This window comes from Zootoca vivipara, chromosome 12, assembly GCF_965207765.1.
Source record: "Zootoca vivipara chromosome 12, rZooViv2.hap1.1, whole genome shotgun sequence".
Taxonomy (NCBI): domain Eukaryota; kingdom Metazoa; phylum Chordata; class Lepidosauria; order Squamata; family Lacertidae; genus Zootoca; species Zootoca vivipara.
The window spans coordinates 40,409,674-40,480,686 of NC_142595.1; the positions used below are offsets into that span (position 1 = coordinate 40,409,674).

The window sequence follows — 71,013 nt, forward strand, 5'->3', positions numbered from 1 at the left end:
GAACCTAAGAATTACCCTGCTGAGTTAGAGGAAAGATCCTGCTAATTGAGCATTGTGTTTGAAACACAAGAGTTCTCCAATTTCAGAAGTTGTGCTTGAAGGTGATAGGGAGACTCAGTAGCTGGTAAGAGAGGCACTAAGCTTCTGAACAAGGATGTTCCATTCTTACCTAGTCAAATACCCTTAAAACTATTTGTCAAATACCTTTACAAGCAAAGGCGGCCTTCAATTATCTATGAGTGCAGACTTCAACATTCTTAATATATCTCTGATGCTTTCCACATCTTGCAGGATACCTTATCTCTGAGCAGAGATATGGAGAATGGCACCCTAGTGACAGAATTTATCCTCACCGGACTTTCTGATCTCCCAGCTGTCCGCTTCTCCCTCTTTGCTGCCTTTTTTCTCATCTACCTGGTCACCCTGGTGGGGAACGGCACCATTCTTCTTGCCATAGGAGCTGACTCTCACCTGCACAACCCCATGTATTTCTTCCTGACTAACCTTTCCCTGCTGGACATCTTCTGCCCCACAGCTACGGTGCCCAAGATGCTGGAGAACCTCTTGTCAGAGAGACATACCATTTCCTTTGTTGGCTGTGTGCTGCAGCTCTACTTCCTGGTAGCCTTGGCAGGGACGGAGGTCTTCCTCTTAGCTGTCATGGCTTATGACCGCTATGTGGCCATATGCAACCCTCTGCGATACACGGTCGTCATGAGCAAGAAGCTTTGTCTTCAGATGGCTGCTGGTACATGGGTCACAGGGTTCCTCAACTCCTTGCTGCACACAGTGATGACCTTTACTCTACCTTATTGCAAATTGAACAGGGTCAATCAATATTATTGTGACATCCCTCCAGTCTTGGCCTTATCATGTGCTTCTACTTATGCAGCTGAGATGGTTGTACTTATTTTTGGTGGCATCTTTGGTGTGGGGGCTTTTATGGTGACGCTGGTCTCCTACATCTACATCATCTCCACCATCCTTAGGATCCGTTCTGCCGAGGGGAAGCGCAAGGCATTTTCCACTTGTGCCTCCCATCTAATTGTGGTGTGCCTCTTTTATGGGACAACCATCTTCACTTATGCAAGGCCTACCTCCAGCCACCATCCAGATCAGGACAGGATGGTGAGCATGTTGTATGGGGTCATAACCCCAATGTTGAACCCCTTGATCTACAGCCTCAGGAACAAGGAGGTGAAAGGGGCCTTGGAAAGAGTAATTGCTCATAAACGCTATTGAAGTTGGGAAGGGAAAGGGTGGCTTAGCTATGTAGTCTATTTCTCAACAATATGAAATGGGCACCCATGTAACCCTGATTCTGAACCAAGGAAAAGCAGCATTTGTAAATACCCCTTCAAAGCCATCTGCTCCCTGAAAACTTTTGCTTAAACTCTCACTCCTCATCTGAAACGAAAACCTAAATATACATGTTTTTTTCTTGCTCGCACTCCTCCTTTTGTAACTGATTTTCCCTCCTCTCTTTTACCTGATTTCTCACTCGCTGTCAAAATGTATATTGTAAGTAACTTGGGGTGGGATCCTCTTTCTTTCTTTTGCTCATGTACTCAGTATATTAAGAACAACAACAATAAGTGGGACCACACAAGAATCTTTTATTTTATCCAGACAAACAGTCATCAGAAGAAAACTCCATTGACTTCAGCAGGGATTACTAGCAGTGAAGTAAGGTTAAGATTGCAGCCAGAAGTAGCTGCAATTAATTCTCATTTATTAACGTGGGTGGCGCTGTGGGTTAAACCATTGAGCCTAGGGCTTGCCGATCGTAAGGTTGGCGGTTTGAATCCCTGCGACAGGGTGAGCTCCCGTTGTTCGGTCCCAGCTCCTGCTAACCTAGCAGTTCGAAAGCACATCAAAGTGCAAGTACATAAATAGGTACTGCTCCGGTGGGAAGGTAAATGGCGTTTCCGTGCGCTGCTCTGGTTCACCAGAAGTGGCTTAGTCATGTTGACCACATGACCTGGAAGCTGTCTGCAGACAAACGCTGGCTCCCTCAGCCTATAGAGCAAGATGAGTGCCGCAACTTCAGAGTCATCCGTGACTGGACCTAATGGTCAGGGGTACCTTTACCTTTACCTTTAAGGTTAAGATTGCAGCCAGAAGTAGCTGCAACTAATTCTCATTTATTTCAATGGTAATTAAGTGCAGATAACATATACAATATCTCCTGATTCTTTTTGCACCTATCTTTTGTTTGTTTGTTATACCCCCTTGAAGTTAAATAAAACTTTAACTTACATCTAAATAGATCATTTAAAATTTTATATGTTAGGCTATCATAAACAGTTCTTTGTTGTTGTTGTTGTTTAGTCGTTTAGTCGTGTCCGACTCTTCGTGACCCCATGGACCAGAGCACGGCAGGCACTCCTGTCTTTAGGTCATATTAATTAAAATATAAGCACAGTGCAGGGATAATCAACTTGTTGCTGTCCGCTCCAGATGTTTTGGACTCCAATTCCCATCATCCTCTACCACTGGCCAGGCTGAGTGGGACTGATGGGAGTTGTAGTCCAAAACCATGTGGCGGGCATCACATTGGCTACCCTGATGTAGTAGGGTCCCCCTCCCTGTATTTATTTGGCTGTTGCTAATAGGTTCAATAGAACTTTCATGGAGTGAATTTTTAGATATCCCAGAAGGAGCATCTTAGGGTTGAGATGGATACAATATCCCATAATTTTGGTGAAAATACGATGGATTGTACCCCAGAACGTCTGAATGACAGGACATTCACAATTTATGTACATAATATGGTATATGCCTAGGTTACGGTATCCAGTGCTGCTACATATCCCCCCCTCTACAGTTAAATGCAATCTTAACATAATGTTAACATACTGTTGTGAGTTTGGGGTGGGGTGGGGGTGGGATACCATTTTTGAAGGAGCCAGACAAATTTCTTGGTGAGTTAATGGGCCCTAAGCATGTGTGTGTGTGTGTGTTTTGTTTTGTACATACCTTGAGGTGGAGTAAAAATGCTTATATAGATTCCACTATCAATTATCTGTTTGGGCTTTTCTTCTAACATGTAGAGAGATGTGTTGTTTAATCCAGTATCACTGTCAATAAACTCTTGTCACACCATTGTGGTTGTTTTTTTTTTTTAAAAAGAATGTGTTTCTTACTTCTATGAACATGAATGCCTCTTCAAGTTTCCACTCTTCATTAACCACTTTTCAGCATCTAGAGGGGAAACCCACTCACTTCATTTTCATTTTCAAACTCACTTCATTTTCAAACCCAAGAAATGCAAGTTTCACACAAGTCTTTCTATGGAAATTACCAGAGTTTTCAAATATCACCTCCCCACTCTGGTATATTGCATGTCCACTCCACACACTGAAAAACAAGTATTTGCAAGATGACAAATGATCCACAGAGAGTAGATTAGGAGGAGGAAACTTCACAAAGCAGTGTGCTACTGCCAAACAGCATGACAATCTGAAACTAGCAAGATGCTCTTATCTCCCTTTCCCTGCTGGTATGATTCCCTCCATACAACGATTTCTAAAACTCCTGTGGAAAACACACGTCGGTAGCAGGGATAATTAATAAAGCATTCAATATCCACTAGCTCTGGCAACACTATTTTTTTTAATGTAGACAGGCCTGCGTAACTGTTTAATGCAGTCACTCTAATGAGAATTATTTCTTGCTTTTATTAAGGTTTAGGTTTTATCGTATACATTTTTGTACACAGCCATGTTACGTTGTACAATACAGTCATACCTCGGTTTAAGTACGCTTCGGTTTGAGTACTTTCAGTTTAAGTACTCCGCGGACCCGCCTGGAACGGATTAATCCACTTTCCATTACTTTCAATGGGAAAGTTCGCTTCAGGTTAAGTACGCTTCAGGTTAAGTACTGTACAGACTTCCAGAACCAATTGTGTACTTAAACTGAGGTACCACTGTATATAAACACTTTTCTAAATAAACAAAACAAACAATCCCCTGGTATTTGAGACCTAATTTGGGCCAAGTTATAAATCCACATCACTGGAAATTATCATTTTTTTATCACAGGTGGGAGAGCGAGCGAGCGTCCGAGTCCTATAGGGATGATTCCTGCCATTTCAGATGGAAGACAAAACAGCTGTTCTCCCTTGGCATCTACTTTTCTATATGGAGGAAATTGTCTTCTATAGAGGAAAGTTCCTTCTAGAGTTGAAATCTGGCATGGTGGAGCTCCCCTCCCCAAGGTAACCACATGATTGATCAGGAAGCACTAGGGATGGTGCATAGCACCTTCCAAATTGGCCTTATGTGAGAGTCCTGGAGGCTTCAAATCCATACACTTCGGATGACATCATATTACTCTTGGTGACATTATTTTTACATCACCATGCATGCAGAGCATTTATCTTTCTGGAAGGAGCTCTGTGGTAGCAGATGAGATGGAGACTGCACCATAAATGTTAACAATGCTCTTTGGGACTCATTAAGGAGTAAGAAAGAATTGCATGGTCCCATTTTCGGAGGAGAGAAGTGTGTATGGCTATAGTTAAATTTCAATATCAATATTTGCAGGCACCACATTCTCCCTGTGGTTTTAGGATCACTATAGGGCTTGGGCTTCATCCTGGAGGTCACTGAGTACCATCAGTTATAGACATTTTTATGGACAGTCTTCAAACACATAGGGCCAGCTTGCTCGGTTTGAGTCTTCATGCTTGCTCTTAGTGCCTGGACTCAGCCGTGACTTATTCTGGGATGTGAGAAAGAAAGTGGCTCTGAGCATATACAAAGTGCCTAACCCTGTTGAATACTACCCCATTGAATACTGCTGCCACCCCCACATGACTAAGGGATTCTAGGCAGGAGGTTCAGAAACTGATCTCTCTACTCAGGCCCCACTTATTTTCTGTTTCATGGAATTTGTTCCTTCGCCATTGAAAGCTAAGGACACTTAAGCAAAGTCACAGTTCCTGCCTGGCTGCTATTTTCCTGAGTTTTGTGTAAAACCTGGAGAAGATCTGTTCCATCCTCTGGTGAAATGGAGCACATAAAACATGGGCTGGACTTCCTTAACATTCTAGGGAGTCATGTATTCAAAAAATCATAATAATGGAAATGTAGAGTTGGACAATTATTCACAGGACTGGAGCTTAAGGGTGCTGGAAAATCACCCATCACTTTGTCTTGACATTGGCAATGGTCATGGGAGGCAAACAGGTGCTTCCTGGCACTGCTGGTGTGCTCTGAGGCCTGCTATTCCCTTGAGCTCCTCATGTCGATACTTAAAAGAGAAGGCTGAGCTGTCGGAGGAACAGGCAATCCTTCCTTGATCTCAAGGCAGATGGAGAGGCATTCTTAAGAGTGACTGTTTGACGAAATGGAAACGCACAAATCATTGACCGTGAGTATTAGAAGATACAAGCTTAAAGGGGCCATCCTTGTGGTTTAAAGGCTTAACCTAGCAGTTTGAAAGCACGTCAAATTGCAAGTAGATGAATAGGTACCGCTACAGTGGGAAGGTAAACGGCATTTCCGTGTGCTGCTCTGGTTTGCCAGAAGTGGCTTTGTCATGCTGGCCACATGACCTGGAAGCTGTACGCCGGCTCCCTCAGCCAATAAGGCGAGATGAGTGCTGCAACCCCAGAGTCGGTCACAACTGGACCTAATGGTCAGGGGTCCCTTTACCTTTTAAGACAGGAAAAGATATGTTTGGTAATTTTATAAGTTTGACGAAATGAGACTCGTATATCAAGCATAGCTGCCAAGTTTTCCCTTTTCTCGCGAGGAAGCCTATTCAGCATAATGGAAAATCCCTTAAAAAAAGGGATAACTTGGCAGCTATGATATCAAGGCAGGTATACATGTAATGGGGGCCGTACACAGAATGTTGTAGAAGGGATGCTCAGATGAATAAAAATATGGTTTAGATGAGATGAAAATCCATATAAGGGCAATACTACGATCAGGCCAACCAAAATGTCATGAAATGGTGTGGAGGCCTTTGAGTTCTTCAGAGCTTTTCATCAGGTAATAACAACAGCAGGGATAGGACAAATAAATCAGGTTCATGGTCGAACAATAAAGTCTTCATGTGGTGACAGGCGCACAAGAGAGAATGTGAATCCAGTTGTAAATAATGACCCAGCAGTTGACCAGGAGGAAGAGGATCTGGCAGTGAGTATATAAAACTATCAGTCTCCATGTTCCCCGCAGTTAATTAACAACTCCCTGTCAAGCCCTGTAGCTTCAGTACACGTGTTCCAGCTTCCACACCGGGTGTTGGCCATTGACAATATCACCACTTATATGTGATGCACAAAGAGGTTCTGACGGGTCTCAGTAATTTAAAGATCTAAAAATAACTTTGTCAGATGATTTGATCTAAGAACCATCTTATTAAGCATTGTGTTTCTCACACAGGCCAAACATTGGTCTCTGAGAAATTCAGGTACAGGGTATGAATGTGATCACGAGGAAGTAATCTTTGCTTCTCAGAGTTATAAAGTGTCTGGGCAGGGACCTTCTATTCCTGCTTAGCATGACTAAAGGCTATATGCCTAACACCTTGAAAGCAAAGAATGCCTTAACTTGTGTATGCCTGTAGCCTCCAACATGTTTATTATCTCACATTTTTGCTTTCAAATGCTTGCAGGAAAGTTCCTCTCACAGAGGAGAAATGGAGAACATCACCGTGGTGACAGAATTCATCCTAATGGGCCTTTCTGATCTCCCAGCTGTCCGCTTCTCCCTCTTTGCTGCCTTTTTGCTCATTTACCTGGTCACCCTGGTGGGGAATGGCACCATTCTTCTTGCCATAGGAGCTGACTCCCACTTGCACAACCCCATGTATTTCTTCCTGACTAACCTTTCCCTGCTGGACATCTTCTGCCCCACAGCTACGGTACCCAAGATGCTGGAGAACCTCTTGTCAGAGAGAAATACCATTTCCTTTGTTGGTTGTGTGCTGCAGCTCTACTTCCTGGTAGCCTTGGCAGGGACAGAGGTCTTCCTCTTAGCTGCCATGGCTTATGACCGCTATGTGGCCATATGCAACCCTCTGCGATACACGGTCGTCATGAGCAAGAAGCTTTGTCTTCAGATGGCTGCTGGTACATGGCTCACAGGGTTCCTCAACTCCTTGCTGCACACAGTCATGACCTTTACTCTACCTTATTGCAAATTGAACAGGGTCAATCAATATTATTGTGACATCCCTCCAGTCTTGGCCTTATCATGTGCTTCCTCCTATGCAGCTGAGATGGTTGTACTCATTGTTGGTGGGATTTTTGGTGTGGGGGCTTTTCTGGTGACGCTGGTCTCCTACATCTACATCATCTCCACCATCCTTCGGATCCGTTCTTCCGAGGGGAAGCGCAAGGCCTTCTCCACTTGCGCCTCCCATCTTACGGTGGTGTGCCTCTTCTATGGGACGACCATCTTCACTTACATAAGGCCTTCCTCCAGCCACCATCCAGATCAGGACAGGCTGGTGAGCATGTTGTATGGGGTGATAACCCCCATGTTGAACCCCTTGATCTACAGCCTCAGGAACAAGGAGGTTAAAGGGGCTTTGAGGAGGGTCATTGTTCATAGCCGGCTCGTTGGTCTAAGACAGGCATAGGCAACCTTGGCTCTCCAGATGTTTTGGAACTACAACTCCCATGATCCCTGACCACCGGCCCTGTTAGCTAGGAATCATGGGAGTTGTAGTTCCAAAACATCTGGAGAGACAAGGTTGCCTATGCATGGTCTAGGGGTATGATTCTCGCTTTGGGTGTGAGAGGTCCCGGGTTCAAATCCCAGACGAGCCCGAACACAAACTATTTTGCGACCCAGGTGGTGCTGTGGGTTAAACCACAGAGTCTAGGGCTTGCTGATCAGAAGGTCGGCGGTTCGAATCCCTGTGATGGGGTGAGCTCCTGTTGCTCGGTCCCAACTCCTGCCCACCTAGCAGTTTGAAAGCACATCAAAGTGCAAGTAGATAAATAGGGACTGCTCCGTCAGGAAGGTAAACGGCGTTTCCATGCACTGCTCTGGTTTGCCAGAAGCAGCTTTGTCATGCTGGCCACATGACCCGGAAGCTGTCTGCGGGCAAACGCCGGCTCCCTCGGCCTATAGAGCGAGATGAGCGCTGCAACCCCAGAGTCGGACACGACTGGACCTGATGGTCAGGGGCCCCTTTACCTATTGTTCATAAACGCCAATAAAGTTGGAAGGGGGTGGGGAAAATATATGGCTAAGATACAATTATCCTATCCTATATGATTACCTACTAAAATAACCCAATCTCTGAAAAAGAAGAACAGAATTTAATCTGTTTCAAATTATGATTGATCAACTGACAATGACCTGCTTTGAAGTTGTACCTGCTCCATCTTCTATGTTGTCAGCCCTTTAGATATTTGAAGATATCCTCTCCATCTCCTATGTTTAGCCTGGAAAAGAGAAGACTGAGGAGACATGATAGCTATATTTTATTTATCTGAAGGGCAGTCACATGGAAGATGCAGGAAGATTGATTCCTCCTGCTCCAGATGGTAGGACCGAAACAAATGGATTCAAATTACAAGATAGGACTGTCAAACTAATTGTCAAGAAGATCTTCCTGATGGTAAGAGCTGTTCAACAGTGGAGGGGGGTGGACACTCCTTCACTGGAGTGTTTAAAGGAGAGGCTGAAGGGACGACAGAGGATGAGATGGTTGGACAATATTCTCGAAGCTACTAACATGAGTTTGACCAAAGTGCAGGAGGCAGTGGAAGACAGGAGTGTCTGGCGTGCTCTGGTCCATGGGGTCACAAAAGTCAGACATGATTAAGTGACTAAAGAACAACAGGGTGTCACGGTCCGGTCGGTGGGCGAGTGAAGCCCTGACTGAGGACGTCAGGACCAGAGGCAAGATGGTGATGTAGAAGCAGGAACAGGTCAGGGCTGAGGGTCCAGCAGCAGGCAGTCGCAGGGTCAAGGAGCAAGGAGTCGGCAAGGCAAGGGTCCAAGGGTCGAGGATCAAGGCGTCGGCAAGGCGAGGGTCCAAGGAGCAAGAGGCCAGAGGCAACCAGGCAGGGATAGCGTTGCTGTGGCAAAGAGCTGAAGGGAAATGCTGAGCTTTTATCCCTCCCAGCTCCTGCCACCAGGTGCAGTGAGGTATCAAGTGGCCTCACCTGTGCGGCCACTCCTTGCCTCTCCAGCACAAGCTGAGGTCTTCACCTGTGTGGCCACTCCTTGCTTCTCCAGCACAAGCTGAGGCAGGCCCCAGTCCTGCAAAGCACTACAGGCCCCGGTGCCTGACTCCTGCCCATACTCCTGACACAGGGTGACCATGTGCCATGGATGCTTTGAGATTCCTGAATTACCGGGGAGGGTGCTGAATTAGATGACCCTCAGGCTACTGTCCAACCCTGCTATATCTAAGCATGATATCACAGTTTGAGTTTCAGATGAGGTCCAGGAAAATCCACTTTCAAAGTCCCCACTCAGCCAATCACACAATTCAACTTACCTCACAGGATTATTGTGGGGGTAAAGTGTGTCTGTGTGGTTTTGTGTAAATTGCCTTAAGATTGAAGAGTGCAATAAAAATGAAGTAAATAAATCATAGAAACATGGAATCATATATGTAATGTTATTTCTTCACACTGAAATGTTAGCGGAATGACAAGCATAAATAGATGCCACTATTAATTACCTGTTTGGACTTTTGTTCTAACATGTTGAGATGTGTTGTGTAATCCAGTTTCACTCTCAATAAAATCTGCCACACCACTGGTTTTTTTAATACCGTGTTTCTCCAAAAAAATAAGCCATACCCCGAAAATAAGCCACACCCTGAAAATAAGCCATACCCCGAAAATAAGCCATAGTGATAGGCAGTTTAACCTTGTAGGTTTTTGAGGAAAAATAAATATAAGACGGTGTCTTATTTTTGGAGAAACACGGTAGTTGTGTTTCTTACTTCTGATCTGTGAACATCTGTCTCTTCAACTTTCCCCTCTCCATTTATCACTTTTCCACTTCTAGGGGGGAAAACCCACTCCATTTCCAACCCCAGAAAATGCAAGTTGCACACAAGTTTTCTGATGTAAATTACTATAGTTTTTAATCACTTCCCGACTCCAGTGTGGGACGCGGGTGGCAATGTGGTTTTTGTTTTTGTTCTGCTGTATTTCTTTAGCTGTTGCTAATGGGTTCAATAGAACTTCCATGGAGTGAATTTTTAGATATCCCAGAAGGAGCATTTTAGGATTGGAATGGATACAATATCCCCTAATTTTGGTGAAAATACTATGGAATGTACCCCAGGAGGTCTCAATGACAGGACATTCACAATCTATGGACATAATATATGCCTAGGTTACGATATCCAATGCTGTTATATATCCCCCCCTATACAGTTAAATGCAATCTTAACATAATGTTAACATACTGTTGTGAGTTGGGGATGTGTTGTGTAATCCAGTCTCACTGTCAATAAACTCTTGTCACACCATTGTGGGTTTTTTTAATACAGTAGTAGTGTTTCTTACTTCTATGAACATGAATGCCTCTTCAAGTTTCCACTCTTCATTAACCACTTTTCAGCATCTAGAGGGGAAACCCACTCACTTCATTTTCAAACCCAAGAAATGCAAGTTTCACACAAGTCTTTCTATGCAAATTACCAGCGTTTTCAAATATCACCTCCCCACTCTGGTATATTGCATGTCCACTCCACACACTGAAAAACAAGTATTTGCAAGATGACAAATGATCCACAGAGAGTAGATTAGGAGGAGGAAACTTCACAAAGCAGTGTGCTACTGCCAAACAGCATGACAATCTGAAACTAGCAGGATGCTCTTAGCTCCCTTTCCCTGCGGGTGTCACTCAGAACTGATTCCCTCCATACAACGATTTCTAAAACTCCTGTGGAAAACACACGTCGGTAGCAGGGATAATTAATAAAGCATTCAATATCCACTAACTCTGGCAACACTTTTTTTTTAATGTCGACAGGCCTGCGTAACTGTTTAATGCAGTCACTCTAATGAGAATTATTTCTTGCTTTTATGATGTTTTAGATTTTATCGTATACATTGTTATACACAGCCATGTTACGTTGTACAATACAGTCGCACCTCGGTTTAAGTACGCTTCGGTTTGAGTACTTTCAGTTTAAGTACTCCGCAGACCCGCCTGGAACGGATTAATCCACTTTGCATTACTTTCAATGGGAAAGTTCGCTTCAGGTTAAGTACGCTTCAGGTTAAGTACAGACTTCCGGAACCAATTGTGTACTTAAACCGAGGAACCATTGTATATAAACGCTTTTCTAAATAAACGAAACAAACAATCCCCTGGTATTTCAGACCTAATTTGGGCCAAGTTTTAAATCCACATCACTGGAATTTATCCTTCTTTTATCACAGGTGGGAGAACGAGCGAGCGTCCGATTCCTGCCATTTCAGATGGAAGACAAAACATCTGTTCTCCCTTGGCATCTACTTTTCTATATGGAGGAAATTGTCTTCTATAGAGGAGAGTTCCTTCTAGAGTTGAAATCTGACATGGTAGAGCCCCTCCCCCCCGGGTAACCACATAATTGAGCAGGAAGCACTAGGGATGGTGCATAGCGCCTTCCAAATTGGCCTTATGTGTGCTAATCCCTATGAGAGTCCTGGGGACTTCAAATCCATACACTTTGGATGACATCTTATTACTCTTGGTGGCATTATTTTTACATCACCATGCACGCAGAGATAAATGTTAACAATGCTCTTTGGGACTCATTAAGGAGTAAGAAAGAATTACATGGTCCCATTTTTGGAGGAGAGAAGTGTGTACGGCTATAGTTAAATTTCAATATCAATATTTGCAGGCACCACAATCTCCCTGTGGTTTTAGGATCACTATGGGGCTTGGGCATCATCCTGGAGGTCGCTGAGTACCATCAGTTATAGACATTTTTATGGACAGTCTTCAAACACATGGGGCCAGCTTCCTCGGGTTGAGTCTTCATGCTTGCCCTTAGTCCCTGGACTCAGCCGTGACTTATGCTGGGATGGGAGAAAGAAGGTGGCTCTGAGCATATAGAAAGTGCCTACCCCCGTTGAATACTACCCCATTGAATACTGTTGCCACCCCCACATGACTAAGGGATTCTAGGCAGGAGGTTCAGAAACTGACCTCTCTACTCAGGCCCCACTTATTTTCTGTTACATGGAATTTGTTCTTTCGCCATTGAAAGCTAAGGCCACTTAAGCATAGTCACAGCTCCTGCCTGGCTGCTATTCTCCTGGGTTTTGTGTAAAACCTGGAGAAAATCCGTTCCATCCTCTGGTGAAATGGAGCACATAAAACATGGGCTGGACTTCCTTGACATTCTAGGGAGTCATGTATTCAAAAAGTCATAATAATGGAAGTGTAGAGTTGGACAATTATTCACAGGACTGGAGCTTATGGGTGCTGGAAAATCACCTATCACTTTGTCTTGACATTGGTCATGGGAGGACTTCCGGTTTCGCTCGTCGGGAGAATGGCTGACCTTTACCATCTCTCCGACCCCCATGGGGGAATCTGGCGGCTGCTAGGGGAGTAAAGCAGCCTCCCCACCCTCCTGGGATGACGGGAGGGGCCGCAGGCCCGCAGATGCCCCTTAACCCACCCCAATCTTTCGAGGGGTAGGGGCCCTGGGCCAAGCACCCATGGGGGCTGGAACTCTTGGAGGCCACCCTGTTCGAGCGCGATCTCCATAATTTAAGAGGAATAATTGGATTTAAATTTATGGACATGCTTCAAAAGACGGGGGAGAAGATACTGCCAGAAATTCCAGCTGCTGAGTGATAAGAGGGACTGAACAAAAAGGGAAGTGAATTTTTCTTTTTCTTTTTTCAAGATGTACTCACCACCTTCCTTTGACGGACGGTCCGTAGACTTTAGAACAAACGAGAAGTTAGGAAACAAACTGTGTGGATATTGGAGTTTATATAATAGAGGATTGTGATTTTGTATGTTTCTGGAAGTTATTTTGTTAAGTCTGTAAGAGCAAAGGCTCCCCAAGTGGATTCACGATCTCTGACACACTTTAAATTCGAACAAGATAAGAGCCGTGGAAGGAGGCAGAGGAGCAGTTAAAGGGCGGGGGAGCCATAAATTTGTTATGAGAAGATCGTTAATATTTGTTTTGGGCTGATCTCCGTCTGGAAAAACTGTGACCCTGCAAATGGTGGATTTATGGAGCAGAAGCCGGAATACAACATTTGAGATCTGCAAGATGGCGCCTGCTCCTGTTTGAATGTCGGAGCAGCTGGGGAAACATTCCAGTTTGCAAAATAAGGATTTATGGGGAGGCTGGACTGGTCTGGACAAAAAATCCACACAGGAAAAGTGTCTTTGTGTTTAATCTTGTTTGATATTTATCTCAGAAGCTGTGATAAAGAGGAAGATTAAAACAAGAAAGAACTGTTGGAAAAGATCGGGAATATAATGGACTATAATGATAAGATTTTGAAATTTGGACTAGGATGGCAGCAGGTACCGTTATCCAGAATCCCCAGAATTTGAAGCATGGGAAGTCAATTTTTTTAATGATTTGGCATAATATTTGGTTTAATTAATATGCATTTGTATAATTTGGAATAATTGATATGATATAATTGGTTTGTAATTGAAAAATTTAATAAAAACTGTTTTCATAAAAAAGACATTGGTCATGGGAGGGAAACAGGTGCTTCCTGGCACTGCTGGTGTGCTCTGGGGCCTGCTATTCCCTTGAGCTCCTCACGTCGAGACTTAAAAGAGAAGGTTGAAGCTGTCGGAGGAACAGGCAATCCTTCCTTGATCTCAAGGCAGATGGAGAGGCATTCTTAAGAGTGACTGTTTGATGAAATGGAAACGCACAAATCATTGACCGTGAGTATTAGAAGATACAAGCTTAAAGGGGCCATCCTTGTGGCTTAAAGGCTTAACCTAGCAGTTCGAAAGCACGTCAAAGTGCAAGTAGATAAATAGGTACAGTTCCAGCGGGGAGGTAAACAGCGTTTCCGTGCGCTGCTCTGGTTCGCCAGAAGTGGCTTAGTCATGCTGGCCACATGACCTGGAAGCTGTACGCCAGCTCCCTCGGCCAATAACACGAGATGAGTGCCGCAACCCCAGAGTTGGTCACAACTGGACCTAATGGTCAGGGGTCCCTTTACCTTTTAAGAGAGGAAGATATATGTTTGGTAATTTTATAAGTTTGACGAAATGAGACTCATATATCAAGGCAGGTGTACATGGAATGGGGGCCGTACACAGAATGTTGTAGAAGGGATGCTCAGCTGAATAAAAATATGGTTTAGATGAGGTGAAAATCCATATAAGGGCAATACTATGATCAGGCCAACCAAAATGCAATGAAATGGTGTGGAGGCCTTTGAGTTCTTCAGAACTTTTCATCAGGTAATAATAACGGCAGGGATAGGACAAATAAATCAGGTTCATGGTCGAACAATAAAGTCTTCATGTGGTGACAGGCGCACAAGAGAGAATGTGAATCCAGTTGTAAATAATGACCCAGCAGTTGACCAGGAGGAAGAGGATCTGGCAGTGAGTATATAAAACTATCAGTCTCCATGTTCCCCGCAGTTAGTTAACAACTCCCTGCCAAGCCCTGTAGCTTGAGTACACGTGTTCCAGCTTCCACACCGGGTGTTGGCCATTGACAATATCACCACTTACAGGTAATGCACAATGATCCCCAAAAAGGACACTACATTCTTTCTGCATGCCACAACTGCTGCGAGGCTACTACTTGCGAAGAATTGGAAGAGTCAAGACATACCAACTATAGATGACTGACAAATGAAGATGATAGACTTTATGGAACTTGCCGAACTGACTGGGAGACTCCGCGACCGGGAAGAAGAGGAGGTGGAGGAAGATTGGAAGAAATTTAAGTTATATCTTGGAAAATATTGTAATATTCAATATCCTTTAGTGAAAGTGTTAGAGGCTGTCGGTGTAAATATAGATAATAGCTTAAGTTTAAAGAATCCTTTTTTACAGGTAGATTTTGATGAGGTATTGAATTCTGGAACTGCCAAAGATGATTTGATATGAAATTCAGATGGAGGGGATTAGGGGGAGTCACACACCACTGTCCAAGAAAAATTATGAATTTATTAGTAATATTTGTGTTTGTTTGTTTTTATGTTTGTTTCTTTGTTTTTGCTTGTAAAATGAATAAATATTATTATTAAAAAATACATGTAATGCACAAAGAGGTTCTGACGGGTCTCAGCAATTTAAGGACCTAAAAATGACTTTGTCAGATGATCTGATCTAAGAACCATCTAATTAAGCATTGTGTTTTCTCACACAGGCCAAACATTGGTCTCTGTGAAATTCAGGTACAGGGTATGAATGTGATCACTAGGAAGTCATCTTTGCTTCTCAGAGTTATAAAGTGTCTGGGCAGGGACCTTCTATTCCTGCTTAGTATGACTAAAGGCTAAATGCCTAACACCTTGAAAGCAAAGAATGCCTTAACTTGTGTATGCCTGTAGCCTCCAACATGTTTATTATCTCACATTTTTGCTTTCAAATACTTGCAGGAAAGATGGAGAACATCACCGTGGGGACAGAATTCATCTTAATTGGCCTTTCTGATCTCCCAGCTGTCCGCTTCTCCCTCTTTGCTGCCTTTTCGCTCATCTACCTGGTCACCCTGGTGGGGAACGGCACCATTCTTCTTGCCATAGGAGCTGACTCTCACCTGCACAACCCCATGTATTTCTTCCTGACTAACCTTTCCCTGCTGGACATCTTCTGCCCCACAGCTACAGTGCCCAAGATGCTGGAGAACCTCTTGTCAGAGAAAAATACCATTTCCTTTGTTGGCTGTGTGCTGCAGCTCTACTTCCTGGTAGCCTTGGCAGGGACGGAGGTCTTCCTCTTAGCTGCCATGGCTTATGACCGCTATGTGGCCATATGCAACCCTCTGCGATACACGGTCATCATGAGCAAGAAGCTGTGTCTTCAGATGGCTGCTGGTACATGGGTCACAGGGTTCCTCAACTCCTTGCTGCACACAGTCATGACTTTCACTCTACCTTATTGTAAATCTAATAGAGTCAATCAATACTACTGTGACATCCCTCCAGTCTTGGCCTTATCATGTGCTTCCACCTATGCAGCTGAGATGGTTGTCTTCATTGTTGGTGGGATTTTGGGTGTGGGGGCTTTTCTGGTGACATCAGTCTCCTACATCCACATCATCTCCACCATCCTTCGGATCCGTTCTTCTGAAGGGAAACGCAAGGCCTTCTCCACTTGCGCCTCCCATCTTACGGTGGTGTGCCTCTTCTATGGGACAATCTTCTTCACTTACTTAAGGCCTTCCTCCAGCCACCATTCAGATCAGGACAGGCTGGTGAGCATGTTGTATGGGGTGATAACCCCCATGTTGAACCCCTTGATCTACAGTCTCAGGAACAAGGAGGTTAAAGGGGCTTTGATGAGGGTCATCGTTCATAAATGCCAATAAAGTTGGAAGGGGGTGAGATATATGGCTAAGATACAATTATCCTATCCTATATCCTTGCCAACAAAGGTCCGTATAGTAAAACTATGGTTTTCCCAGTAGTGATGTATGGAAATGAGAGCTGGACCATAAAGAAGGCTGATCGCCGAAGAATTGATGCTTTTGAATTATGGTGCTGGAGGAGACTCTTGAGAGTCCTATGGACTGCAAGAAGATCAAACCTATCCATTCTGAAGGAAATCAGCCCTGAGTGCTCACTGGAAGGACAGATCCTGAAGCTGAGGCTGCAATACTTTGGCCACCTCATGAGGAGAGAAGACTCTCTGGAAAAGACCCTGATGTCGGGAAAGATGGAGGACACAAGGAGAAGGGGACGACAGAGGATGAGATGGTTGGACAGTGTCCTCGAAGCTACGAACATGAGTTTGACCAAACTGCGGGAGGCAGTGGAAGACAGGAGTGCCTGCCGTGCTATGGTCCATGGGGTCACGAAGAGTCGGACACGACTAAACGACTAAACAACAACATGCTGGTATGTAAGATGCTATTTCATCATCATCATCATCATCATCATCATCATCATCATCATCATCATCATCCCAAAGCAGTTTATAGCAATTGTATACACACAATTTTTTTAAAAAAGGATTACTAGCTATTATGGAAAATGTTTTTCTTAATTGCTTCCATAAGCCTGAGAGCAAAGAGACGTTTTCAGGAAACATATACAGGTAAATATGGAAGACACTTGCTAGAAGCTTTCCCTTTCAATGGACAAGAGGTGGTGTTGGTCATGTTTTTTCTTTTAAGGTGATTGATGTAACATGCAGTTTGGCCCATAGGGTCTATAAACAGGTGTCGCCATCTGGCAGTCCCTTTCTCCAATGCTGCTCAGATACTGTGGCCAATATATTCAGGATGGGTTGAGGCATGCTTTCTGCTACTTTTCTCTTTGTGTCTGATACTTGCTCTTGGGAGAAATAAATGACTAAACAACTAAACAACAACAACAATATCATTATCTACTAAACTAACCCAATCTCTGAAAAAGAAGAACAGAATTTAATCTGTTTTAAATTATGAGTGATCAACTGACAATGACCTGCTTTGAAGTTGTCACCTGACATGAGTTTGCTCCATCTTCTATGTTGTCAGTGCTTTAGATATTTGAAGATAGATATCCTCTCCGTCTCCTATGTTTAGCCTATCTTCAGCCAGAGAAGACTGAGGAGACATGACAGCTATCTTTAATTATCTAAAGGGCTGTCACATGGAAGATGCAGGAAGATTGATTCCTCCTGCTCCAGATGGTAGGACTGAAACAAATGGATTCAAATTACAAGACAGGACTGTCAAACTAATTGTCAAGAAGATCTTCCTGATGGTAAGAGCTGTTCAACAGTGGAGGGGGGTGGACCCTCCTTCACTGGAGTGTTTAAAGGAGAGGCTGAAGGGACGACAGAGGATGAGATGGTTGGACAATATTCTCGAAGCTACTAACATGAGTTTGACCAAACTGCAGGAGGCAGTGGAAGACAGGAGCGCCTGGCGTGCTATGGTCCATGGGGTCACAAAAGTCAGACATGACTAAACGACTAAACAACAACAGGGTGACAAATTGCCATGGATGCTTTGAGATTCCTGAATTACAGGAGAGGGTGTTGAATTAGATGACCCTCAGGCTACCGTCCAACTCTGCTGTATCCAAGCATGATATCACAGTTTGAGTTTCAGATGAAGTCCAGGAAAATCCACTTTCAAAGCCCCACTCACCCAATCACACAATTCAACTTACCTCACAGGATTATTGTGGGGGTAAAGTGTGTCTGTGTGGTTTTGTGTAAATTGCCTTAAGATTGAAGGGTGCCATAAAAATGAAGTAAATAAATCATAGAAACATGAAATCATATATGTAATCTTAATTCTTCACACTGAAATGTTAGCGGAATGACAAACATAAATAGATGCCACTATTAATTATCTGTTTGGACTTTTGTTCTAACATGTTGAGATGTGTTGTGTAATCCAGTTTCACTTTCAATAAAATCTGCCACACCACTGTTTTTTTTTATATATAGTTGTGTTTCTTACTTCTGATCTGTGAACATGAACGTCTCTTCAACTTTCCCCTCTTCATTTATCACTTTTCAACTTCTAGCGGGGAAAACCCACTCCATTTCCAACCCCAGAAAATGCGAGTTGCACACAAGTTTTCTGATGTAAATTACTATAGTTTTTAATCACTTCCCCACTCCAGTGTGGGACGCGGGTGGCACTGTGGTCTAAACCACAGAGCCTAGGGCTTGCCAATCAGAAGGTCGGCGGTTCGAATCCCTGCGATGGGTTGAGTTCCTGCTGCTTGGTCCCTGCTCCTGCCAACCTAGAAGTTCTAACGGACGTCAAAGTGCAAGTAGATAAATAGGTACCACTCCGGCGGGAAGGTAAATGGCATTTCTGTGCGCTGCTCTGGTTCACCAGAAGTGGCTTAGTCATGCTGGCCACATGACCCGGAAGCTGTACGCCGGCTCCCTCGGCCAGTAAAGTGAGATGAGCGCCGCGACCCCAGAGTCGTTCACAACTGGACCTAATGGTCAGGGCGGAGTTTCATGCAATGCTAGTGGCGGAGTTTCATGCTCCGGCACCAGGGGCGGGCGTGCCTCCTGGAGGGCCTGGGCACGTGTTCCAGGGCCGTGGCGTGCCTCCGGGGGGCATGGCACGCCTCCCGGAGGGGCGTGGCACACGTTCCCAGGGTGGGCGCCCGCAATGGCGCCCCTTGGAGCCCGCCGCTTGGGGCGGCCCACCCCCACTGCCCCTATCTTCCTATGCCCCTGCCTTTTACCACTCCAGTGTATAGAATCATGGAATTATAGGGTTGGAAGGTGCCCCGAGGGTCATCTAGTCCAACCCCCTTCAATACAGAAATCTCAGCTAAAGCATCCACCATGACAGATGGCCACCCAACATCTGCTTGAAAACCTCCAAGGAACGAGAGTTCACAACCTCCCGTGGGCGACCGCTCCGTGGTTGAACTCTCTTACTATTTCCGTTCCACTCACAGAAAAAGTGTGACCTGCTCTGGCACTGTAGCATTCGCAAGATTACAAATGATCCACAGTGAATAGATAAGGAGGAAACTTTACTTAGCAGCGTTGCTACCAAACTATATGCAAAACTGAAACAAACCAGATCTTCTTAGCTCCCGTTCCCTGCTGGCGTCACTCAGAACTGATCCACTCACCCACCCCATTTTTAAAACATTTTAAATACTGCTCACATTGCAAGTATCTTGGAATGGAAGTCACCTTGGAGGTTGGTGACAAGATCACAGTAACAAAAATGGCCACCGTGGTCTCGCGATAACTAACAGGAAGATGGTGTCTGGGAAGATGGTATCCTGGATTTTGTCTTCAAGGTGTTGGAGGGTATGCATGAGGTATGAGCAAAGCCCACCAAAAAGGACCTACCCTGTTTCCCCGAAAATAAGACATACCCATAAAATAAGCCGTAGCAAGATTTCTAAGCAGTTGTGCAATATAAGCCATACCCCGAAAATAAGACATAGTGATAGGCGCAGTTCTGGAGGGCACCAAGGAAGAGGCGAGGCTGGACGCATAATAAAATTAAGACATCCCCTGAAAATAAGCCATGGTGTGTCTTCTTGAGGAAAAATAAATATAAGACAGTGTCTTATTTTCGGGAAAACACGGTCGTCCCTAAAGCTTCTGAGCTTTGTGTAAACACTGGACTAAAACAGTTCCTTACTCTGGTGAGCTGGAGTACATAAAACATTGACCTGATTTCCTTAACCTCTAGGGAGTGATATCTTGAATTATTCACAGCACTGTAGTTTATTGTGGTGGCAAATCACCCATCACTCTTGGTCTTGACATTGGCCATAGGTGGTGAGCAGAGATGTTTCCTGACATTGCTTAGGAGCTTTGAGGCCTTCTATTCCCTTGAGCTGCTGTTGAGGTTGAAAGGAGCGTTTTGAGCTGCCGGAGGAACAGACAATCCTTCCTTGATCTCAAGGCAGATGAGAGGCATTCTTAAGAGTGACTGTTTGGAGAAATGGAAACACGCCAGTCATTGACAGTGAGTATTATTAGATACTAGCTTAATGGGGCTATCCTTGTGACAAAGATCAAGGCTTAGGGAAAACGGGAAGAGTGATGTTTCTATTGAAGTTCGAAGAAATGAGACTCATAAACTGAAGCAAGTGTACATGGAATGAGAGTGGTACATTGAATGTTCTAGAAGCAGTGCTCTTTTCTAGGGGTACTCAAGGGTACTGGGTACTGGGGCCTTCCTCCCCCCTCCCAATGTTGAAAGTGTGGCATTTACAGTAACAACTTCATAGTGAGTACTGGCACATTTCTTCCTTAAAATGAAAGGAGCGCTATCTAGAAGGGATGCTCAGATGAACAGAAAAATGGTTTAGATGAGAGTGGTATAAAAACATTTGTAAATCCATATGAGGGCAATATTTTATCAAGACAACCACAATGTAATGAGCTTTTCAGAGCTTTTAATCAGGCTGAATAGAAAACAAAGGGAGGGAAGGGGAGGATGAATAAAGCCGGCTGAGGGTGAAGCCACAAAGTCTTCATCTAGTGAGAGGCACCAGATAGAATGAGGGAGGACATTCACATGAACTGACAGATGTGGACAGGATTTTCTGAGACAATATTACTGCATGCAGATTGGTCCTCCTGCAGTAAAAAGAAGGCACAAATTTGCTCAGCTAGGGATTTTGTCCCCTCTCACTTTTCTTGATCACCCCCTTGCCATTCCCCTTGCTTCCCCTTCCCACCCCATGGAAATCTGCTTACCCTGATAGGTGGAGTGGCATTGTGGCAGCGTCCATGAGACCCTCAGTTAGTTAACAACCCTCCATCAAGCCCCGTAGCTACAGTACTGTACACGTGTTCCAGCTTCCACACTGGGTGCTCACCATTGACAATATCACCACTTACCGTACATGTAATGTACAAAGAAGCTCTGACGAGTCTCAGCAATTTAAGGACCCAAAAATGACTTTGTCAGATGATCTGATCTAAGAACCATCTAATTAAGCATTGTGTTTCTCACACGGGCCCAACATTGGTCTCTGAGAAATTCAGCTACAGGGTATGTGTCCAAGTACATGTCCAGGTACGTCCAGGTACGTGTCCAGAGGAGGGCAACCAAATGGTCAAAGGCCTGGAAACGATGCCTTATGAGGAACGGCTTAGGGAGCTGGGTATGTTTAGCCTGGAGAAGAGAAGGTTAAGGGGTGATATGATAGCCATGTTCAAATATATGAAAGGATGTCATATAGAGGAGGGAGAAAGGTTGTTTTCTGGTGCTCCAGAGAAGTGGACACGGAGCAATGGATTCAAACTACAAGAAAGAAGATTCCACCTAAACATTAGGAAGAACTCCCTGACAGTAAGAGCTGTTTGGCAGTGGAATTTGCTACCAAGGAGTGTGGTGGAATCGTCTCCTTTGGAGGTGTTTAAGCAGAGGCTTGACAGGCATATGTCAAGAATGCTTTGGTGGTGTTTCCTGCTTGGCAGGGGGTTGGACTGGATGGCCCTTGTGGTCTCTTCCAACTCTATGATTCTATGTATGAATGTGATCGCTAGGAACTAATATTTGTTTCTCAGAATTCTAAAGCAGGGACCTTCTATTCCTGCTTAGCATGACTAAAGGCTATATGCCTAACACCTTGAAAAGCAAAGAATGCCTTAACTTGTGTATGCCTGTAGCCTCCAACATGCTTACTATCTCACACTTTTGCTTTCAAATGCTTGCAGGAAAGTTCCTCTCACAGAGGAGAAATGGAGAACATCACCGTGGTGACAGAATTTATCCTAATGGGCCTTTCTGATCTCCCAGCTGTCCGCTTCTCCCTCTTTGCTGCCTTTTTGCTCATCTACCTGGTCACCCTGGTGGGGAATGGCACCATTCTCCTTGCCATAGGAGCTGACTCTCACCTGCACAACCCCATGTATTTCTTCCTGACTAACCTTTCCCTGCTGGACATCTTCTGCCCCACAGCTACGGTGCCCAAGATGCTGGAGAACCTCTTGTCGGAGAGACATACCATTTCCTTTGTTGGCTGTGTGCTGCAGCTCTACTTCCTGGTAGCCTTGGCAGGGACAGAGGTCTTCCTCTTAGCTGCCATGGCTTATGACCGCTATGTGGCCATATGCAACCCTCTGCGATACACGGTCATCATGAGCAAGAAGCTGTGTCTTCAGATGGCTGCTGGTACATGGGTCACAGGGTTCCTCCACTCCTTGCTGCACACAGTCATGACCTTTACTCTACCTTATTGTAAATCTAATAGAGTCAATCAATATTATTGTGACATCCCTCCAGTCTTGGCCTTATCATGTGCTTCCACCTATGCAGCTGAGATGGCTGTCTTCATTGTTGGTGGGATTTTGGGTGTGGGGGCTTTTCTGGTGACGCTGGTCTCCTACATCCACATCATCTCCACCATCCTTCGGATCCGTTCTTCTGAAGGGAAACGCAAGGCCTTCTCCACTTGCGCCTCCCATCTTACGGTGGTGTGCCTCTTCTATGGGACAATCCTCTTCACTTACTTAAGGCCTTCCTCCAGCCACCATTCAGATCAGGACAGGCTGGTGAGCATGTTGTATGGGGTGATAACCCCCATGTTGAACCCCTTGATCTACAGTCTCAGGAACAAGGAGGTTAAAGGGGCTTTGATGAGGGTCATCGTTCCTAAACACCACTAAAGCTGGAAGGGTGGTGGGGGTGGGGAGATGTGGCTAAGATACAATGATCCTATCCTACACCATTCTCTACTAAAGTTACCTAAACTCTGAAAAAGAATAGAATTTGACAATCTATTTTAAATTACGATCAATCAGCACTGACCATGAGCCCCTTTGATGCTGTCACCTGACATTACAGTATAATGACCCATACACCATTGGGTAGTTCTCCATCCAGTCCTTGGGCTGAAAACAGTTCCCCATACTTGAATTATGTGAATCAATTGCACTGCAAGTTTCCCCTTTACCATGCAAGCATTGTCCCTCCACCCCCCCCCCAGCAACACTGAATGGAGTCTTATGTCCTGAGCACTCCAAATGGTGTCTAAGATACATGTCACAGTCCAGAGGTCAGGTACTTGGCGACTTTTGTTAGGACCTATTCTATGGCTCTGGAACGCTTTCCCCAGGGAAGCCAACCTTGATGCCTTTTGACTCCCTTTTTTATTCTGCCAGCCATTTTAGATCCCTTTTTAATTTTTATTTGGTGGTCATTCTCTCCCTGCTCCGTTCCGCTTGTATATGATTAATTATTTTATATTGCTTATTTTTTATTTTGGCTACCCTTGGAGGCTGCTACATGAGGAGCAGGGTATGAATCCCTAGAATCACGTACAAGTAATTAGAGAACTTTTATTTCATGTCAGGCTAGAATAAATCGCACACTAAGCTTTGCAAACAAGTGTAGATTTTACTAACGTTACGTCAAACAAGTCTCCATCTGTTATTCGTAGAATGAAGAAGAAAATGTACCAAATGATTAATAAAGAAAGAACTTGGCTTCCTTACAAAAGAATCATGCAATCTTTGCATTTGCAAAGATTCAGGCTGTAAAAATCTCCTTTTAGAGAGGCATTTCATTCACGTGCAGCATTTGCTGTGCTGGGAGCCAAAACCACATGGTTCCTTTTTCGAGGCAACAGTAGAAACTGACAAAGGGGTGGGTGGGTGGGGAGGATGCAAATACACTGGTACCTCAGGTTAAGAACTTAATTAGTTCTGGAGGTCTGTTCTTCACTTGAAACTGTTCTTAACCTGAGGTACCACTTTAGCTAATAGGGCTTCCCGCTGCCGCCGCACTGCCGCCACATGATTTCTGTTTTCATCCTGAAGCAAAGTTCTTAACCTGAGGTACTATTTCTGGTTCAGCGGAGTCTGTAACCTGAAGCGTCTGTAACCCGAGGTACCACTGTACTGCTGGGAGCCTGTTAAACTCCACCCACTGGCGACCTGAGCTCAGGGCTTAGGTTAACCCTTTCATGCATACAAGCATGAGTCGGTTACTATATATTACAACAAAGAGATCTATATTTCAGTGTTGGAAAGTTAAATCCTCATTGTCTATTTTACTCAGTGGTCTGAATATTTTACTGCCCTTTCCACATTTGAACATGTATCTCATTACCAACAATCCCATTTGGATATCTATTTGGACAAATGGATGACTCCTGTTCACACGTCTGTCAAAACACTCCTTTATTCATACAAGAACTGGATTACACAGGGGAGCCTAGTCACTGTGAAGCTTGCTGCAAATGGTAACCAGTTATGTACAGTCACACCTTGGGTTACAGTCGCTTCAGGTTGCGTCTTTTCGGGTTGCGCTCTGCGGTGAACCCAGAAGTACCGGAATGGGTTACTTCCGGGTTTCGGCATGCGTGCATGCGCAGAAGCACTAAATAGCACTTTGCGCATGCGCAGAAGCGCTGAATTGCAACCCACATGTGCGCAGATGTGGGTTGCGAACGCTGCGGGTTGCGAACGTGCCTCCCGCACGGATCACGTTCGCAACCCAAGTGTCCACTGTATTTAACTTTTCATCTTCTAGGAGCCAAGCCACTGCAACGGAAAGAAATACCTTAATACTGGATTAGGAGCTGTTGGGATCTGTGGATACTGCCTCATGTGGTGAGCCACTGAGCTGCAGGTAACAGCTTCTCAGTGATGCACCCTGAGGTCCTAGACTCACTCCTTATTTCCAGGCCACTGGATCCCGCATGGCAGGAAGACTGGCTTCTTATTTCAACAGAAATAACAAAAATAACTGGCTTCTTATTTCAACAGAACTTTGCTCAAGCAACATGGTCTTCTGGAATATTCTAGTAGCCTTAGTTGTGCTATTATACTATCCCCATGACTTTCCTCCAGGCCACAGTTTTGGTTGGCTCTCGGTCCAGTATACCTGAAGGAGTATACTGGACCCCCATCGTTCTGCCCTGACACTGAGGTCCAGTGCCAAGGGCCTTCTGGCAGTTTCCTCGCTGCGAGAAGCCAAGTTACAGGGAACCAGGCAGAGGGCCATTTTGGTAGTGGTGCCTGCCCTGTGGAACACCCTCCCACCAGATGTCAAAGAGAAAAACAACTACCAGACTTTTAGAATACATCTGAAGGCAGCCCTGTTTAGGGAAGCTTTTAATGTTTAACAGTCTATTGTATTTTAATATTTTGTTGGAAGCCACCCAGAGTGGCTGGGGAAACCCAGCCAGATGGGCGGGGTAATAATAATAATAATAATAATAATAATAATAATAATAATAATAATAATAATATGCTCTGCATCCGCTTTGAATGCTTTTTCCAGACTCAAGTTTGTTCTTGAACAGTGATAATCTCTGTTGTTTGCCTGCATGGACGTGTCTGTATTTGAAACCTTTGATGATTGAATTGCTGGAAAGTTCAAAGTCCCATCAGATGCTCTGCTTATTTTTCGCCTCTCGCCACTGCAGTCATGGGAAGGTTTCCCACAAGGGGGAATAGTCCTTGTGCAAAAAGAAGTTATTGTCTCCTTGTGTTCTAGAAATGCCCTTAAAGTGTGCTTTCATTTCCCCTGTGGAATGCAAGGGGAATAATGAGTCGGAAGGAAGAATTGCTTGAGGGGAAGAAATACAAGCAATTTCCCTTTCTTGAGACCATTAAGGAGATTGAAGCCTAAAGAAGATTGGGGACGCTTGGAGAAGTCCTTTTGCAGTAAGCGAGAGCCGCACTTCTAAGACCAGGAGGATGAAAATTGCACCCTGGAGGATATAGTAGCAGACAAAAAGATCGGGCTGGTGAAGGATCTGGAAATTAGGGACAGAACTGGGAAAGAAAGGAAGTTGTTGAAGGAAGATATAGCTAATGGCTCCATAAGGAGATAATGTCACAGGAACCCATGGCAAAAGCAGGCAGGAATGGATATTTACAGATTGTGAGTGAATCATTTGGAGGGCTTTGAAAAATGCACAGCCTTGTTTTGTCACCGCCTGTGCCTCTCATCCCATTTGCATCTGTCTAAGGCATTTGTGCTTTTTTTGACTTCTGGTGAAATTTATCTTCAATCTTCTCCACAAAGTACATCTGAGCAGGAAAGGACAACTAAGAACCTCTATCCCCCCCCCCACATGCTTTTCATTTCCTTGTGTAATGGTTAAGATCTTGAGATATGAGCTGAAGTCAAGCACATCAGGCAAAGACATGGGAAAAGAACTCTGATGTGGGTGAGTTTCTCCCCCTACATTCCAAGATCCAATCATCGACCATATTATGATGCAGAAAGTCTTACCATCCTCCTTTCAGAAATGACAGTTGTTGAATAAGCAATATGCTCTCTCTCTCTATATGAGTCGGACACATGTGGCGCTGTGGGTTAAACCACAGAGTCTAGGGCTTGCTGATAAGAAGGTCGGCGGTTCGAATCCCCGCGATGGGGTGAGCTCCCATTGCTCGGTCCCAGCTCCTGCCAACCTAGTAGTTCGAAAGCACATAAAAGTGCAAGTAGACAAATAGGTACCGCTACAGCGGGAAGGTAAACGGCGTTTCCATGTGCTGCTCTGGTTTGCCAGAAGTGGCTTTGTCATGCTGGCCACATGACCTGGAAGCTGTACGCCGGCTCCCTCGGCCAATAACGCGAGATGAGCGCCGTAACCCCAGAGTCGGTCACAACTGAACCTAATGGTCAGGGGTCCCTTTACCTTATATATATGTGAAAATATATATCCCACCTGTCCTCCAAGGAGCTCAAGGTGGTGTGCATGGCTCTTCCTCGCTCCATATTATCCTGACAACAATTCTGTGCAGTAGGTTAGACCGAGAGTTGGTGACTGGCCTAAGGTCACCAGTGAGTTTAATAGCTGAATGGGGAATTGAACCCTGGGCTCTCAGGTCCTAGCCCAACACTACACCACTGGCTCCATATGTGTGACTCAGAATGCTGTGAGAACGGTGTTTGTTTGGCTTGAGAAGGGAATGCAGAAATAGTTGGAATCCAGGACTGGGAAGGACTCAGCTGTAGACTTTCCCTGAAAGGAAGGACATATATGATGAATGAAGAGTCAAGGGTGAAAGAGGATCCTGATGAAATGGAACAAACTAGCATAGAGCAGACCGCATTATGTGATCTGACATTTGGGTGGTCCTGACTTCCAAGTTAAGGGTTCTTTTGCTTCCAATCTTGTGATCAGGGCTGGACATTCTTCCACAGCAAGTAAGGTTGAATTCTGCAGCCTCTGTTAATCAAGTACATTTGTGGCTGCTTGATAATTTTTGGGTAGGTTATTTAACTACTGCTAGAGTGTCTCAGTTAGGTACGGAGCAAACCAGGTGGGTTGGCCAAAGGAATGATTCTGAACATAAGCTCATTTTGTTTGTCTTCTAGGACACCGACCTTGAATAATTCTACATTATGTCAACCCACTTACTCATTCTTTTGATATGCAGTCAGAGCCTATGCAACGCAAGTGTTGAACCATGACACAGTCCTATGTATAGCTGAAGAGGCTTGCAAGAGACAGCTTCATTCATTCTCTCTTCTCCAGCCCCACACTCATTCTTTTAAAGGTGTCATGTATTTGATAGGCAAGGACCACCGTTTTGTGTGCCTAATCCTTGCAGAATCCATGCATTGCATACAGAAGGCTACGGGTTCAATAACTGGTATCGCCAGTTACAAATGACTGCTTGTAAGATAGTTGGAAAGGCATGTACCTGAGACCTTAGAGTTCCACTGTCAGTCAATAATACCGGGCTAGATGGACTGATGGTCTAAGGCTGGCGAGTCTGCCACCTTTTAGGTGCTGTTGGACTCCAACTCCCATCATCCCCAAACAACTTGGCCAATTGTCAGGGCTGATAAAAGTTGTAGTTCAGGAGTATTTGGAGAGTTACAGGTTCTTTGCCCCTGGTCTAGGTCATATGTTCACATGATCTTCCTAGGTTCAAGCTACTACCATGAACCCAACAGACTTCGGAAACCATACAACCCTTACTGAATTTATCTTGCTGGGATTTGGGAATCTGGGCCATCTGGATCTCCTCTTCTTCTTTGTCTTCCTAGTGATCTACATTGCAACCATGCTTGGCAACATCCTCCTCATTGTGCTGGTGGTATCAGACCACAACCTTCACACACCCATGTACTTCTTCTTGGGAAATCTGTCTTGCTTAGAGATCTGCTACAGTTCCAACATTATGCCCAAGATGCTTGCTGGCCTCATCCTCTACCAGGGCAAAGTCATTTCTGTGGCAGGCTGCATGATGCAGTTTTATTTTTTTGGTTTCCTGGCAGTTGCAGAGTGTTATCTCTTGGCTGCCATGTCTTACGATAGGTATGTGGCAATATGCAAGCCGTTGCTCTATGTGATTGTTATGGATGGCAAAACTTGCGTTCAGCTAGTGGCAGGGGCTTGGGTAATCAGTTTGCTGGTTATTAACCTAATAATATGTTTAACCCAGCAATTAACCTTCTGCGGTCCCAACACAATAGACCATTTCTTTTGCGACTACAGCCCATTGTTAAAACTGTCTTGCAGTGACACCCACATGATGGAGCTGGTAACTACTCTTCTGTCGGGAGTGTGTTCCCTGCCACCCTTTGTTTTAACTCTGGCTTCCTACAGTTCTATCATACGAGCCATTCTGAGAATCCCGTCCACTGTTGGAAAGCAAAAGGCCTTCTCTACCTGCTCCTCTCACCTCATGGTAGTGTCCATCTTCTATGGCACGATCATTATTGTCTACCTGTTACCAAGAACGGACGCAATGCGAGATTGGAACAAGGTCTTTTCTCTCTTCTACATAGTCCTGACTCCATTGCTCAATCCCCTCATATATAGCCTGAGAAACAGGGAGGTGCAGAACGCTTTGAGTAAAGTGCTTCTTAAATTATCCACTTACAGAACTGTAGCTTAAGACGTCTGGCTACTTAGGACTGTGGCCACCTAAGTCCTACTCAGAGCAGACCCATTGAAATGAAGGAACCAAAGTCTGTCATGTCCACTGGCCACAATGGCTCTGCTTTGAGTCGGACCAGCACTAGATACAACCCTTATATTTGTCTTGAAGAGAGGAGTGTGGAATCTCAGGCATCTCTATATACAGGACATCCATCCCTCCCCAGGCCACTTGGCTCAGGTTCCCATGTTTGTACCCTCTCAAGCACTTTTGCCTGGCCAGAATGTGACCTTGAAGTGTAATGATAATGCTGGCTGGAATGTTGTGTGTATGTGTGGAGAAGAAACCTTTATGTCTTGTGTGACTAGAATGCCACTTACTGTGCAAAGATAAGATTCATATCCATTACGCAGATCACTTTCATCTCTTGACCTGCCTATCACTTGCACCTGCCCCCTGGAAGATTGCCCACAATGAAATGTGGCCCTTTGGCTGAAAAAAGTTTTCTCTGACCTCTCCTTCCTCTTAGCTGCCATGGCTTATGACCGCTATGTGGCCATATGCAACCCTCTGCGATACACGATCATGAGCAAGAAGCTTTGTCTTCAGATGGTTGGTGGTACATGGGTCACAGGGTTCCTCAACTCCTTGCTGCACACAGTCATGACCTTTACTCTACCTTATTGTAAATCTAATAGAGTCAATCAATATTATTGTGACATCCCTCCAGTCTTGGCCTTATCATGTGCTTCCACCTATGCGGCTGAGATGGTTGTCTTCATTGTTGGTGTGATTTTTGGTGTGAGGGCTTTTCTGGTGACGCTAGTCTCCTACATCCACATCATCTCCACCATCCTTCAGATCCGTTCTTCCGAGGGGAAGCGCAAGGCCTTCTCCACTTGCGCCTCCCATCTTACGGTGGTGTGCCTCTTCTATGGGACAACCCTCTTCACTTACTTAAGGCCTTCCTCCAGCCACCATTCAGATCAGGACAGGCTGGTGAGCATGTTGTATGGGGTGATAACCCCCATGTTGAACCCCTTGATCTACAGTCTCAGGAACAAGGAGGTTAAAGGGGCTTTGATGAGGGTCATCATTCCTAAACGCCACTAAAGCTGGAAGGGTGGGGGGTGGGGTTTGGAGATGTGGCTAAGATACAATGATCCTATCCTACACCATTCTCTACTAAAGTAACCCATACTCTGAAAAAGAACAGAATTTGACAATCTATTTTAAATTACGATCAATCAGCACTGACCATGAGCCCCTTTGATGCTGTCACCTGACATTACAGTACAATGACCCATACACCATTGGGTAGTTCTCCATCCAGTTCCCCATACTTGAATTATGTGAATCAATTGCACTGCAAGTTTCCCCTTTACCATGCAAGCATTGTCCCTCCACCCCCCAGCAACACTGCATGGAGTCTTATGTCCTGAGCCCTCCAAGTGGAGTCTAAGATACGTGTCACAGACCAGAGGTCAGGTACTTGGCGACTTTTGCTAGGACCTATTCTATGGCTCTGGAACGCTTTCCCAATTATGTTATATTACTTATTTTTCTTTTTTCTTTTGGCTACCCTTGGAGGCTGCTACATGAGGAGCAGGGTATGAATCCCTAGAATCACGTACAAGTAATTAGAGAACTTTATGTCATGTCAGGCTAGAATAAATTGCAGACACTAAGCTTTGCAAACAAGTGTAGATTTTACTCACAGATTTTGAAAAGTTACATCAAACAAGTCTCCATCTGTTAGCAGTAGAATGAAGAAGAAAATGTACCAAATGATTAAAAAAGAAAGAAAGTGGCTTCCTTACAAAATCCTTTCCTTTGCATTAGCAAAGATTCAGGTTGTAAAAATGCCCTTTTAGAGAGACATTTCATTCACGTGTAGCATTTGCTGTGCTGGGAGCCCAAACCACATGGCTCCTTTTTCGAGGCAACAGTAGAAAGTGACAAAGGGGTGGGCGGGGAGGAAGCAAATACACTGGTACCTCAGGTTAAGAACTTAATTAGTTCTGGAGGTCTGTTCTTAACTTGAAACTGTTCTTAACCTGGGGTACCACTTTAGCTAATAGGGCTTCCCGCTGCCGCCGCACTGCCGCCACATGATTTCTGTTTTCATCCTGAAGCAAAGTTCTTAACCCGAGGTACTATTTCCGGTTCACTGGAGTCTGTAACCTGAAGCCTCTGTAACCTGAAGCGTCTGTAACCCGAGGTACCACTGTACTGCTGGGAGCCTGTTAAACTCCACCCACTGGCGACCTGAGCTCAGGGCTTAGGTTAACCCTTTCATGCATACAAGCATGAGTTGGTTACTATATATTACAACAAAGAGATCTATATTTCAGTGTTGGAAAGTTAAATCCTCATTGTCTATTTTACTCAGTGGTCTGAATATTTTACTGCCCTTTCCACATTTGAACATGTATCTCATCACCAACAGTCCCATTTGGATATCTATTTGGACAAATGGATGACTCCTGTTCACACGTCTGTCAAAACACTCCTTTATTCATACAAGAACTGGATTACACAGGGGAGCCTAGTCACCGTGAAACTTGCTGCAAATGGTAACCAGTTATGTACAGTCACACCTCGGGTTACAGTCGCTTCAGGTTGCGTCTTTTCGGGTTGCGCTCTGCGGTGAACCGAGAAGTACCGGAATGGGTTACTTCTGGGTTTCGGCATGCGTGCATGCGCAGAAGCACTAAATAGCACTTTGCGCATGCGCAGAAGCGCTGAATTGCGACCCGCGTGTGCACAGATGTGGATTGCGAATGCTGCGGGTTGCGAACGTGCTTCCCGCACGGATCACGTTCGAAACCCGAGTGTCCACTGTATTTAACTTTTCATCTTTTAGGAGCCAGGCCACTGCAACGGGAAGAAATACCTTAATACTGGGTTAGGAGCTGTTGGGATCTGTGGTGAGCCACTGAGCTGCAGGTAACAGCTTCTCAGTGATGCACCCTGAGGTCCTAGACTCACTCCTTATTTCCAGGCCACTGGATCCTGTTAGGGTTAAAAGCAAAATCAGCAGAAACTGGTTGAGAAACTTACACATAGAGACCAAGACTTAAACAAATGCTTGGTTTAATGGAGAAAGTAAAAATAACAAAAATTATTTTGTTATCTGTGTATATTCATGTTTAGTTTTTGTAGAAATTAGTATATCATCTACAAACACACATAATTTGGTCACAGAATTTCCATTTTCTTTTGTAAATACACAGTTATCTGCCTTGCCTTGTGTAAAGCCAAAATTCAGCAATTCCTTCACTAAAGTCTGATGCCAGTTTTTACCACTCTGATGCAAACCATAAAGTTTGCACACTACTCCTTTAGTGGCGATTACGCCATCAGGGACACGCATAAAAATTTGTTCTTCTAAATCTGCAAACAAATAGGCAGTTTTTATATCTACATGATAGACAGAATGTCCACGCTGGGATGCATCTTTTAACAAAAGTTTAACAGTTTCATACTTTATGCTTGGTGAGTAACACAAATCATAGTCTTCACCTGGGATTTGCTGGAAACCTCTGGCTACTAACCTAGCCTTGTACCTTACAACTTCGTTTTTATCATTCATTTTCACTTTATAAACCCATTTTGAATCAATAACTCTCATGTCTGGGGTTTGTGGTACAAGAGACCAAGTGTTATGCTCTTTTAAAGAAGCTATTTCAGCATCCATAGCTTTGTACCAATTTACAGCTTCATGCAAAGGTAATTTTTGAACATCGTTTTAGCATTTTGGCTCAAAAACTGCTTTATTGGCATACACAGTATATAACTGCTCTTTTGAAAACCGTCTTGGTTCCTGTCTCTTTCTGTCTGAACGTCTTAGTCCTGAAGAAGAGCTAGGCCCTTCAGAATCAGTAGAACTATTTGGACTTCTAGCTTCAGACTGTAAATTGCTATCATCAGACTGATGAGACTCTTGTGGGCTTTTCTTACTTTTAGAAAACTCAGAAGAACTTAACCTTTCTTTAGGTGTCTGTGTCTTTAAATTTTCAAACAAATCACCAGACACAACAGGCTTTTCGTCTTCAGATTCACTAGTATCCCCTGCTCCAGCTTCTCCCTCTTCTACTTCTACTTCCTCCTCATCAGCATTTTCTAAACCATCACTATCTTGAAAAATAGCAACTCTATTCCAATTTACAGTTTCAATCATGCTTCTGGTAATATGAAATTTACCAGTTGCTGGTACATAAACTCTGTATGCCCCCTGCTGGTAGCCCATAAACTTTCCTTGAACACTACGCTCATCCAACTTGTGTCTAGCAGGGTAGTGAATAATAACGTCTGAACCCCAAATTCGCAGGTATTTTAAATTAGGGCGTTTTTTAAACAACATTTCATAGGGTGTAACATTTAAACTAGAATGATAGGATCTGTTTTTAACAAAAAGATAGGCATGAAAAGATTCCGCCCAATATTCTTTCCCCAAATTAGCATCATGCAAGTAAGTTTTAACACCTGCCTGCAAATCACGTTGCACTACTTCTACAATCCCATTCTGCCAAGGACTTCTAGGGCAGGACAACTCGTGAACAGCCCCCTGCGCTTCCAGGAAATGTGAAAATTCCTCAGAAACAAATTCTCCCCCCCTGTCAGAAAACAAATGCTTTATAGGTTTGTTAAAGTGGGTTTTTACCCAGTTGCAAAAAATCTTGTACTTCTCAAGTGCTTGTGACTTTTCAGCAATGGTGTAAACAAAACAATATCTGCTGTACTGATCAATAAGAGTAAGCCAATATTTTGAATTTCCTAAGGAAGGAGGGAGTGGCCCTACTAAATCACAATGCACACGTTCAAATGGCTCTCTGTCTTTATCACATCTGTGAAATTTAAATGTCCCAAAAGTCTATGCGCCTCATGAATGCATCCGGAGTGAGGCTTTACATTTCTCAGCCCCTGACTTGGCTGGGTTACTCTACAGTTCACAGGTGGCTGTGAATGCTTTTTAAAATATAGTCTATATAAACCTTCAGACTCTCTGGCATACAATACATGCTTTCCCCCTTTGTAGAACTCACATAGTGATTTTGTGAAGCACACAGTTACTCCTTGGCGTGCAAAGCAACTTACTGATAATAAATTGTCCACTGATGGGCAGTAAGTGCAATTTGCTATTGTGATGTTTAAGGAGTCAAGTTTCACAGTACCTCTGCCAAGCGACTGTAGAACGTCGGAGTTGGCCAGATGAATGGTGCCAATTTCCTCTTCGAAAGAAACAAACAGACTTCAGTCGTTACAAAGATGAATTGACGCCCCGGAATCTACTATAAACGATTTCCACGTGTCATCTTTAATTACTTTACGACCTAATTCACGAACATGGAACGCTCGCAGCTCACGTCCATCTTTACGATGTGCTGCCGACTGCTGGGTTGCTGTCTGTGATTTACGAAATGGAACGGACCCTGAAGCATTTTGCTTTTTAAATCTGCAGTCCCTCGCAAGGTGCCCCTGCTTTTTACAAAACCAGCAATGTTTGGAAGTTTTGAAAGCAGATAAATCACCACAGACTTGCATGCGGCGTTCCTCATTTTTAGAAATAGGAGTGCTAATCCCACAAGCCTCCCTTCTGTCCAGCTCGCCCATCAATCTTGCTGTTACCCCTTCCACAGTTAATTTTGCTGGAGGTACAGCAGATATCTGACTAGCTATGGCATCATAGTCTTCACCAAGAGAACAAAGAATAATAAACACATATTGAATGTCAGTTATATCTACGTCTCTTTGAATTAGTTCGCCGCGTATCGCCTCCAGACGTCTTAAATGTGCTGCCAGGTCGCCTCCAGGCTGCAGCCTTGTCTGGTACAGGCGTTTAAAAAATGTTAGAGCAGACGCTGACTCCTTTCTAATGTGCACTGCCGTAAGACTGTCCCACATTTCTTTGGCAGTTTTCTTGTTTCTTATATACACAACTTGCTGATCACTAACAGACAAGTTAATTAATGCCCTTGCTTTAGCATCACCTTTCGACCAGGCATCGGTCATAGGAGCAGGAGGGTCCTCGGTCACGTACTTCCACACATCACGGGAAGTTAGAAGTGCTTCCATGCGAAAGGACCATAAACTGTAGTTCTCGGCCGTTAGCTGCGGGAATGTTAAAGCCTTTTCAGCCTCAGCAACACGGTCTGCCATGCTGGAACTTTTCAACCACCAGCCCACAAAACCGTTGCAGCAGAAAAGAGGAAAAAACCTTTCTAAACCTTTCTCCAAAAACTAACATGTGCAGTTCCACACTCAACCACTGGGCCCATAACCAAGATGTTAGGGTTAAAAGCAAAATCAGCAGAAACTGGTTGAGAAACTTACACATAGAGACCAAGACTTAAACAAATGCTTGGTTTAATGGAGAAAGTAAAAATAACAAAAATTAAATTAAGCTTGCACAAAATACCCGCACAACCAAACCACCCACCAAGAGCACACTGGGAAAACGCCCAGCACAGAGGCAACACACAACACCCCTGATATACCCTGCATCATCAGCTTCACAGCAACACCTGTAGAGCTGCTTCACAGCTGCAGAGCCCCAGTCATTAAATCTTTCCTGACTCTTAAAGGTACAGTGAAACAATAATGACACTTTTACACAATCATTCAACTCCATGGGTGACTCCTGTTCACACGTCTGTCAAAACACTCCTTCATTCATACAAGAACTGGATTACACAGGGGAGCCTAGTCACCGTGAAACTTGCTGCAAATGGTAACCAGTTATGTACAGTCACACCTCGGGTTACAGTCGCTTCAGGTTGCGTCTTTTCGGGTTGCGCTCTGCGGTGAACCGAGAAGTACCGGAATGGGTTACTTGCCGGTTTTGGCATGCGTGCATGTGCAGAAGCACTAAATAGCACTTTGCGCATGTGCAGAAGCGCTGAATTGCGACCCGCGTGTGCGCAGATGTGGATTGCGAATGCTGCGGGTTGCGAACGTGCTTCCCGCACGGATCACGTTCGAAACCCGAGTGTCCACTGTATTTAACTTTTCATCTTTTAGGAGCCAGGCCACTGCAACGGGAAGAAATACCTTAATACTGGGTTAGGAGCTGTTGGGATCTGTGGTGAGCCACTGAGCTGCAGGTAACAGCTTCTCAGTGATGCACCCTGAGGTCCTAGACTCACTCCTTATTTCCAGGCCACTGGATCCTGCATGGCAGGAAGACATATAACTGGCTTCTTATTTCAACAGAACTTTGCTCAAGCAACATGGTCTTCCACATCTCTGGAATATTCTTGTACCCTTAGTTGTACTATTATACTATCCCCATGACTTTCCTCCAGGCCACAGTTTTGGTTGGCCCTCGGTCCAGTATACCTGAAGGAGTATACTGGACCCCCATCGTTCTGCCCGGACACTGAGGTCCAGTGCCAAGGGCCTTCTGGTGGTTCCCTCGCTGCGAGAAGCCAAGTTACAGGGAACCAGGCAGAGGGACTTCTCGGTAGTGGCGCCTGCCCTGTGGAACACCCTCCCACCAGATGTCAAAGAGAAAAACAACTACCAGACTTTTAGAATACATCTGAAGGCGACTTCCAGCGAGGCACTCTCACGAGGCAGATCAGGGAAATTTTCTCCGCTCCTGGCTGGGGACTAGGGGGGCAGTTTCGGCGGACCCCTGCCCCCCAGAAAAGGTCTGAGAGGACAGTTCAGACCAGAGGTGACCAGAGCAGCGCAAAAAATGAGGGTTTTTTTGAATTCCCGGCACTGAAAAGTGGAAGGGAAAAGAAGACCCCCCCAGCACATGGAAGAAGGGCCGCCTCAGCCAAGTGACGCCGCGACGATCTGGTGAGTGGTGCTGAACTCTCCGTTTCTAAGGCTGCGCATAGCTGACCCCCAAATAAGGCTATAAACATCAATAAACACTAATAAGAGACTTAATTAAGAAGCGGAAATACAATATAAGAGAACAAAAGGGGGCAGAGATAAGATTGAACCAAGAGAAAGCGGTGGCTGAAATAAAAGATTTAAAGCATACCGGAGCTCCGTGTTTACTCGATGGGCTGGAGTGCAGGAAAGATCTTCATATCGGTAAATACATACTTTTTATAACGCTGTGTGCAGAAGTCCAAAAACCGGGAGGACAAAGTAAGCGACTGCCTAGGGAGAGCATTAAGCGGAGGAGGGGATTTAAATCCCCAGCGCTTAAAGAGAACTGCGTTGAAAAAACTGTGTTTTAAAAACAAAACAAAAATAAAAATCCCAGGCAGAGAAACTAATAGCCAAATATATACAAAACAAAGGAACTGTGAGATTGCAGGGGAGGCTGAAATACAAGTTAAAATACACGCGTACCATAGCAAAAGGCAGAAAACAAGAGCGGGAACGGCGGTGGGAGAGAGAAAGAACGAGAGGGCTTTTGAAAATAAAACCAAAATGCAATAAAAGGAGAGCTAAAAAGAGAAGCAAGAGGAGGAGAAAGAAGACGGGATCGAAGAGGGGAGAAATCAGGAATACGAGGGAGAGCGCAGGAGAGCGCCGAGAAAATAAATAAATAAATAAATAAAGGATTAATGGCGATGAAAGAGAGTTAAAAAGTGCTGAGCACACTTCCGCCTTCTTCTTGCTTAGAGGAACGATAGAGTTTATACATACTACAGACGTGGAAGGAAAACACAGTGGCGTCTAGTGTACGCAATAGGAATCTCACAGAAACTTGGAGAAACGCTCTCACAGAGACACCCAGTGGAGGGACAAGGGAACTGAATGAGCTGTAAAATGAATTGAATGTATTGAATCTAATGTATTGAATGTATCTCTCTCTCTTCTTTTTATATATATCGGAATGAAAAGGATGAATTAAGAGTGTGATTACCCCTAAACTCCCAGGAATCAAGGTGTATAATTAAATGTGTATAATTAAGAATTTTAACTGATAAAAAGGAAAATTATTTTATTTTTATAAAATTAAAAGTTTGAAAGGTTAATTAGATTGGATCAATTAGATTGGATAATTAGATTGGATTAATTAAAGATTATTTAATCAATTAATCAATTAATGATAGAGATCAGTTAATTAAATTTGTGGTTTGATTTAAGGTGGGATATTGTGTGTTTTAGCTGCAGGGGGGATTTTGATACCTTCAAAAAGGGGGGAAGGATAAGGTGGTATTTAATTAATCAATATAGGGTGGGGACAGCAATTGATTAATTCTGTACATTGTGTATATAGAGGAAGAACCATGACATCAACCAAAAAAGGACAATCTCAAATGACAATCCCAGCAGCTCTGGCGAGAAGACAATCCACTCCGGAAATGGACCTTAATGCAGATATTAGAGAACTGATAATAAACATGAATAAAACATTGAATGACAAATTGGACAATATGGGACTCAAAATAGAACAGAATTCTAAATTAATTGAACAAAATTCGAAAATAATTACGGACTTATCAGGACAGATAAAGGATTTAACAATCAAAAATATGGAGACTGAAAAATCAGTGGTGGAAGTAAATACAAAAGTGATGAAACAAGAGGAGATGATGAAAGACATTACAAAGAAAATCCAGCAAGAGAACAGAGATTTAAAGAAATACCAAGATACCACTAATGTGGGAATGAGTCAATTGAAGCAGGCCCAGGAAGAAATCCTGGACCAAATTGCGATTTTGGAAATGTATCAGAGGGAGTTAATTTTGAGATTTAGGGGCGTTCCGGAGGTGCAGGGAGAGGACATCATGAGTAAATTGATAAAAGAACTAGCGGAATGGCTAGGTGTAAAAGAAGAAGATCTGATCATGGATGTGGATAAAATATTTAGAGTAAGACCGGAGGGGAAAAAACAATATAGGGGTCCAGGAGATTGTCTGGTGTATCTGAATTCCAGATTGCTAAAGGATAAGATATTGCAAAAACGGAGATTGAGAATAGATGGCCACAATGTAATTATATATAAAGAAATTCCAAAGCGCATCTTGAAGAAGAGGGAAAAATATAAGGATTTAACAGATGCGCTGAAATTGAAAGGTATCAGATTCAAATGGCTAGTCCCGGAAGGTCTGTCCTTCACCATTAAAGATACAAGGAAGGTTATCAGATCAGTGGACACGATGGAGAAGGTTAGAAGAACATACAAAAAGGAACTGGGGGAGGAGGGGGATCCGGAAAGAGAGGAAGAGGAAGGAGTAGGAGAGGAGGAGGTAGAGAGATTGGGGGAAACAACGTAAAACGAACATAAAACGAAGAACCATTTTATAATTGACTTTGCTTTTTTTTGGTTTAGAATTTCTGTTGGTGACTCTGTAAGGTAATCAAATAAAGTGATTAAATATCTTCGATTGTAGTGAGTATAAGAAATGGAGCTTAGAATAATATCCTGGAATGTAAATGGTCTGAATGATAAGAAAAAAAGAAACAAAATAGAACATATATTAAAAAAGAAAAAATGGGATGTGATCTGTCTGCAAGAGACACATATCGCACAAAAACATGAAAGGATTTTGATTAACAAAAGATTGGGGGAAGAATATATAACTTCAGATAAGGTAAAAAAAAGGGGAGTTGTCATGTATATAAATCCCAAATTAAAAGCTGAATGTAAATTTAAAAATCAAGAGGGAAGGATATTGGGGGTACAAGTAACTAAAGAAAATAAGAAATTACTCCTAGTAGGAATATATGCCCCAAATGGGAACCAAGGACCCTTTTTTGAGAAATTGCAAAAGAAATTAGCTGATTATAACAATGATGACATGATATTAATGGGGGATTGGAATGGGGTGACATCAGTAGAGTGGGACAGATCCCCAAACAATGCTAAATCAAGATTAAAATCAGGAAGGTTACCAGTGGCCTTTTTCCAATTGGTGGACGATCACGGATTGGAGGATGCATGGAGGGTGAAAAATGATAAAGTGCGACAGTATACATTCTATTCGGAGGCTAACAAATCTTGCAGCAGAATCGATGCCATATGGGTCTCAAAAATTTTAATGACAAAAATTTCTAAAGTAGAAATAATGCCAAAATCCATCACAGATCATAATCCGATAAAGCTGGAGTTAAAAGGGAGTAATAGAAGGAATAAAAGTTGGAGGATGAATGAGTGGTTATTAAATGATGAAAAAATAGTAAAAGAGGCACAAAAAAGAATGAAGGAATATTTTGAAATAAATATGACTCAAGATATAGATATAAGAACGGTTTGGGATGCGGGGAAAGCATACATAAGGGGCTTCTACATTCAACAGAATATAATACAGAAAAGAGCGAAGGAGTTTAAGTTAAAACAGATACAGAAAGAGATAGAACTAAATGAGGGGCTATTAAACAAGAATCCAAGGGATAAGGAATTAAAAAACAAAGCCAAATTATTGCAGTCTCAACTATCTACACTTTTGTCGGAGGAGTTAGAGAATAAATTAAAGTGGATGAAGCAAAAAACATTTGAAAGCGGGAACAGGCTAGGAAAACTACTCGCTTGGCAAATAAAGAAAAAACAGAAAGAAAGATATGTGAACAAAATAGTATATGAAGGGCAGGCATTAGATACAGAGGAGAAAATTAAAGAGGGTTTTTTGAAATTCTTTAAAGGATTATATAACAAAGGCCAGGAAACAGAACAAGAGGTAACGAAATATCTACAAGGGAAGAAAATCCCCATGGTAAGTCAGGAAAAGATGAAGTATTTAAATGGAGGTACACCAGGCAATTGCAAAGATGAAAATAGGAAAGGCACCTGGCCCGGACGGGCTAGCTGCGGTACATTATAAAAAGTTGAGGAATCGCTAGTGTTGCCACTGAAAATCCTAATGAACAAAATTATGAAAGAAGGCTCAATTCCAGAATCCTGGCAAGAAGCCTCTATTACACTAATACACAAACCAGGAACGGATGGAGAATTGGTAAACAACTACAGACCCATTTCTCTGTTAAACAATGACTACAAGATCTTTGCGGGAATCCTAGCTAATAGATTAAAAAGGGTTATGAAAGATGTAATAAATACAGATCAGTCAGGGTTCCTGCCAGGAAGATATATAAAAACCAACATGAGAGTACTTATTGATTTAATAGAATACTTGGAACTTAGACCCAGCAAAAGGGCGGGTTTTGTATTGGTGGACGCGGAAAAAGCATTTGATAGCCTATCAAGATGCTTTCTTTATAAGGTTTTGGAGATGGCAAGGCTAGGGGAAGATTATTGTAGGGGAGTTAAAGCAATATATCAAAAGCAAATCGCAAATATAATTATAAATGGAGATAAAACAGATGGGTTTGTAGTGGAAAAAGGAACTAGGCAGGGGTGTCCTCTTTCACCGATATTGTTTATTTTATCATTGGAAGTACTGTTGAATCAGATAAGGGCTGAAGAGGAAATTACTGGAATAACATTAGGAAAGGAAATTTTTTAAGTGAGAGCCTTCGCGGATGACATCCTAATAACTACAGAAGATCCAGAGAAGAGCATTAGCAAAGCATTGGAGGTAATCAGAAAGTTTGGGGAAGTATCGGGATTCAAATTAAATAAAGAAAAAACCAAATTATTAATAAAAAATGTACAGGAAAAAGACCAAAAGAAATTAGAAGAGGTGGTGGGGTTAAAAATTGTGAATAAAGCTAAATATTTGGGAATAGATATCACTATGAAGAATATCAATTTATTTAAAAATAATTATGAGAGAGTTTGGAGGGAAGTTAAAAGAGATTTGGATAGGTGGAACAAATTGCAATTATCATTGTGGGGAAGGGTTTCAGTTATCAAAATGAACATATTACCAAAAATGCTTTATCTATTCCAAACTATACCGGTTATAATAAAAGAGGATTGCTTTGACATCTGGAGGAAAGACATAACTAAATTTATATGGCAGGGGAAAAAACCTCGTATAAAATTTAAATTGTTGACACAAAAGAAGGAAAAGGGGGGGCTCTCATTACCAAATTTAAGATTATATTATGAGGCAGAATGCTTAATATGGATGCGGGATTGGATGAAATTAGAAAATACAAAAATTTTGGATCTTGAGAGCTTTAACTCTAGCTAGGGTTGGCACACATACCTGAATTATGGAAAAGCTAAAATAAATAAAGAATTCACCAACCATATACTAAGAGGGGCATTATACAAGGTATGGGTCAAATATAAAAGGTATATTGAATTGAAAACGCCGTCGTGGATCTCTCCCATAGAGGCTTATGCAATTAAAAAATTAACTACTGAGAGAAAATGGCCTGTATATAAACAGTTAATAGAAGAGCACCAAGAGGAGTATAAATTAAAGTCATATGAAGAATTAAAATGTTATGGTATCAGTAATTGGCAGTATATACAGTTGGTCAGTATATTTAGAGCAGATTTGAAAGAGAAGTCATTCAAAATAAAAGCAATCTGCTATCCAGAACATATAATCTTCTACTGGTGTGGGATTTATTTCAAGAAGAGACAACAGAATCTATGATTAAATGGTCCCAGGATCTCGGTCAGACAATACAAATTGACCAATGGGAGAAATTGTGGAAGCAGGATATAAGATTTACGGCTTCTTATAATATAAAAGAAAATTTTATCAAAATGTATCATAGGTGGTATTTAACACCTGTAAAGATGGCCAAAGTATATAAATTAAAAAATAATTTATGCTGGAGATGCAATGGGGAACCTGGCACATTTATACATATGTGGTGGACGTGTCAAGAAATAAAAAAGTTTTGGTTAATGATTCATGAAGAATTAAAGAAAATGATGAAAAAAATCGATAAAGAAAAAACCAGAGATCTACCTATTAGGTTTATTAAGTGAAGAGATCCCCCAAAAGAATAAGACAGTGTTCTTGTATGCGTGCACAGCAGCCAGGGTTCTAATAGCTACATATTGGAAGACATCCAAAATACCAACAAAAGAAGAGTGGATAAACAAGCTTAGTGAGTATCTATTAATGGCCAAGCTGACAGCAGCCTTGAGAAATCAACCGAAACTAAAATTAAGAAGCGAATGGGAAAGTTATGATGAATACATAAAAAAAAATTTTCTAAAAGAGGGCATGCTCACATGCTTAGAATAAAAAGATATGAAGGGATATAAAAGATAAAGAGTGGAGATATAAGATAAGAGTGACAGAGGAATACAGGAAAGACAGAATGCATGCAGAGAATATATGTAAGTGATGGATTATATTTATAAAATTGAAACTGAAGTGAAAACAGAAGTCGGGTAAATAAAGGAGGGAAGTTTGTGGGGGAGGGGGGAAGGTGATGAGGGGTGATTGGTATTTGGTGAAATTTTTGTTGGTTTGTTTGCTTTTATCGTTACTATTATTATTTATGGATATTACGGATTATTCTTTATGTTCATTGGTTTATAGATTATTTGTTTATTGTTTATGTTGAATTGTATAAAGATTGATGCTCAATAAAAACTTATTTTTTTAAAAAAATAGAATACATCTGAAGGCACCCCTGTTTAGGGAAGCTTTTAATGTTTAACAGACTATTGTATTTTAATATTTTGTTGGACGCCACCCAGAGTGGCTGGGGAAACCCAGCCAGATGGGCGGGGTATTAATAATAATAATAATAATAATAATAATAATAATAATAATAATAATAATAGTAATAGTAATAATATGCTCTGCATCCGCTTTGAATGCTGTTTCCAGACTCAAGTTTGTTCTTGAACAGTGATAATCTCTGTTGTTTGCCTGCATGGATGTGTCTGTATTCAAAACCTTTGATTGCATTGCTGGAATGCAGCAGACTGCAGAAAGTTCAAAGTCCCATCAGTTGCTCTGCCTATTTTTCGCCTCTCGCCACTGCAGTCATGGGAAGGTTTCTCACAAGGGGAAATAGTCCTTGTGTGAAAAGAAGTTCTTTCTCCTTGTGTTCTAGAAATGCCCTTAAAGTGTGCTTTCATATCCCCTGTGGAATGCGAGGGAAATAATGAGTCAGAAGGAAGAATTGCTTGAGGGGAAGAAATACAAGCAGTTTCCCTTTCTTGAGACCATTAAGGAGATTGAAGCCTAAAGAAGACTGGCGAAGCTTGGAGAAGTCCTTTTGCAGTAAGCGAGAGCCGCACTTCTAAGACCAGGAAGATGAAAATTGCACCCTGGAGGATATAGTAGCAGACAAAAAGATCGGGCTGGTGAAGGATCTGGAAATTAGGGACAGAACTGGGAAAGAAAGGAAGTTGTTGAAGGAAGATATAGCTAATGGCTCCATAAGGAGATAATGTCACAGGAACCCATGGCAAAAGCAGGCAGGAATGGATATTTACAGATTGTGAGTGAATCATTTGGAGGGCTTTGAAAAATGCACAGCCTTGTTTTGTCACCGCCTGTGCCTCTCATCCCATTTGCATCTGTCTAAGGCATTTGTGCTTTTTTTGACTTCTGGTGAAATTTATCTTCAATCTTCTCCACAAAGTACATCTGAGCAGGAAAGGACAACTAAGAACCTCTATCCCCCCCCCACATGCTTTTCATTTCCTTGTGTAATGGTTAAGATCTTGAGGTATGAGCTGAAGTCAAGCACATCAGGCAAAGACATGGGAAAAGAACTCTGATGTGGGTGAGTTTCTCCCCCTACACTCCAAGATCCAATCATCAACCATATTAAGATGCAGAAAGTCTTACCATCTTCCCACCTGTCCTCCAAAGAGCTCAAGGTGATATGCATGGCTCTTCCTCTCTCGATAGTATCCTGACAACAATTCTGTGCAGTAGGTTAGACCGAGAGTTGGTGACTGGCCTAAGGTCACCAGTGAGTTTAATAGCTGAATGGGGATTTGAAACCTGGGCTCTCAGGTCCTAGCCCAACACTACACCACTGGCTCCATATGTGGTGGAGAACGGTGTTTGTGTGGCTTGAGAAGGGAATGCAGAATTAGTTGGAATCCATGACTGGGAAGGACTCAGCTGTAGACTTTCCTTGAAAGGAAGGACATATATGGTGAATGAAGAGTCAAGGGTGAAAGAGGATCTTGATGAAATGGAACAAACTAGCATAGAGCAGACCGCATTATGTGATCTGATGTTTGGGTGGTCTTGACTTCCAAGTTTTTTGCTTCCAATCTTGTAAACAGGGCTGGACATTCTTCCACAGCAAGTAAGGTTGAATTCTGCAGCCTCTGTTAATCAAGTACATTTGTGGCTGCTTGATAATTTTTGGGTAGGTTATTTAACTACTGCTAGTTATGGGGAGGGTAGAGTGTCTCAGTTAGGTACAGAGCAAACCAGGTGGGTTGGCCAATGGAATGATTCTGAACATGAGCTCATTTTGTTTGTCTTCTAGGACACGGACCTTGAATAATTCTACATTATGTTAACCCACTTACTCATTCCTTTGATATGCAGTCAGAGCCTATGCAATGCAAGTGTTGAACCACGACACAGTCCTATTCATAGCTGAAGGCTTGCCTTCTCTCTTCTCCAGTCCCACACTCATTCTCTTAAAAGTGTCATGCTGTTGGACTCCAACTCCTATCATCCCCAAACAACTTGGCCAATTGTCAGGGCTGATAAAAGTTGTAGTTCAGGAGTATTTGGAGAGTTACAGGTTCTTTGCCCCTGGTCTAGGTTACGTTCATATGTTCACATGATCTTCCTAGGTTCAAGCTACTACCATGAACCCAACAGACTTCGGAAACCATACAATCCTTACTGAATTTATCTTGCTGGGATTTGGGAATCTGGGCCATCTGGATCTCCTCTTCTTCTTCGTCTTCCTAGCGATCTACATTGCGACCATGGTGGGCAACATCCTCCTCATTGTGCTGGTGGTATCAGACCACAACCTCCACACACCTATGTACTTCTTCTTGGGAAATCTGTCTTGCTTAGAGATCTGCTACAGTTCCAACATTATGCCCAAGATGCTTGCTGGCCTCATCCTCTACCAGGGCAAAGTCATTTCTGTGGCAGGCTGCATGATGCAGTTTTATTTTTTTGGTTTCCTGGTAGTTTCAGAGTGTTATCTCTTGGCTGCCATGTCTTACGATAGGTATGTGGCAATATGCAAGCCGTTGCTCTATGTGATTGTTATGGATGGCAAAACCTGCGTTCAGCTAGTGGCAGGGGCTTGGGTAATCAGTTTGCTGGTTATTAACCTAACAATATGTTTAACCCAGCAATTAACCTTCTGCGGTCCCAACACAATAGACCATTTCTTTTGCGACTACAGCCCATTGTTAAAACTGTCTTGCAATGACACCCACATGATGGAGCTGGTAACTACTCTTCTGGCGGGAGTGTGCTCCCTGCCACCCTTTGTTTTAACTCTGGCTTCCTATAGTTCTATCATACGAGCCATTCTGAGAATCCCGTCCACTGTTGGAAAGCAAAAGGCCTTCTCTACCTGCTCCTCTCACCTCATGGTAGTGTCCATCTTCTATGGCACGATCATTATTGTCTACCTGTTACCAAGAACGGACGCAATGCGAGATTGGAACAAGGTCTTTTCTCTCTTCTACATAGTCCTGACTCCATTGCTCAATCCCCTCATATATAGCCTGAGAAACAGGGAGGTGCAGAATGCTTTGAGTAAAGTGCTTCTTAAATTATCCACTTACAGAACTGTAGCTTAAGACGTCTGGCTACTTAGGACTGTGGCCACCTAAGTCCTACTCAGAGTAGACCCATTGAAATGAAGGAACCAAAGTCTGTCATGTCCACTGGCCACAATGGCTCTGCTTTGAGTCGGACCAGCACTAGATACAACCCTTATATTTGTCTTGAAGAGAGGAGTGTGGAATCTCAGGCATCTCTATATACAGGACATCCATCCCTCCCCAGGCCACTTGGCTCAGGTTCCCATGTTTGTACCCTCTCAAGCACTTTTGCCTGGCCAGAATGTGACCTTGAAGTGTAATGATAATGCTGGCTGGAATGTGGTGTGTATGTGTGTAGAAGAAACCTTTATGCCTTGTGTGACTAGAATGCCACTTACTGTGCAAATATAAGATTCATATCCATTACGCAGATCACTTTCATCTCTTGACCTGCCTATCACTTGCACCTGCCCCCTGAAAGGTTGCCCACAATGAAATGTGGCCCTTTGGCTGAAAAAAGTTTTCTCTCTGACCTCTCCTTTAAAAGATATCATGTTCCTTTGGAAGGCCCAGGTTTGGGCAAAGCGTTATGAGGCTGGAGCTTAATTCACCTGCATCTCAAAATTATCTTGTTTCTTTTGAAATATGATGTGTCATTTATCATTCTAGTGCTTCCGTGGGATTGGAGTGAAATTGACTGTGCTCATTCAAGATGAAATTCTACATTTCAGGTCTGAAAATAGGTACAATCCACTGATTTGATTCTGAGAGCAGAAGAAGCATTTCAGAAACTTTCATTTAATTGGCTAAGAAACCAAACAAACCCCTATTCTAGATGTGGAAAAAGACTCAGAAGTTTGGAGCTGACTGAAGAACACTTATTAGTGCAGCAAAATTCTTTGAGCTGTGTTTATGTGCCAGCTTGGCCCCGTGACTGTGGGTGCCCAGGGCCATGGGTGTCATGAAGTGTGCATGGCCCTGATACTAAAATTTGTGGGTGCTCGATCCCTTCATGAGGAATTTTGTGGGTGATTGAGCACCCAGGGCCCCAGGGAGCTGGCACCTATGTATGTAGAAGGCTGAGGGATCCACTGGCACTTCTGAAATCTCTCACTGCTTGGAGAGATTGGGGTGCACGTAACAATATTTTGCTGATAATTGTGAAAAAAATGCACAAATACAACACAATTTGTGACATAAACAAATATAGTTTGAGAAGATTAACTAAACCCAAAAAACTAAAAGGAGCAACTCGGGAACATGAAAGCTTTTTTTTATAAAATAATTTTTATTGATTTTATATAGCAAAGAAAGACATACAAAACACATTCTACCTTCTTCTTTCTCCCCTCCACGAGCCCCCCTCTGCCACAAGAGAGCCCCATGAACAGAGAACAGTCAAAGGCAATCCATTATGTAATTGAGTTCCCCCCACTCCTCCCCCCCGAGCCCCCCCTGCCACTAGAGGCCCCAGGATGGTAAGGAAAAGTAGAGGCGGGTATCCACCCAACTAGTTTTCCATAATTGCCTTAAAATCTAAAAAGAAAAAGAAAGAGAGAGAGAAAAGCAAAAAAAGAAGAAAAAAGAACAAAAAGGAAAATAAGAAAACCAAAAAAGAAGAAAGACACTCATCTTATTTTTAATCCCTTGGTAATATCTTAGTGACTTCCTCATATCCCCTCTTCCTGGTTGTTCATAATTTCTATTTACTAATCTTAGCAGATTTCTTCATTCCAATTTCAATTCTTATTCTTGAGCACACATTCCAATGTCTACCACATTCCTCCTGAAAGCTTTTGTGATATTTGGCATCACATCACAGGCAAGACATTACATCACATTACATGGAAGGTCATGCAGAAACCCCATACTTGTTTTGCAGCGGAGAGTGGAAGAAATTATTCTGATCAGGGTTACATATGCAGTGACACATGTGTGTACAAGCTCATGCTGGATCCTACTGCGTGTGGAACAAAGCATGGATGATGATATTTATTGAGTCATCCCCCCATCAACCTCTATTTATTAAAGAGCTGCACTGCATCTCAGTGGTATAAATACTTCTGTTGGTATATTAGTGAAACCAGAATTCTTTCTATTCCATCTATAATAAGGTTGGTGACAATTTTTAATAGTCTGAGCTGCTTAACTGCTGGAGACACAGCTCTCATATTCCCAGCTCCAATGCAGAGCCTTCCTGAACTGAGGAATCAACCAAGCCAACAGCATACCCTCTTTGAGTTCAATTCTCCCTAACATGTAGTTATGCTCTTATGCATCATAGGGAATAAATAATACAGGCAAGCCCCAATTTGCATGGGGGTTGTGTTCCTAGCCCCCCCATGCATCGGGAGAGTGCACATAAGCCCTTGTTCTGCCCCCATTCTTCCAGGCCCAAAATGACCCACGTTGGTGGTCACATGTCAATTGAACACATGCAGAATGGTCACCGCCTATACTGTACAGCAGAGTGGTGTAATGGCTAGAGTGCCAGACTAACACCTGGGAGACCAGGGTTCAAATCGCCACTCAGTGATGAAGCTCACTGTGTGACTTTGGGCTCTAACGTAACCTCACAGGTTTGCTGTGAGGATAAAATGAGGAAGTGGGAGAAACATGGGACTCAGCTACACTGACAAAGAAACATCTCTTTATATGTGTTGTTTATGCATTCCAACAGGGGGACGCGGGTGGCGCTGTGGGTTAAACCACAGAGGCTAGGGCTTGCTGATAAGAAGGTCGGCGGTTCGAAACCCCGCGATTGGGTGAGCTCCCGTTGCTCGGTCCCAGCTCCTGCCAACCTAGCAGTTCTAAAGCACGTCAAAGTGCAAGTAGATAAATAGGTACCGCTACAGCGGGACGGTAAAAGGCGTTTCTGCGTGCTGCTCTGGTTCACCAGAAGCGGCTTAGTCATGCTGGTCACATGACCTGGAAGCTGTACGCCGGCTCCCTTGGCCAATAACGCGACATGAGCGCCGCAACCCCAGAGTCAGTCATGACTGGACCTAATGGTCAGGGGTCCCTTTATGCATTCCAACACCGTGACACCGGATGGCGTTGTGGAGTCCCATTTTTGCTAACCTGATTTCTCATACAAAGTTTGCAATGTGTTTAGCTGAAATGCTTCTTTGATGGGTCCAGCCATGCATACCACCTGGATACAAAAGGATGGATATAAATGTAATTAACAAAAACCAACCAACAAAGGAAGTATCACCCACCCACTCCTAAATCCAAGAGAAACTCTTAGGACTGGTGTCAGAGGTCAGCATCCCTGGGCTTCTACTGAGGCCCACATTCCAGAGGGAGGAGGCACTGGTAACCCTTGATGTCCCCAAACCTTGTTGCTCACTGTCACTTCCTGGTCACCACCAGCACTCTGCAAACAGGGACACTAGTGAAGCAATAGGGCAGCAACCTCCACTTGCCTTATGCTGTTTCTGGGTGGTTGTGTGGCTGGAGGTGAGAGGAGGCAAGTGAGTAGGCAATGAGGATATCAGTGAGGGGGCGACGGATCCATTCAGAGCATCTTCTCCCAGGACTCCCCAAAGCCTGGAGTCATCACTGGCAACCACTGGGAGGTGGAGGAAAGGGAATAAAGATGCATTGCAACACACCTGCCCACCCGCCCACCATTATTATTTAGCCACCCTCCATGCTGAACCTCAACCGCATGACAAAGATATCCTTATTCCTGCAGGTGTCTTAAGAGAATGTTCAGGCATCTGTTCAGTTTTATTGGTTTACTAGCTGGCCCTGCCACGCGTTGTGGGGGCTCAGTTTGTTAAATGGAGCCTCAGAGTCCCACTTTAGACTCCCCTCACCTTCAGAATCCCCCTGTTTTTCGTGTGTTATGTTTACATAGGCACATCCCTGTGTCTCCCCCACCCTGTTCCGACCTATTACCTATCCCTGTCCCCCTCCCCCCTCCCCTGGTTCATCCCTGCTCTTGGGCCCACCCTGTCCCGACCCATGAGCTATTTGGCCCCCCATCCCCCGCCCAGGCAGGCCCCTACCTCCACTCGGCCTAGTCTGCAAAGCCGAGCTTAGATACTGTGGAGAGGGCAGGTTTCATCCCTGTGTCTCCCCCCCACACCCTGTTCCAATCCATTACCTATTCCTGGCCCCTATTCTCTCCCCCCAGGCAACGCCCTACCTCCACTCAGCCTAGTCTGGAAAGCGGCCTAGTCTATAAAGCCGAGCCTGTGGAGAGGGTAGGTTTCCTAGGTGTATTACCAGTGTAGTCGTCACTAGAGGGTGTTGCAATCTCTCCTGTGCTCCCAGCATGCACTTGTGGATGATTTGTGAGTTCTGGAACACGGAGTTTTTGGGGTTTTACCTGGCGTAGCTGACACATCTGTGTTTGAAAACAGTCTGGGGACAGTCGCGCAGTCACATTTGACTTTGTGTCCAAATTTCAATGGTATTGGGCAAGCGGTTTTGTAGAACATAGGAGATGAAGGAACATACCCAGTTTACATTTATATATATATAGATTCTCTGTGATTTATTTTATATACACCCCTTACAGATGCTAATGATTAGGTAGTATATAAACGCCTTAAATGTTATTGTTATTCTTATCATCTCAATTTCTTACCTGTCCTTCACTATAAAGTCCCTGGGCAGGTTATAACAATTTAAAAATACATTATCAATGGATTCCTGCTGTAGTGCAACAGATAAATGGAATTGGTTTGATACAGCTTGATTATTATCTAAGGAACACCTCCCTTCCTTGCCATTGATTTCTTGAAAGCAGCTTTTATCTCTTTGTTCCTAAGACTGTAAATAATTGGGTTGAATGATGGTGTCACTACTGTTTAGAGGAGAGAAAGGATCCTGTCGCTGTCCAGGGAATAGACTGATTTGGGTCGAACGTAGGTGAAAGTGACAGTTCCGTAGAAAAGAGAAACGACAATGAGATGTGAGGAGCAGGTGGAGAAGGCTTTGCGTCTGTTCTTGGCTGAAGGCATCCTTAGGATGGTGGCGATGATGAGCATGTACGACAACAGGATGAGCAAAAATGGTACCAGGATAAAGAACACAGTTACCGTAGCAACTGCCACTTCATTCTTGAAGGTGTCAGTGGTAGCCAGTCTCAAAACGGGCAGAATATCACAGAAAAAATGGTTGATTCTGTTAGGGCCACAATAGGGAAGAGTAAATATAGAAATGGACTGGCCCAAAGCCACCAAACTACCAATGGCCCATGAAATAGAAGCCAGCAGAGCACATTCCTTAGGGCTCATGATGCAGGTATATTGCAGAGGTTTACAGATGGCGACGTAGCGGTCAAATGCCATGACGGAAAGAAGGCAACACTCAGTAATACCAAAGAAAATAAAGAAATACATCTGAATCCCGCAGCCTACAAAGGATATGGTCTGATTCTCTGACAGTAAATGTTCAAGCGTCTTTGGGATGATGGATGTGGTGTAGCCGATTTCCAAAAAGGACAAGTTCCAGAGGAAGAAGTACATTGGTGTGTGAAGGGTAGGCTCGGCAACCGTGATGATCAATATCAGGCTGTTCCCAATCAATGCCACCAAGTAGAATATGAGTACCAGCAAAAAAAGGAGAGCTTGCATGCTCTGGAAGTCTGAGAAGCCCACAAACACAATCTCGGTCAAACAGGACTGGTTGCCTCTTTTCATGTCATCATCCAGAGGGGATCCTGGAGACATAACAAGAGCTGCAGATAAAGAGACGAGGGTTAGAATTACAGGCAACCCCTGATTTGTGTGCGATCGTGTTTGTGGCCCCCGTGTGCATTGGTGGAATGCACATAAGCCCACCCGCCCTGCTACACCCTGTTCCGCCCCATTCTGCCCTCTTCTGGGTCCAAAATGTTGGAGGTCACGCATCAACTGAATGCTTGCAAAATGAGTACCAACCTGTAATTCAAGTACCTTAGCTATGTCAAATAGAAGATTTACATCCTGATTTTTCTGTTTTTACTCAGAGGTAAGTCCCGTTGAGGGACGCGGGTGGCGCTGTGGGTTAAACCACAGAGCCTAGGGCTTGCCGATCAGAAGGTCAGCGGTTCGAATCCCTGCGACGGGGTGAGCTCCCGTTGCTCGGTCCCAGCTCCTGCCAACCTAGCAATTCGAAAGCACGTCAAAGTGCAAGTAGATAAATAGGTACCGCTACAGCGGGAAGGTAAACGGTGTTGCTGTGTGCTGCTCTGGTTTGCCAGAAGTGGCTTGGTCATGCTGGCCACATGACCCGGAAGCTGTAAGCCGGCTCCCTCGGCCAATAACACAAGATGAGCACCGCAACCCCAGAGTTGGTCATGACTGGACCTAATGGTCAGGGGTCCCTTTACCTTTACCTACCGGTAAGTCCCGCTGAGTTCAATGGAGCCAATCCCTTGGAAAAGTATGCAAGGGATAATAGTTTTAGTATTTGTGAACAATGCATTTTGTGTGACTTCGCAGTCTTGCAACTAACCTAAGATCAACTCTTGTTGGACATACGAACATAGGAAGAGTCCTGCTGGATCTGACCAAAGGCCTCTCTCATCCAGCATCCTGTTCCCACAGTGACCAGCCAACGGGAAGCCTGCAAGTAGCATATGAGCACGGCAGAGCTCTCCCCACTTGTGATTCCCAGCAACTGGTATTTAGAGCCATACAACCCATAAGGTCAGTGTGGAGAGCCTTATGAATTTGTCTGAGCCCCTTTGAAAGCCACCCAGGTTACCACACCTTGTGGTAGGAAATTCCATAGCTTAGCAATGCACTGTGTGAATAAGTACTGTATTCCCTTTTGTCTGGATCTCAGGCTTATATGTCAGAATTGCTCCTTTCAAGTCTAAATGTGGTTTCTCTGGAATTCTAGGCACCTTTAAAATAATTTGAACTATCCTGATCTATCAGTGCTTGGTTCAGATAGTGAGGAAGACTCAAATGAACTCCAGGTTCACGCCTTTTGTAAGCCTGTGATCACCTAATAAATAATTGATTGATCGATTGATCTATCGATTGAGTAGGGATCCCTGTTGGAGAATTTTGAGGTCATGTGCTAAAATATTTCGTAAACCAAAAACATTTTTTCTATACCATCTCCTTGACACAACAATGGAAATTTCCACTAATGTACAGTCCTCTCGGGCATGTAATGTGTAACCATCTCCACAAACAAATTACACAATAGCTCCCTACAACATAACAAAAAGCCCCCCACAATACGTTGACCAATTTTCTACTTAAAAACCATGTAAACACCATCTCCTTCCTTTTATGAGCGAAGGAACCAGCCAGCCAGCTGATCAAACAACCACACCCTTAGGTAACCTATGGTAGATAGACCTTACATTTCTGTTAGCTTTCTGATAATTCTCAGGTAGATGACAAATGTCCACTGAATAAAAAAACTGGAACTTCTGCACCATTCATTGGGAAGTCCAAGCACTGAAGATTCTTTTGCTGCAATGCCTCTTCAGTTAGTACTATATCTGGAGAAGATCTTTCTTCAGATACTTTGTTGGTTGCTAACATCATGGTACTAAGCATGGTTAGAAAAGGGGCTTTTAAATCCCCATTAGGTCCAGAATTCTAAAGGGACTTGGTGGATTTTCTCTTGGCAAAGCCATGAGGCAAAGGCATTGTTAATTGCAGTAGGATTTGGTAAACAAATGGCAGGGGGAAGATTGGGGAAGGAATCCATTAAGTATTTGGTTTCTGAGCAGACATCCTGCCACTGTGATGATGAACCATACAAAATTGATGGGCAGAGTTCCATTTTTTTCCATGCTTGGAGCTACAGAAAGCCAATCTTTTGTATTTGAATTCTGTCAGGTCTCTTTTTCACTGCCATGTCTTTGATATTATCCGCTGCTCCCATCACTTAAATTCCAAGCTGTTTAATTAATTGATGACACAGATCTTTTATTTGGCATTTCAGGGAAATATCATTGCAAATGTAATATATGTAAACTAAACAATATAAGAGACATTACAAAAAGAACACAATTTAAAACTTTTAAACACTCAATAACCTTAAGCTATCCAGCAGTCCAGTGCACTCATACTGTATCATTGGAATTCGTTAGATTGGTGAGTGTGAGAGATGGGGGTCATATCAGTGGTGGCCCCAAATTGTGGAACTCTCATTCAATTAATATTGGTTTGACACCTTCAGTTATGGCATTTGATAAAGTCTTGAAAATGTCTCTCTCTGTAATCTTCTGTCCTTAAAAGAGTTTAGGTCAGATGTGGGGAACCTCAGGCCCAGGGACCCTCTCTGGGCCACCCTCCTCCAGCCCTCCCTGCTTATGGTCCTACTTCATACCACAACTGTTTTTTTGCTTGGCTGAAATGTCTCCTTGAACTCTGATAAAATTTATATGAAAAGGTGAAACTTCTGGGAAAAGGGGCACAACTCATTCTGAAAAGGGGATGGAACCATTTGTCTTTTAGTTTGACATAAAGTAAGTCCTTTATTCTTCTCATATTGGCCGCAAATGGTACAATATTTGCGTAATATATTCAAACAGCCTGGCCCCAAATCAGTATTTGAGCTCCTGTACTTTCTCAACCATCTTTAAAGGCAGTCCGTGTAAGGTGATCCTGTGGATGGGTATTTCACAGATGCATAGCTGCCAAGTTATCCCTTTTTTAAGGGAAATTCCCTTATGCTGAATAGGCTTCCTCGCGAGAAAAGGGAAAACTTGGCAACTATGCAGATGGGAACACTGATGTGGGGTTTTCAAATTCACAAATGCATGTTTAATTAGACAAGCACTTCTGCTTACGTGTCCTAACTCTGGCATAACAGTGTAAGGACACATAAGCAGGAGTCATTACTACCATATGGTACTCATAGTTGATAGGCTGCGAGGGATTGCATTAGTGATTCTCTGTTCCAAGTTGATTTCTGATCTAAAATTGAACACTACAGGGACGAAGCTCCAAAGTGATCAATTGAGCACTGTCCTTGTGGAATCAATGGGGAGTTTTAATTAACCTCTAGAGAAATTAAATGAAGAGATGCAAATAACTTTCTTGTAATTCCAATACGAGTCTAATGGGTCCTTTTAGGCATGCTTTGAAAAATGCAGTTTCCAGCAAGAATTCCCACATGGAAATGACAAAAGAGGAGAATGAATGCCACTGATTTAAGCCAGGCAAGGGAAGAATTGGACATATTCTGTGTAGGGCTGGGGAATATTTTTCAGACCCAAGGTCACATTCCCTCCCAAGCAACCTTCCAGGGCCTACATGCCAGTGGTGGGTAAAAGTGGTTGGAGCAATGATTGTTAATTTTGCCTTTGGACAGTGTGCTGGTTACGATGAACACTCTTACACGCCTATCTATCATCCATCCAGGGATGCAAGGAGCTTTATCAAAATAGAAAGACACATTCCAGCCAGGCAAACACACCCAACAAGGGTGAAAAATAGGGCTGGTGAGTGGTGTGGTCTGGGATAGAGGATGTAGCTGCAGAGGAGGTGTAGCTTAGGAAAACTCTAAGAGAAGACTGGGCTATCCTATTTGGACCCTACAGCTGAGGTTCATGTGTGTAGGTGGGTATGTGGTGTGGTGGCCCAAAGTTTGCATTTCATTCATTGTGCAAGTTGCAGTGTGGGTGCTTCATTTAGAAAATCCACCAGACATCTATTAAGTTAACGAATGTAAGCCTATATTGAAGCTATAATAATAATAATAATAATAATAATAATAATAATAATAATAATAATAATAATAATAACAATAGACTGTGTCCAATGCTAGTCAGAGTAGACCTACTGAAATTAAGGGACATAGACAACTTAGGTTCGTTAATTTAGATGATGAGGTGACCTTCACTTGAGCGAAGCAGCTTGCCAAATATGATGGTTGAACTGTGAATCTTCCTGGGCAGCTCTCCATGGTGCTGAACGTTGGTTTTTGACTTCAGTCCACTGTGGGTTCAAGTTTGTATTGACCGATCAGATTCCCACCAATAATATGTGTGTGAGAGAGTGCGCGTGCTGTGGAAACCTATGTAGAAAGGAGTGCATGACCCAGATCCAGAGCCTGGCTATGTTTATGACACGCCAATGGGATCAAGTGTTCTGGTTAAAATTCCTGAAGTGGTGCTAATGACATTTATTCTGTTATTTGCTGATGTGATGTGTGCTGCATTTTCATGTTAAAGCACTATCTAAATGAGAAAAACAGCAGATGTAGTGAAAGGAAGGTGCTTGCATAAAAGGGGTATCAAAAAAGAATGATGAGAAAAAATGGGAGAGGCTGAAGGCAAGGGGTGATATGGGGAGAGCCATTCGTGTTTCTTTCTCATCCACCCAGCTTCAACAATCCTCTGGCCACCTTTATCTCTCTGTCAAGGTCTCTCTCTCTCCACCATATACCTTTTTGATAGCTGCATCTTCTGGAGTCCTACAACTGCCACATCACCATGCATCACTGTTTATTTATGTTTTTCATGAATCATGTAAATAGATGCATTTAACAAGAATGGTCACCTGGAGGCAGCAAAGGGGGGGAAGAAATGACTCTGGGTGCTCCATGGTGAGAGCAGGGAGCTCTAAGGGAAGAGAGTGTGTAATTTTGCCTCACCATGTAGTGTGAGCTTAAGTTGGGGAGTTGACAGAAGATTCGAGTGCTACTGCTCCCTTTAAACATTACAACAGCAACAACAGCAACAACAACAACTTTTTATTTCTTATACCCCACCCATCTGACTGGGTTGCCCCAGCCACTGTGGGCAGCTTCCAACAAAAACACAGGAAACAACCCAACAACAACAAGAACACCAAACATTAAAAGCTACACTCTTGCATACCTGGTTGGTAGGGACTGTTATCTTTGTTGTATTGCTACATTTTGGAACTATTAGTACTTATTCTGGTCCACCTATATTAGTTGTTTTCATTTATACTATTGTTTTAAGAGGTTGTTTTATCCAAGTGTTTTGCACTTCTATAAAATGTGGAGTAATTATTATTTTTTGATAATGTTTTTATGATCATGTAAATCATTCAGAGGTTTCTTTGAAATATAGAACGGTATATAAAATGATCTGCCTGCCTACCTAATTAAATACATACACGACAGTAAATGAGCCAGCTCTGTGTTGAGCTGTGTTGAAGGTTACTTAGTAAGCAGGGATGTAGGGAAATTGCACCCTGCCTACTAAGTAACTAAGAAATTGCACAGCCATGTTCTAATAAACATTGAAGCTTAGTTTACGGATACAGATTTACAGGGACATGCTCTCTATTGCAGTGTTTCCCAACCAGTGTGCCTCCAGATGTTTTGGGACTGCAACTCCCATCTTCCCTAGCTAGCAAGACCAGTGGTCAGGAATGATGGGAGTTGTAGTCCCAAAACATCTGGAGGCACACTGGTTGGGAAACACTGCTCTATTGTAACCGGTTGGGCCTTTCCCCAGGCATCAGTCACATTGGCCAAATGAATCTCCCTCAGGAAGACACTGCTGTGTCTGGGTTTTATATCCCTTGGTTCTGTGGTATGATTAATCATAGTATTATTTATACTGCACACTTAGGAATATTCCTACAGCAACCCACCAAGTCTAGTTTTGTTACTTTCCCAATTAGTATTAGGAAGGGCTATGGCTCAGTGATAGTGCATAGGCTTTCCATACCAAAGATCCCAGGTCCAACTATCCGATTCTATGATTCTATCTATTTAGGTATTGCTTTTTTTCTTTTAAACTACAAGCTGCTTCAGGCAATGTACATGACTCTCACAACCTTATCCAATGTGATAGGTTTAGATGAGAGAAAGCACTCAGTGGCTGAGTGAGGCTTTAAAGCCAAGTCCCTCTCAGTCAAAGTCCAGCACTCACCACTATCCAACACTAACTCTCAGCAGGGATCTACCTGTGAGCTTCTTCAGTGCCTCTTTAACTTCTTTATTTCTCAAGGAATATATGACAGGGTTGAGCACAGGAGTCACCACTGAATAAAGGATAGCAACAACCTTGTCTTCTTCTGGGGATGAGGTTGAGGTAGGCCTGATGTATGTGTAGATGATGGTGGAAAAGTAGAAGCTGACAACAAGGAGGTGGGAAGAGCAAGTGGAGAAGGCTTTCTTCTTCCCTTCAGTAGATTTAATTCTAAAGATGGTTGTCAGAATAAACAAATATGATGTTAACGTCAGCAAACAGCTACCCATGGAGAAGACTGCATCAGCTACATAAGCCATGGTTTCATTGAGGCTGATGTCTGAGCAAGACAACATCAGCAAAGGAGGCAAGTCACAGAAGAAGTGGTTGATGACGTTGGAGTCACAGAAGGAAAGGCGCAGCACAAGCCCTGTGTGAACGGCAGAATTTATCATCCCCACCACCCACACTCCAGCCACCACCCCAATGTACATTTCCCTCCTCATGATGACTGTGTACTGCAAAGGGTGGCAGATGGCGATGAAGCGATCAAAGGCCATAAAGGAAAGCAGCAATATCTCTGTTCCCAGAGCCCACAAGAAAAAGTAGACCTGGGCTATGCAGCCGGGAAATGAGATGGTCTTCCTGGAGGCCAAAGTAGTCTGGAGCATCTTGGGAATTGTCACCGAGATACAAAACATGTTTGCTATGGACAAATGGATGAGCAGGAAATACATGGGGGTGTGGAGCTTGCGGCAAGTGCTTAAAGTGAAGATGAAGAGGAAGTTGGCTGACAAAGCAGTTGCATAGATTAAAGTGAACCCCCAAAATATGATTTTCTGATGTTCAGGGGAGCTGGATAAGCCGACCAAAATAAAATCTTGAAGTGCTGACTGGTTCTTCAGTTCCATGTGTCTGATAGTGCTGACTTGTCCAGATGAATAAATTTATTGGGTGTTAACCAAAGGTCAAATTCATGAAGACAAATTCATAGAGGATGAACCATGATCTGGAACCCCCATGTTCAGAAACAGGACATTTTCCAGTATATTCACACATCTCCAGTGGGATCAGAAGGAAATAAGAAATAGGTCACACAAAATTGCATGGCTGTCAACTGCTGCAAGACAGTCAAAAACTGCTGACAAAGACAAATAGAAGCCTTTGAGGTGTGAATTTAGCAGTCTCTTGCCGCCTCCAGCCACTCCACATCCCCTACCCTGTTACGCTGTAAGTCAGGGATAGGGAACCTGTGGCTCTCCAGGTATTGCTGGACTACAACTCCCATCATTGCAGATCATTGGCTACACTGGCTGGGAATGATGGGAGATGAAGTCCAACAGCACATGGAGGGCCGCATATTTCCTGCCCCTTCCTGCCAAAAGTTCTGTGGAAACCTACACTCCAGACATGTCTCATAGTAAGTTGGTGATGTGGGTGGCACATAAGTAACAGTCTAGGACAGGGTTTCCCAAACATGGATTTCCAGCTGTTTTTGGATTATACTTCTCATTATCTCATTATCCCTGACTAGCTAGTGATGGTGGGAGTCCATAAACAGCTGGAGACCCAAGTTTGGGAAATCCTGGTTTAGGACTACTATTGACCCACAGCTGATTCTGGGCTCTGGCCAAGGCTATCAACTTATTTTATAGCATGTCAACAGTATCTGATCTTTGACACCTACTTCCTCTTAAGGTAAAGGGTAAAGGGACCCCTGACCATTAGGTGCAGTCGTGACCGACTCTGGGGTTGCGTGCTCATCTCGCATTATTGGCCAAGGGAGCCGACGTATAGCTTCCAGGTCATGTGGCCAGCATGACAAAGCCGCTTCTGGCAAACCAGAGCAGCACATGGGAACGCCGTTTACCTTCCCGCTGTAGCAGTTCCTATTTATGTACTTGCATTTTGAAGTGCTTTTGAACTGCTAGGTTGGCAGGAGCTGGGACCAAGCAATGGGAGCTCACCCCGTCACAGGGATTCAAACTGCTGACCTTCTGATCAGCAAGCCCTGGGCTCAGTGGTTTAACCCACAGCGCCACCTGGGTCCCTCTTACTTATGAGTAAAAACACATGCCAGTTTGTACTGCATATGCTGATCATGTAGACAAAGCATTTCCCCTTATAATAAAGAAAACATCTGTACCAGAATCTTCTGCTTTAGGTTTAAAATTAGCTCACCTGGAAGCAGCAGCAGGATTCAAATGCTCCATATACCTGAAGATGTGAGGCAAAATGAAACTTGTCTCATTGATGATGATCCCCACCCCTTTCTGCTAAGCCAGAGAAGAATGGAAGAATCAAGTGGAGAAACCGACAGCAAACATAAATAGTGAGCGAATGGTTCAAGTGCAGTGTTGGTGGCGTAGGGACAAAACCCTCAGAGGGAGTCAAATTAGGAATAGTCTAAGGATGTAAGGCTGCCACCAAGGAGAATTAGGATCATTGCTTCTGATTGCCTGGGGACCTCTGGGCCCAAGGAGGATGGTGTGGGTTATTATTTATTTATTTAGTATTACATGTATATCCAACGTTTCCTCCGAGGAGCACAAATGTGGCACATGTGGTTATCTACCTTCTCCATTTTATCCCCACAACAACCCTGTTAGGTAGGTTTTGCTGCAAGATAGTAGCCCAAGGTCACCCAGTGAGCTTCATGGCTGCATGGGGATTTGAACCCTGGCCATAGTAAGGGCACAGAGAATCCATTCACATTGTCCAACTGCAAATTCCATATGGTAGATATGCAGTTCTAAAGAGTATAATCCTCTGAGAACTTCAGCTTTCTCTCTACAGTCATATTTATACAATCCACTGCCTTCTCCCAAGTGTAGGACATTGTAAATACATGTGTTTTTAAAGAAGCATTATCCTTATTACATCTCAAACAAAATGCTGCTTTAGTTAATACAAATCAAATATTTCCTGTTGAACAAGTCATCATTTAAGGTGCAATGACACTCCTGTAACATAAGTTTAAACACTGCCCAGTAGTTTAGGAGCCTCCTTTATTTCATTTATATATATCAATATCTGCATATCAAATTGATTTTTGTTTTTATGTGTGTGTGTGTATGTGTGTACACACACACACACACACACACACACACACAGAGAGAGAGAGAGAGAGAGAGAGAGAGAGAGAGAGAGAGAGAGAGAGAGAGAGGGTTTCTAAAAAAAGTGTCTCAGAAGCTGAAAATGCTGCTGGCCAAAACAAAGCTGCTAACAAATGTTGAAGCTGTAGGTGTTACTATTTGGTTACATCCATTAGCTGATATTTATCTCATAAAACACAGCATGCTAAAAATTCACCTTCATCATCTATCAATTGATCCAAAGTCAATATACCCGCTTCCATCCAATTTTTGCATATCACCATCTTTTCCTGATTTTTTAAAGTTGGGTTTCTAATAGGAAAAGGGGTCGAATCTATTTTTTATTAGGCATTGCATTCTATATCTTTCTAGCTGATGTTATTGTTTCCAGAGATTATTATTAATAAAATGGTCTCAACATAAATGTGGTGATTACTGTGTTGTACTATGAGCTAGGAAAACTGGGTTCAAATCCCCATTCAACTATGGGTCAGATACCATCTCTCAGTCTATCCCACCATGAACTCATTGGATGGGATGCAAGAAGGGAAATAAAAACAAATTTAAGGTCCCTGGCTAATGGCATCTCTTTCACCTTCTCAATTATGGTCATCCTTCTTCCTTACTAACCTCTCTTTACTGTTCATATCTGGCCTAAATATAATGATGTGGATTTTGGGGAGGAAGATGCAACCCAGTAAGCCAGCAGTAGAGGCCAAGATGGAGAAGATCTCCACAGCCACCATGTATTTCCCTTTGGTGCTCAGATAAGTGGGGACAAAGGACAGCCAAACACTGCAGAAGACCAGCATGCTGAAGGTAATCAACTTGGCTTCATTGAAAGTATCAGGCAACTTCCTGGCAAAGAAAGCCACAGAGAAGCTCACAATGGCCAAAAGACCCATGTAGCCAAGAATAAGGTGGAACATGATGTCGGAGCCTTCATTGCACTGCACTGTGATTTTCCCATCCTGGGAGTGCAGGTCAAACTCTGGGAATGGGGGAGAGGATGCCAGCCACCCAACACAGATGCCAGCTTGAATGAGAGAGCAGAAGGTGATAAGGGATCCTGCCAGCCTCTTCCCAAGCCATTTCCTCATGCTGTTTCCAGGCTTGGTGACCATGAATGCCAAAACCACAGTGAGGGTTTTGGCTAACACACAAGCAACAGCAATGGAGAAGACGAGGCCAAAGACGGTTTGCCTCAAGACACAGGTCACCTTTGTAGGCCTGCCAATGAATAAGAAGGAGCAGAGAAAGCAGAGAAGCAGAGAAGAGAGCAAGGTGCAGGTGATTCCCCAGTTGTTGGCTTTGACAATGGGAGTGTTCCAGTGCAGAGCGAAGGTCCCCATCACAACAAGCGTGACCAGAGAAAGCAGGAGAGCCAAGGAAGCCAGAATCACCCCCAAGGGCTCCTCATAGGATAGGTAGCTTATTTTTTTTGGAACACATTGGTCCTGAAAGGCATTTGGGTAGCGATCGTCTGGGCATTTCTCACACTGATCTGCATCTGAAAGTGAGAAGCATGCTTTTAGCATTTCTGGAAGTGATAAAAATTAATTTTATTGATACTGTCTATTATGCTGTGCACAAAAAATATTACTGAGCTGTTGAACCATAGCCTATTTTTTCAACTAAGTGATGGTTCCTCCATGAGCATCTCCGCTGTACTAATTAATCCATTCATATTTATTTGTCATGGTTGCGGTATACTGATTGATTTCAGTCTTTTCCCATTAAACATGTCTAGCTCTACTAGTAAGTAAGTGAAGATGAAAATCTGTTGGCTGCAGGTTGAATGCTGACAAAAGGGAATCTATGGAGTGCAATCCTAATTATTTCTTCCCAGATGTATGTCATCCTGATTTCAATGGTGGTTACTCCCATGTGGATGTACTTTCACACAATATACTCTTGAAAGAGGAGGCGAGAGGAAAGGACAATATGTATCAGTAAAATATAAACACATGTGCTTGGGATCCATGACAGTAGATAAGCAGACATAATAAGACTAAGACATGAATGTCTGTGTTGGAGAGGAAGATGGGAATTCCAGTTGACTTGGGTTCCTTCACTTACCCTTCTGGACTGAAATCCTCCCTTTAGGGCACTGAACACAGTCATAGCAACACATTTGCTTTCCCTGCTGAGCAAACATACTCTGTCCAGGGTGGCAGCTCTCAACACAGGTGGAAATGGGCAGCATCTAATGGTAATGACAAGCAAGAGATTTTGAGTGGAATAAATCTTATTGTCATCTATATGCAGCAGAAAGGTCACAGGACTGAAAATATCAGGCCCCCTGATAAAGATTCTTTCTGCTGTCCCCAGACTATTTGGCCAGCCCAGCAGATGCATGAATAGCAAAGAGAAGCTAGTGCCAACATTCTCCTTCCTGATAGATTGATTCCTCATAACCCAAGCCTGATTCCCTTCTGGAGGGAGAGGAGAGCTGAGATAAGGACCCAGCAGCAAATGCTTCTTCTCCTTCTTAGGTGTGCAGGAGTAGGGAATGAAGGACCATCATGAGTTAGTTCTGGTTGTTGGTGATGAAAGATATTTAATATGGTTGCTATACATATTTTCTCTGCAGATCACACAACCTTGACAGTCCTCTCCAAGGAAGTTTTCACCAACCATTTTGTGGGAATTAAACTCTCGTTCCCATTTTTAAAGTTATGCGGAAGATAGCCCTGGTCATTTGACCCGTTAAGAAGTTCCCCTTTTCCTCCTATAAAACTATGCAAGACACTCTCTTTAAAAGTTCAAATAAGAATTAATAAATATAAAATCTACAATGCACGTAGGCTTCGTTCACATTGCTAATACATCTTTGTATTAGACCTCCAGTTATATGGCAGTATATAAACTCATTCAATCCATCCATCCATCCATCCATCCATCCATAAAAGATGATGATGATGGATAATGATTAAAAAAAAGATCTCTGGGTATAGGGTTATATATAAATTCAATCAATCAATCAATCAATCAATCAACCAATCAATCGCCTCAGGCATATGACAACACATATAGCCTTCCATAGCCTTCTGAGCAGCAGCTCTTTCCTTAGCCTTTGGGATGCTTTCATCCCACACATTATGGCCAAGCCTGCATGGAGTTTGGCCTCACAATCAGCCTGATGGAGACCAACATCCTGGCACAGGATATCGCCAGCCACTCCGTCCTTCAACATTAGTGACCACACACTTCAGGTGGTAGGTGATTTTCTTTCTACCTAGGCTCCGCATTGTTCCCAACAACACATTTTGGAGCACAACAGGCCCTTTTCAAGAGCTTTAAACACTTGCAGATTCCTTACTCATAAATACTTTGTTCTTATCCCTGAACTCCAAATTAGCTTCAAACTAGCTCTGCATCAACAAATTTGAACAAAGTAACAAAGATAGTATTTCATCAGTAAGTACCAGAGCTTGTCTCCTCACACCTCTCCTTTGTAGCCATCTCTGTTTTCCTGGATCTCCTGATCTTCTAATAAAAGATGATGATTAAAATAAGAAATAGTCCCACCCACCTGCTTGAACTTGGGATTCCATGCAACGGCACTTCCATCCACTGTGAACTCTTTTCCTGGGGGTGCCTGAGGGTCCACCCTCCCCACTCGGACTCTCTGGAAAGACTCATTGGGAAATGTGACCAAGTTGAGGAGATCATAGCCACCTGCCTGCTGCCCCTTCTCATCAAAAGAGATTTCTTCCCCAGCACTGTTGTTGAAGTGGATGTTCTTCAGGAAGGAGTGAAGCTAGATTGCAGGGAAAAACAACAACACAATCCTTGGAGGCTAATACGCTCTCTCTCTCTCATTTGCAAAGTGGACCTTTGTATTCTTACTACAATTTATCATATATATTGGGTACTTCAAAAAAATTCCCCAATTAATATGTGAAACTGCCATGTGCTGAGTCAAACAACTGGTCTCTGTAGCCCAGAACTGTCGACTTTGAATTGCCACAGTGCTACAGGGCATACATCCGAGGTTTCAACCCAATTTTGACACCAGAGGACACCCCTGCCTCTTGTGCAGCCCAAGTAGGAGAATCCTGGGATGGATTAATTTCAAGAGTTTGAATGTGCAGCTTGCAAAGCATGTGGCCTTTAACTGAGATAATGTCCCTCCCAATGATAGAATTCACCAGGGGAAATCCCCAAGGCCTCTCCTCCATGCCAGGTCTCAGCTGTGCAACATACAAATCAGTAATAATAACATTTGCTTCTAACATTGAGGAGAGTAATTGGCAGTACCTGCCAGGGCGGCATCCGTCTCTCAACCAGTACTTTCTGTTTGGCTCTTGATGAATACATGCTATGGAGAGCATGCGCTACTGCATGGACGGCATTGTAGATGGTGTAGCTCTGGCTGGACATTTCCATTTCAAACACAGGTCCAGTGAGTTTCTCCAGCTTCTCCTCCCCAGTGCAGTGTTCCCGCAGTGTCTCAATTAGATTGTTATCTGAGAATGAACAGAGGAATGCACTGGCCCAGAACTCCTGGATGAAATTAAGATTTGACTGCCATGGATTTATGGTCTGTAGAAAGTCGTGAAACCCTGGAACTGGATTTGAGTGGAGTGTAAATGTCAAGGTGCCATTGAAGGATATGGAAGGGAATTTGTCTCCAGCCAGCACTGCAGTGAAATCCCATTGAGCTGTTGTAATCCACACCCTCTGTACAGGGTACATAGATAAAACCTCACAGGAGACTAAAACCAGTCTCAAACCCTCTAGAGACTGACTGTCTCCATAGACGAGAATCACATTCATCTGCCTCTGTGTGAGAGCAAACATGATTGGTCTCAGTTTTTGTTGAAGTAGCTCATTAGGTAACCATTTTGTCACTAGTGGGATCACCAGTGTCCAAGAAATGCAAAGATTATTTTGGAAAAGCCTTGGTCTAAGAGTACGAAGGAAGGTTTCTCCACTGTCATCATCTGAAACAAGGAGGCCAATCCAGTTCCACCCAAACTTCCGGAGGAGCCACACAATGCCATCATACTGAGCGCCGAGAAAATAAATAAATAAATAAATAAAGGATTAATGGCGATGAAAGAGAGTTAAAAAGTGCTGAGCACACTTCCGCCTTCTTCTTGCTTAGAGGAACGATAGAGTTTATACATACTACAGACGTGGAAGGAAAACACAGTGGCGTCTAGTGTACGCAATAGGAATCTCACAGAAACTTGGAGAAACGCTCTCACAGAGACACCCAGTGGAGGGACAAGGGAACTGAATGAGCTGTAAAATGAATTGAATGTATTGAATCTAATGTATTGAATGTATCTCTCTCTCTTCTTTTTATATATATCGGAATGAAAAGGATGAATTAAGAGTGTGATTACCCCTAAACTCCCAGGAATCAAGGTGTATAATTAAATGTGTATAATTAAGAATTTTAACTGATAAAAAGGAAAATTATTTTATTTTTATAAAATTAAAAGTTTGAAAGGTTAATTAGATTGGATCAATTAGATTGGATAATTAGATTGGATTAATTAAAGATTATTTAATCAATTAATCAATTAATGATAGAGATCAGTTAATTAAATTTGTGGTTTGATTTAAGGTGGGATATTGTGTGTTTTAGCTGCAGGGGGGATTTTGATACCTTCAAAAAGGGGGGAAGGATAAGGTGGTATTTAATTAATCAATATAGGGTGGGGACAGCAATTGATTAATTCTGTACATTGTGTATATAGAGGAAGAACCATGACATCAACCAAAAAAGGACAATCTCAAATGACAATCCCAGCAGCTCTGGCGAGAAGACAATCCACTCCGGAAATGGACCTTAATGCAGATATTAGAGAACTGATAATAAACATGAATAAAACATTGAATGACAAATTGGACAATATGGGACTCAAAATAGAACAGAATTCTAAATTAATTGAACAAAATTCGAAAATAATTACGGACTTATCAGGACAGATAAAGGATTTAACAATCAAAAATATGGAGACTGAAAAATCAGTGGTGGAAGTAAATACAAAAGTGATGAAACAAGAGGAGATGATGAAAGACATTACAAAGAAAATCCAGCAAGAGAACAGAGATTTAAAGAAATACCAAGATACCACTAATGTGGGAATGAGTCAATTGAAGCAGGCCCAGGAAGAAATCCTGGACCAAATTGCGATTTTGGAAATGTATCAGAGGGAGTTAATTTTGAGATTTAGGGGCGTTCCGGAGGTGCAGGGAGAGGACATCATGAGTAAATTGATAAAAGAACTAGCGGAATGGCTAGGTGTAAAAGAAGAAGATCTGATCATGGATGTGGATAAAATATTTAGAGTAAGACCGGAGGGGAAAAAACAATATAGGGGTCCAGGAGATTGTCTGGTGTATCTGAATTCCAGATTGCTAAAGGATAAGATATTGCAAAAACGGAGATTGAGAATAGATGGCCACAATGTAATTATATATAAAGAAATTCCAAAGCGCATCTTGAAGAAGAGGGAAAAATATAAGGATTTAACAGATGCGCTGAAATTGAAAGGTATCAGATTCAAATGGCTAGTCCCGGAAGGTCTGTCCTTCACCATTAAAGATACAAGGAAGGTTATCAGATCAGTGGACACGATGGAGAAGGTTAGAAGAACATACAAAAAGGAACTGGGGGAGGAGGGGGATCCGGAAAGAGAGGAAGAGGAAGGAGTAGGAGAGGAGGAGGTAGAGAGATTGGGGGAAACAACGTAAAACGAACATAAAACGAAGAACCATTTTATAATTGACTTTGCTTTTTTTTGGTTTAGAATTTCTGTTGGTGACTCTGTAAGGTAATCAAATAAAGTGATTAAATATCTTCGATTGTAGTGAGTATAAGAAATGGAGCTTAGAATAATATCCTGGAATGTAAATGGTCTGAATGATAAGAAAAAAAGAAACAAAATAGAACATATATTAAAAAAGAAAAAATGGGATGTGATCTGTCTGCAAGAGACACATATCGCACAAAAACATGAAAGGATTTTGATTAACAAAAGATTGGGGGAAGAATATATAACTTCAGATAAGGTAAAAAAAAGGGGAGTTGTCATGTATATAAATCCCAAATTAAAAGCTGAATGTAAATTTAAAAATCAAGAGGGAAGGATATTGGGGGTACAAGTAACTAAAGAAAATAAGAAATTACTCCTAGTAGGAATATATGCCCCAAATGGGAACCAAGGACCCTTTTTTGAGAAATTGCAAAAGAAATTAGCTGATTATAACAATGATGACATGATATTAATGGGGGATTGGAATGGGGTGACATCAGTAGAGTGGGACAGATCCCCAAACAATGCTAAATCAAGATTAAAATCAGGAAGGTTACCAGTGGCCTTTTTCCAATTGGTGGACGATCACGGATTGGAGGATGCATGGAGGGTGAAAAATGATAAAGTGCGACAGTATACATTCTATTCGGAGGCTAACAAATCTTGCAGCAGAATCGATGCCATATGGGTCTCAAAAATTTTAATGACAAAAATTTCTAAAGTAGAAATAATGCCAAAATCCATCACAGATCATAATCCGATAAAGCTGGAGTTAAAAGGGAGTAATAGAAGGAATAAAAGTTGGAGGATGAATGAGTGGTTATTAAATGATGAAAAAATAGTAAAAGAGGCACAAAAAAGAATGAAGGAATATTTTGAAATAAATATGACTCAAGATATAGATATAAGAACGGTTTGGGATGCGGGGAAAGCATACATAAGGGGCTTCTACATTCAACAGAATATAATACAGAAAAGAGCGAAGGAGTTTAAGTTAAAACAGATACAGAAAGAGATAGAACTAAATGAGGGGCTATTAAACAAGAATCCAAGGGATAAGGAATTAAAAAACAAAGCCAAATTATTGCAGTCTCAACTATCTACACTTTTGTCGGAGGAGTTAGAGAATAAATTAAAGTGGATGAAGCAAAAAACATTTGAAAGCGGGAACAGGCTAGGAAAACTACTCGCTTGGCAAATAAAGAAAAAACAGAAAGAAAGATATGTGAACAAAATAGTATATGAAGGGCAGGCATTAGATACAGAGGAGAAAATTAAAGAGGGTTTTTTGAAATTCTTTAAAGGATTATATAACAAAGGCCAGGAAACAGAACAAGAGGTAACGAAATATCTACAAGGGAAGAAAATCCCCATGGTAAGTCAGGAAAAGATGAAGTATTTAAATGGAGGTACACCAGGCAATTGCAAAGATGAAAATAGGAAAGGCACCTGGCCCGGACGGGCTAGCTGCGGTACATTATAAAAAGTTGAGGAATCGCTAGTGTTGCCACTGAAAATCCTAATGAACAAAATTATGAAAGAAGGCTCAATTCCAGAATCCTGGCAAGAAGCCTCTATTACACTAATACACAAACCAGGAACGGATGGAGAATTGGTAAACAACTACAGACCCATTTCTCTGTTAAACAATGACTACAAGATCTTTGCGGGAATCCTAGCTAATAGATTAAAAAGGGTTATGAAAGATGTAATAAATACAGATCAGTCAGGGTTCCTGCCAGGAAGATATATAAAAACCAACATGAGAGTACTTATTGATTTAATAGAATACTTGGAACTTAGACCCAGCAAAAGGGCGGGTTTTGTATTGGTGGACGCGGAAAAAGCATTTGATAGCCTATCAAGATGCTTTCTTTATAAGGTTTTGGAGATGGCAAGGCTAGGGGAAGATTATTGTAGGGGAGTTAAAGCAATATATCAAAAGCAAATCGCAAATATAATTATAAATGGAGATAAAACAGATGGGTTTGTAGTGGAAAAAGGAACTAGGCAGGGGTGTCCTCTTTCACCGATATTGTTTATTTTATCATTGGAAGTACTGTTGAATCAGATAAGGGCTGAAGAGGAAATTACTGGAATAACATTAGGAAAGGAAATTTTTTAAGTGAGAGCCTTCGCGGATGACATCCTAATAACTACAGAAGATCCAGAGAAGAGCATTAGCAAAGCATTGGAGGTAATCAGAAAGTTTGGGGAAGTATCGGGATTCAAATTAAATAAAGAAAAAACCAAATTATTAATAAAAAATGTACAGGAAAAAGACCAAAAGAAATTAGAAGAGGTGGTGGGGTTAAAAATTGTGAATAAAGCTAAATATTTGGGAATAGATATCACTATGAAGAAT

At 42.9% G+C, this 71,013-nt stretch overlaps 10 protein-coding genes across 10 annotated transcripts; 7 read left to right on the forward strand and 3 right to left on the reverse strand.

Moving 5' to 3' along the window:
* Positions 1-303: 303 nt before the first annotated feature.
* Positions 304-1,242, forward strand: LOC118094890 (olfactory receptor 5V1-like). Its single transcript, XM_035135632.2, has one exon. The coding sequence runs from the start codon at positions 316-318 to the stop codon at positions 1,240-1,242; it is 927 nt and encodes a 308-aa protein (XP_034991523.2). The 5' UTR covers positions 304-315.
* Positions 1,243-6,654: 5,412 nt separating this feature from the next.
* Positions 6,655-7,599, forward strand: LOC118095538 (olfactory receptor 5V1-like). Its single transcript, XM_035136787.2, has one exon. The coding sequence runs from the start codon at positions 6,655-6,657 to the stop codon at positions 7,597-7,599; it is 945 nt and encodes a 314-aa protein (XP_034992678.2).
* Positions 7,600-15,552: 7,953 nt separating this feature from the next.
* LOC118095542 (olfactory receptor 5V1-like) lies at positions 15,553-16,479 on the forward strand. Its single transcript, XM_060282229.2, has one exon. It carries the CDS (start codon positions 15,553-15,555, stop codon positions 16,477-16,479), a length of 927 nt encoding a protein of 308 aa, XP_060138212.1.
* A 5,816-nt stretch (positions 16,480-22,295) lies between these two features.
* LOC118094771 (olfactory receptor 5V1-like) lies at positions 22,296-23,222 on the forward strand. Its single transcript, XM_035135428.2, has one exon. The coding sequence runs from the start codon at positions 22,296-22,298 to the stop codon at positions 23,220-23,222; it is 927 nt and encodes a 308-aa protein (XP_034991319.2).
* Positions 23,223-28,466: 5,244 nt separating this feature from the next.
* Positions 28,467-29,426, forward strand: LOC132592957 (olfactory receptor 11A1-like). The gene has a single exon (XM_060281255.1). The coding sequence runs from the start codon at positions 28,467-28,469 to the stop codon at positions 29,424-29,426; it is 960 nt and encodes a 319-aa protein (XP_060137238.1).
* A 507-nt stretch (positions 29,427-29,933) lies between these two features.
* LOC132593139 (olfactory receptor 5V1-like) lies at positions 29,934-30,521 on the forward strand. Its single transcript, XM_060282231.2, has one exon. The coding sequence runs from the start codon at positions 29,943-29,945 to the stop codon at positions 30,519-30,521; it is 579 nt and encodes a 192-aa protein (XP_060138214.1). The 5' UTR covers positions 29,934-29,942.
* Positions 30,522-45,993: 15,472 nt separating this feature from the next.
* LOC132592958 (olfactory receptor 11A1-like) lies at positions 45,994-46,953 on the forward strand. Its single transcript, XM_060281256.1, has one exon. It carries the CDS (start codon positions 45,994-45,996, stop codon positions 46,951-46,953), a length of 960 nt encoding a protein of 319 aa, XP_060137239.1.
* A 4,682-nt stretch (positions 46,954-51,635) lies between these two features.
* Positions 51,636-52,574, reverse strand: LOC148684009 (olfactory receptor 10A4-like). The gene is given in 1 exon segment (XM_088654738.1): positions 51,636-52,574. A coding segment is annotated over 1 exon segment (939 nt).
* Positions 52,575-58,740: 6,166 nt separating this feature from the next.
* LOC118095545 (olfactory receptor 13G1-like) lies at positions 58,741-59,688 on the reverse strand. The gene has a single exon (XM_035136795.2). It carries the CDS (start codon positions 59,686-59,688, stop codon positions 58,741-58,743), a length of 948 nt encoding a protein of 315 aa, XP_034992686.2.
* A 2,783-nt stretch (positions 59,689-62,471) lies between these two features.
* Positions 62,472-69,253, reverse strand: LOC118095546 (vomeronasal type-2 receptor 26-like). The gene is made up of 5 exons (XM_060281257.2): positions 69,206-69,253; positions 66,136-66,885; positions 65,408-65,635; positions 63,952-64,078; positions 62,472-63,382 (listed from the first exon to the last, which is right to left on the reverse strand). The coding sequence occupies exons 1-5, from the start codon at positions 69,251-69,253 to the stop codon at positions 62,472-62,474; spliced, it is 2,064 nt and encodes a 687-aa protein (XP_060137240.2).
* Between the last annotated feature and the right edge of the window lie 1,760 nt (positions 69,254-71,013).

Coding starts and splice junctions, on each gene's coding strand:
- LOC118094890 (XM_035135632.2), top strand. CDS start 316: ATGGAGAATGGCACCCTAGTGACAGAATTTATCCTCACCGGACTTTCT.
- LOC118095538 (XM_035136787.2), top strand. CDS start 6,655: ATGGAGAACATCACCGTGGTGACAGAATTCATCCTAATGGGCCTTTCT.
- LOC118095542 (XM_060282229.2), top strand. CDS start 15,553: ATGGAGAACATCACCGTGGGGACAGAATTCATCTTAATTGGCCTTTCT.
- LOC118094771 (XM_035135428.2), top strand. CDS start 22,296: ATGGAGAACATCACCGTGGTGACAGAATTTATCCTAATGGGCCTTTCT.
- LOC132592957 (XM_060281255.1), top strand. CDS start 28,467: ATGAACCCAACAGACTTCGGAAACCATACAACCCTTACTGAATTTATC.
- LOC132593139 (XM_060282231.2), top strand. CDS start 29,943: ATGGCTTATGACCGCTATGTGGCCATATGCAACCCTCTGCGATACACG.
- LOC132592958 (XM_060281256.1), top strand. CDS start 45,994: ATGAACCCAACAGACTTCGGAAACCATACAATCCTTACTGAATTTATC.
- LOC118095545 (XM_035136795.2), bottom strand. CDS start 59,688: ATGGAACTGAAGAACCAGTCAGCACTTCAAGATTTTATTTTGGTCGGC.
- LOC118095546 (XM_060281257.2), bottom strand. CDS start 69,253: ATGCATCCTCCAATCCGTGATCGTCCACCAATTGGAAAAAGGCCACTG. Junction 65,636..66,135: donor GACGGATGCCGCCCTGGCAG/GTACTGCCAATT, acceptor CCTGCAATCTAG/CTTCACTCCTTCCTGAAGAA. Junction 63,383..63,951: donor GAGGATTTCAGTCCAGAAGG/GTAAGTGAAGGA, acceptor TCTCACTTTCAG/ATGCAGATCAGTGTGAGAAA.